A 72,089-nucleotide genomic window follows, 5' to 3' on the forward strand; every position below is an offset into this window, starting at 1 on the left:
TTATTTATGTAGATAGCACAATGTCTTATTTCTTATCAAAAATGGAAAATTAAAAAGGGAAAAGAAAGCTGAAAATAACAATCTCTATGCACTGAGGATGTTATTTTGTTTTTTCTTTTATTTTATTTTATTATATGTTAGTCAGCGACTGAGAAATCTATTGATAGTGATGGTTCATCATGTTAAAAAATTTTGAATGTAGCAATCACCAAGATTGGCCTTCTTATAACTAGTGTGGCTTCTTTCAAACTTGTCTTTTTGCATGTCACTTGTGCAGCTACAACCTACCTTACATGTTGAGTGTTTTATATATGTGTCATATATAATTTTGATAATAGCAGTCACTAGTTTGTAATGATTGCCTGCTTGTTGTTGAAAGTGGAGATACCATAAATCCTATTTGATACCTTATTATCATGGGTGTTAAGTGCGGCCTTTATGGTAGAACCATCGTGAATCCTTGATGGATGACAATTGGTCTTAAATACTATTGCTGAAGATGATTGTCAAGGTTTATAACCACATTCCAATATCTTTTTGAACTATTTTGAATATCTTCTGAAAGTTGATCCTGTTATTGAACATGTGTTTTTACTGTATAACCAAATAATTTTAAGTGAAAATTTGTGGAGATCAGCAAAGTTTGTTTGTGCATAGCAAATAGTATGTGCTTTATTATTCAAACTAGAGAGTGTTTTACATTATCTGATGTACAATTTTATATCAAAAACAGAATCAATCTCATTCAACCTCTAATTGGAGAAAGTGGTCTTGCTCCATCATCTGAACTGTAACTAAGATATGGTAATCAAGGGGAAAATTTTATACTGATTTTTCTATGTAAGGAGATACAGGGGGGATATCTCCAGTTTCTCTTATTGGAATTATTTGTAGGATTTCCCTAGAAATTAGAGGCTGCAATTATAGCGCTATATCCATCTTAAATTTTTGTCATGGTTTGATATTTTGTACTACAAGGTACATGTTGATTATTAGATTTATGACTTATTTCTGCTAGTAACATTCATTCAAGATATAACCTCGTGAACAAGTTGGTTGCCAATCTGAGAGTATTCCCCATAACCTTAACAAAGAATACGCTAGTATTTTGACTGCAACTCTAACATTGCACAGTTTAATCTCAGTAGATTGTAATAGTAATTCGGTAATTCTTGCTCAAGTACATTGCTTTTTATCCTTGTTCTCTTCAAATTTGTTCTTTGTCCTTGTGAGTTGCTGATTTTGAATCATAAAATTGCATATGCAGGAAGAGAAGGATAAAAAAATCCAAGATCTGTACGATGAGCTGCAACATGAAAGACAACGATCTGTAGCATTACAACATCAGCTAAGCATGATTCTCGAGGATCTTGAAGAACACGCTGAGTTCATGTCTATTAGAGTTGAAGATATAATTAACAGCATAAAAGAAATTGAACTTGGTGACCTGTAGCTTTCCAGCCATGGAAAATGCACATTTTATGGTACCAAATATATGTCATCTAATTGAAATCATGACCCGTTTTACCAAATTAGAGAATTAAGTACATATCGCTGGGTGATCTGGAAATGTATTTTTGGCTTGATGTTTATTTTCCTTTTCTAAGATTATTTTCCAAGAAGACGCATGCAGGTCACTTACCTGCCAATTTCCAACTCATTATTGTTCATTAAATATCAAGCTACTGATTTTGTAACATTGTTGTTGTCCCTTTTCTGTCTTTTACATTCTTTTTTGTTCATCTTGGTGAATATGTTTTTTTACATGATATTAAATTTTATTTATTTTGAATTCAAAAATATGGTAGTTGAATGATTAACTTCACTCTATCCTCAAAGTCAAAGGTAGTAACTTACCAGAAAGAAGCCCTTGAACCATCATACTGTGGGAAGGTGGTGATTTGAGTTTTGACAAGTTATCTTATCGCCTCGAATGGTTTTATGCCGTAATGCTGTAAGACTGTATGGTGCAGGATTATGGCTTGACTCATATGATACTACCAAGGAGGTATTTTTCTTTTCAAAAAAAAAAAAAAAATCACGCTATCCTTTTGAAGTTTAATACCTTAGAGCATTTTACAATTCTGTGAAACATGTTTATTTTCCATCTGAAGTCTTATACTAGGTACTTAAATCATAATGAAACTATCCAAAAGAGGAAAATCATGATGAAACTAACAATTAAGCAGATAGAGAAACTATTTGATGAAACTAAATAGAATATTGAGTGATTCTTCAACATCTTCTGGTTCAAAAAGTCTGAAAATAAGATCATTATTGTTAAGGAAAATTAGATGGCAGACCATTCAATAATACTATTGAACAATATTTTATCGGTCCTGTATTAACTTATTTCTCTTGTTTGGAATGTTCAACCGACAATCCAGTACAAACAGGTTTAGGGATCCAAAGCTAATAGACCAATTTTTCTTTTTTCTTTTTTTTTTTTTTTTTTTTCTTTCTTTTGTGTGCTATTGATGATTCTACCCCATGGTTTCCCTACATAGTCCATAAGACATAAAGATGTAAAGTAATATACAATTCCACAAACAGAAATCAAAAGTTGCAAAATCCACCAAACCAAACTTTTACTAATTTTAATGACAAAATTCCACAACAAAAGAAACCCAAGTTATATATATTCTTTTCATGCCAACATCATTTTTTTTTTTTTTTCTCCTCCCCCATCCATCCCTCTCTCCCATCTCCCAAAAGCTTACCGACCATCCATGGATTTGGCCGTCGTTCTGTTCGACACGTGTCAACTTTTTACCGGCCAAGACTACATGGCTTTGACCGGAGGTGCAATAGTCCAATAATATCCCGCCACGCAACAATGCACAGCAATTTAAGACCGTGTGATCACCACATTGTTTTTTTTTTTTTTTTCTTCAAATAATTCTCCAAAACATATTTACAAAAAAAAAAAAAAAAAAAAAAAAAAAAAAGAGAAGAAAGAACAAATAGAATGCCCCAACAAATGTGGTTAATTTCTCTAACTCAAAGCGCTAAACCCACCCCCTTTCATCATCTGCTTGAATTCCTTATAGTTGACCATCCCATCACCGTCCACATCAACTTTCATGATCATCCTCTTGCAATCCTCTACGGTCCTCCCCTGTTTAAGCCCCAAGGAAGCCAAAACGGATCTCAATTCGTCAACGGTGATAAACCCATCACCATTCTGATCAAACACATTGAAAGCCTCTCTCATGTCCTCCTCTTCATCTTTCTCATCCATTATCGACTGGTACAATTCTCCAAACTCATCCATATCCACACACCCATCTCCATTCACATCAATCTTCTCTATCATCTGGGTCAATTCGTTATCCGGGATAAAGATACCCAGGTTCTCCAATGAATCGTTCAATTCCTTCTTGGTGATTCTTCCATCCCCATTTCTATCAAACATTTGGAATACCCTTTTGAGCTCTGTCGGATCCATTCTTTTCTGAGCAAGAAAAGAACAAGAAGATGATGGAGGTGATGGTGGTGATGGAAGAGGAGGAGCTTGGAGAGGGAACCACGAAGGGGGGAAAAAATGGCGGATTTTCTTGGGAACCAAAGAGAGAAGGAGGGAATTAAAAAGGTTGTAAATAAGGAAAATCCTGAGGAAAATGGTTGGCATGGATGCTGTTGTTTGGTGGTTGAGAAATTCTTGGAGAGAAAATTGGGAGTTTAAGACGGAAAGTTTGAGAAAGTTGAAGAAAGTATGAGCCATGGAGGGCTATTTAGAGCACTTCAAAAGGAATTCACTTTTACGCGTATTGGGAGTTTATATTAATAATTAATTAATTAATTAATTTACACTCTTTTTTATTTTTTTAAAGAAAATAAAAACGCGTTTTTATTTATAACTATTATTTTTATTATTATTTATTATTTGTGTCTGGTGGATTTGAAGATTAGAGCGTATGAAAGTAATAATGTATTTTGGCAGGTTGGAATTTGGTATTTGATTTTTATTTTTAATTTTTAAGTTTTTTTGTTAATTTTGGTTGAATTTAAAAATGTGACCGTTGATAACGGATCTAAAATTGAGAGAGAAAAAAGAGAGCGAGTGAGAGACGTTGGAGACTGAAGTGCGGCAAATAAGAAGGGCCGGCTGATGGACGGATGATGACCGTTGGATGGATTCAACGGGAAATATTTAATTGCGATTACTGGAGGTGGCGACACGTGGAGAACTTTAGTAGGAGAAGGTGGATAGTGGCTTTTACCTGGCACTCGTAGTCTTTGGCTGTAAGTAGTTGGTGTGGCTTTTTCTAGTTGGAGCGGTTGGGCGATAAAATTATGTGGCGTTTGATTGAATCACCCAGATGCTTGTTTTATAATTTTTTTTGATACATAACATAAATAAAACAAAATAAAAAAAATCAAAATATTAAATTATATTAATTATTTTAAATAAATTCCAAGAGAAACATAAAAGAATGTCGGTCTAGAAATAGGATGGAAAAATATTAGTAAAAGTAAATTTAAGTGTTTAAGTGTTTAAACACTTAAATTTACTTTTACTAATATTTTTCCATCCTATTCCTATATCTTTCATACCGACATATCATTTTGAGCATCTAAATAAAAACGACACATTATTTTTATATCTTATTGAAAAAAACCAAATTATCCCTAATAAGCATTTCGATTTTGATGATCTTCGAAGCTACAGAGCAAAAATTGCTTTCACCTTTTATTGATATGAGAATAAACCAGGAGAGTAACATCTGGTTGAAACTTTTCTTTAGATAGTAATATACAGACAGTTTTTTTTTTTTTTTTTTTCCATTCCTTTTAATTTTCCTCCGTTTTCTCACTGACCAAACAAAAAGTGTAAAGGAAAGATAAATATTTTTTTAGCTAAATTCAATAGGACTTGGATTTCCAGAAAGCTGACAATTTGGATAGTGGATAATCATCATCATCATCATCATGACACCAACGCTCAAAACCTCGATACGTTTCAGAGGTAGATCGCCGACCGGTTCCATGATCTTTGGTCATCCTTGTGGTTTTTGTTGGAGAAAAGTATAAAAGCAAATATAAAGTGATCAAAATTTTTTATTACAATTTTGGTATCCATAATTTAACAATTTTTAAATAGTTTATCTATTTATATATATAAGGTAATATCAATTCAATACCATTAAAAAACTATCACATAATTAATTATCAAAATATTGGTAAAAAAATTTGATATCTGTAGCATTACTCAAAATATAAATACAATGAAAATTAATTTTCTATTAGCTTAAGTTTTTGAGATTAGTAAGATAATTCAACTTAATATGAAAAAAAATCCAAAAGAGACAGTCCATATGTCAAAAGAGTGTTAAAGAAAAATAAAAATAAAATAAAAGAAACAAAAATATAAATAAAATCAAAGAATATAAGAAGAAGTATTAGAAAAAAATATAAATAAAATTTAAAAAATCTACATGAAAAAAGTCCTAAAGAAAAAATAAAAATAAAATAAAAATTTCCATTCATTTTAACTTTTAAAATAAGTGTGTTTGTCGGCAGCTAAACATGACTATTTAATTTAATTTTTTAGTTGCATTATGTTATTAGAAATTGAGAGGACGAGGAAAAAGAAAATATGTGGTTTTTGGTGAATCACCTCTAAAAAGTAGGGGTATTTTTGAGAAAAATTGTAGAGAATACAGTGAGACATTTAATCGATAACACATAAGCAAAAAAATTTCACTTTTTCGATTAAGATAAAAAGATCTTTAAATAAGTAATAAGTGATATTAAAATAAGCAATGTTATAAAATATCTTATAACTTAAAATAAGTAATATTAAAACATAAGTGAGAAAAAAACAAACAAGCCATAAATGGGGACATGACACCACATAGTAATTACAGTTAAATCTCTCTATCATAGTAAGCTTTGAACTAAACTAATTATTATTTTTTTTTACTATAAAGATATATTAACTTATTAGAAATGTAGTTACAAAAATCAATTTTTTGACTTAGTTATTTATGATACAAATTGTATAAGGTAAAGTATGCATTATATCAATAATTGATTAAAGAGCATATGTTAAATCTATGGTGTAGACATTGATAAAAGAAATAAATACAAATTCAAAAAATGAATACATGTATCTGTACAATATTATAAATATGTAAAATCATCTCAAAAATTTAAAATTTTTACATTCTCTTTCATATTTTTCTCTAAATGTAAATTTTATAAATGCATTATCCCAAATAATTTTAAATTAATATTTTATTTCATCTTAAACCATTAATATAATATAGGATATATTATTTCATAATATACAAATAATTATTATCATGTGAAGATAAGTTTTTTTAAGATGGAATCCATCTTAAAAAATTATAATTTATTATAATGTAGAGTTTATTTTTATTTATAATTGTTTTAAATTAAGATTATAATTTTTTATAAATACTTAAAAATTATTCCTATATAATTTATCATTATAGAAAGATTTTATTGTGTATCAACATATGTAGATTTAATATCTTTATGGAAATCTCCTAAATTATAATGGAAAATAAATAATTTGATTATAAGTGCTATGACTGTAACTTCAGTAGGTGTCTAAAATTTTAAAAATCTGTTAGGAAAAGTGACACTATATATTAATCTTCCATTACAGTCTGCATCATAACTTACATGATCAAAACTAATACATGCATATGTATTTCAACTTGAAGCATGATCATAAATTAAGATCTTGTACTCGTTTTTTTTTTTTTTTTTTGGGTAATTTTCCAGCTTGTTTCTCTCCATTCTTGCTTATTCTTGGCTTTTAATCCAAACTGTGGTTTATTAACCAATAGCTAATATCAAACCATTTTTATCAACAAAAAATTTAAAAAGATAAATAATTTCAACTTAAACATATGTTGAAATATATTTAAAATACTAAAAAAAAAAAAAAAAAAAGCACACATAAACACATATAATAGTTTTATTAAGTTTTGAACATAACAAATTACAAAGATTCCCCCTAATCCCAATATGATATATTAATTGGTTTAATCTCATTTGATATATTTTTTAGATGTAGATATAAATAATTTATCAATTAAATGAATGTTACTTGACAATAATAATAAACAAATAAACGATCCAGATCCGTTTTAATAATGCATAAATACCAAATTGAAAACTAAGGATGTAATAAAATAATATGTTATTATTTTATTAATTTATTATTTATATTATATTTTACTTATCTATATTTTATTTATGTTATTAACCAATAAAACAGTAATATATCATTTTTTGGTTACATTATTTGGTAAAAGCATGTCTTCTTCTAATGTCATGAAATGCTATGCCTCCTTCATGGTGTCTTGATTGGCCGAAACACATATGTGTCTTTATTATTGAATCCAATAATGCACAGCTTCCTAGCTCTCTTGACTCTAGTTAATTCGTGCGACCACAATCTATATATGAAGTTTGCAAATTCTCATTTGGATAGGCAAATCAACCATTTAGGGGGCAAGTTGCCTCCCATGTAGAGTTTTATTTTCCTTTTTCTCTAATTAAATTGCTTAGGGGTTTAATTTTATAAAAATTTTCAAAAAAAAAAAAAAAAAGGTTTTGACCTCCTAAGATCAGCAAACTTCTAGTACAGGATAAAAATTTCTATTACATAAAAGCATCTCAAATAACATTTTATTTTTTTATTATAATGTCAAAAAAATAATATAATTGTGCTTTTTATGTGTTTCAACGGGATATTGCATAAAATTTATAAAATTTATGGGATCCACGTCATTAAATAATAAAATTTAATTTTTAATTTTTTAATTATTAAATTTAAAAATAATAACATTCAAACCAAACAATTTTTTTTTGATATATAAATTAAAATAAAATAATTAAATAAAAAATATATTTATTATATTATTTTCTGATATACATTGTTGGAGAAGTAATGTGAAAATTGACATTGGCATAACTATTGGAAAGGGCATTGGAGACCTTGTAAGAAAGTACAAACTCCGAGATTATTGTAAATTTTTCCTCAGAAGACACTGTGATTTGCTTTGAGATGCATAGTAACCCTACTAAGCAAGTGGCTCCAACTCAAAAGTTGAGGGTTACACTGCTAAGTACTTGCGCTAGTTGTCACCGACATAAAAAGGGTCACCAAAAAAAACCAAAAGAAAGTCAAAAGTTTGTCCAGCTGCACTCTGCACTACTATATTACCTAAAAATGAAGCTGGACTCGTACCTACTATTTTTAAGGAAAGCAGTATACACTACTTATATTCCAAACAAAAAAGTCTCAAAGCCAGCTAGCAACCTCCTCTCCTAATCGGTGGTAGTGTAAAACAAAATGATAAGTGTCACTACAACTGTGAATTTCTATGAATTGGATTGTAAAGACCAAAGAAGAAATAGTTATATTTGAAAACAAAAGCAGGAGTCAAATCATGTTAATTTTATTATTTAATTATAAGTTCATATGTGAACAACTTATTTGATCATAAATTAAAAAAAATTATTTATTGTTGGTAATATGTTGGCTTTTTTTTTTTTGTGTGAAATTCATTAACTTTCAATAATTGTTAATATTAATTAGTAATAGTTAAAAATGATTAAACATCTCAACTGATTCGAAAGTTAAAGAACAAAAAAAATATATATATATATAAATATCAAATTGATCACAATTTGATTTTTTGTTTGTTTTTATTGATTAAGCATCTCCACTGATCAGTTTTTATTTTTTATATGGTTTAATTTTATAGTTATTTAAAATATTTTGTAAATTCTAATCACCACACTAACTAAAATTAAAAAATATTTAAAGATAAATATATTATATATAGTTAGATTAGAAGGAAAAAAAAAAAAAAAAACTAAACTAAACTAAAACCAATGCCTCACCGAACAAAACTAAAACAAAGAAATGATTTTTTTTTTTTTTTTTTTCCTGAATTGTAAAACAAAGCAATGTTCCGTTTATGTCGACACCCGCAACTAGTACTATGTAGTACAGTAATAAAAATAGTTCACATTTTGCTTCTTGACTCGGCGTGATTGGAACACAGTGTTCAATTATTGTGTGTGTGTATATATATATATATATATAATATTCCACGTTGTCAGGAGAGTTTTTTTTTTTTTGTTTTTTTTGGGGTAAATTGCAACTTGCTACTACATATCATCCTATTAGATTATATATTTGGCATTTCATAGGTATTATTTTTGTTTTAGACGAGTTGACCAAGCTACTAAGTGCTTCCCACATAGGAGGCACATATGATTATCTTAAGCCAAATAGATGAATAGGAAACATGTATGTCTCCCTTTTCTTTGCAGCTGGTCTCTCTCTCTCTCTCTCTCTCACTCTCTGTCTCACATGATGCTCCACAAAGAGGGTAAGGAAGAGAGAGAGGTCAACTGCTTCATTTCAGCTGCAAATAGGCATCTTTTGGAGACCCAATTAATTTTCTGGTTTAAAAACCACACCATTTTATCCTAACTGCTGATTTTCATTTTCAGTCACCAAAGCAAAAATTGAAAACAAATTTGAATCATTAACAATTGATTGTGAATTCATAAATGGTTCTTGAATATGAGAATTTCATTTTTCTTAATGAATGTAATAAAATCCAAATTGACAGAGTCTTAATTTTGGAGAGTAGGAATCTGTTATAAGAAGTTAAAGCAATGAGAATTATAGTAAAAGCAAAACTTTATTTGATGAAGTTCTTTGTTTGAAAAATTGGGTTATTGTTGAGAAACCACCTTATTATCATTTATCATCTAGGTATGATTTGCTTGGTTGCATTATCTCTCAGTCTTACCTATGTTTTTGTTTTTAAGTAGAAATGTTAAGTTTTGAATTTAAAATTTTTTATATTTTTGATTTTGAAATCAAATTAAATTATCACATCTCCTTGAACTGAACTTTAAACTAATGAATGAAAGATGCACTAATATTTCTTTTATACATTTTCACAAACATATTGGAATTCGATCCGTCACTTTTAAATTTCCTACCTGTTGAGGCATTCCACTTCTCCATGGCAAGTTTTATGCATTATCGGATCCCAAGACCTAACACTAGTAAAAATAAACCAAAAATTGTACTATTTAATTACCATGAAATAAGATCTGGTATCCCAAAAAAAATAAAAAAATAAAAATGTCAGACCTAGCTTATACTAAACTATTTATTTGCAATTAATTTGGTCTTGCATGGAAGTCCTAATAACAAAATGCACCTCTCATCTACTGTCAGAGAAAAATATAAGTAAAATAAAAATTTATTTTTCATAAGTTTAAAATTTTAGAATAAATAGTAATTTAATATGATATCAGAATCAATTTCATCCAAAATAAATAAATAAATAAATAAAAAATACAAGTAAAGATCTAGAAAAAAAGCCAAAAAAAAACAGATCTACAATGTTAGAGAAAAATATAAATCAAATAAGCTCAAACTTTTGAAATAAATGATAATTTAATATCTATATATTATTCAAATTGACATCCATTTCAACTTTGTTTAATTAATCTAAATCATCATTGCATAGTCACTGTACTAATTCCCGAGTCGTCACATCATCTCATACTCAAATCTTAATTAGTTGAAGGATCCGCAACCAAAATGATCAATAAACTCCTAAACAAAAGAACAAAAGGTCAACAAAATATAGCATGAAAGCGAAAAAAAATTCACTTCAAACATTTACAATCTGAAAGCATAATGTTGCAAACATGACTGAACACATCTAGGGGGTGAAAAAGGGGGTCTAATTCAACAGGTTAACTAACTATATTTTTTGGCCATTATTCTACAAGTGACATTTTGATATTGCCAAGAGGAGAATAAAACACCTAATTGGTACAGAAAACCTCTTAGGAGGAAAAACAACTCACAAGAAAACAACAAACATCTGCTTTAGACGCCTCACCAAGAAATATCAACTTTGAGGGCTTTAATTCTTATCACCTCATTTGATATTTAAATCCAAATCACAGGTGAATCCAGCAAGTGTACTACCAAGCTCCTAAAAACCACTAAAATGAACTAACTAAACCCATCCCTTAAAAAGGCAATAAAAGCAAATACTGTTAACTCCATCCGCTATCCGAGTCTTCTGACTGTTCCTCTTCGATAGTTTTTATGCTTTGGACTATGTCAGCAACTTTGTTTGATATGTGGTCAGTGTGTTTTTCCAAGTCTTTCAAAATCGCATTTAATTGTTCTTCGTATGCAGCACAGCGTCGCTTACATTTTTGCCTCTCATTGTACAACTCAAGAGATAGTTCTCGGATTCTCTTATCCTTCTCATCCTGCAAGTGATGTGTTTTAAAAAGGTCAAGAGATATATCACTGTAAGAAAGTAATACTAACAAGGATAATGCAATATGGAATGACAAGTAACGAATTCATGAACACTGTCCAGCGGAGTTAAAATGACCCACACACTCATCACGATACCAATCTATTGTTTGAATTCTACGTCCACACCAGCAACTATCATCACTGTTTTGAATTCATTTGCACAGGTTATTCATTGGCAGGGATTAGAATGAACTGTAAATGGCTCCCTTTCTAAGAAAGCAAAGAGTGAGACATTCATATGGAAGTATGGTAACATTATGCATGTGCAATTTATAACATTATGCATGTGCAATATAGCAACATGTTTACAGAACCAATGACAATTTTATCCCATATTATTTTTACTATCTTAAAAGATGCATCAGTTATAAGGCCTACTTCATCTCCTCAGATAAAAAAGATCAATAAATGAAGCTCTAACATCGCTATTCTATAAATAGTACATATCATCGTTATTAAAGAAGAAATATAGTACTAAGCTTGCAAACAAATTATTTAGCCAATCACTAATGCTTCAAAACTCGCACTATCAATAACATAACTCGTCCCTCCACAAACTCATCTAAAATTATTCACCATTGAAGCCCAGAATTGTTGCTGTCGAAAACTATCTGCTTTAACATCAGCCAACAGATTTGATCCTTTCTTTTAGCCCAGTTTTAAGTTGTCCCCCTTTAAATAATTCAAGCGTACATTATTTTCGGAAGCTTCAGGCTTCAAATTTTATATTTTTAAGGCACAGTTCAAAATAAACCTTAAATGAACCATACCACCCTGTGAGTTTTAAAAGTACTGTCTTTACTGAAGCCTTAGCCCAGCATGAGACAATTTGCAGTCAACTTTGTTTCATTATCTTCCGTTGTCCTAACATTAATAAACAAATGCAGTTCCAATGATACCAAGGATTTGAAAAAGAAAATTAATTTCAAAACACAAACATCAGGAACAGCACAATCATATGAATGTGCCACGTAACCTCACCGACTCCAATAATTAATTACTCCAGGAAAGCCTTTGAAAACCGATACAAGTTGACACTGCTTAACCCTAAAATCGAGCTGCTCTGCAAGTAAACTCACAGAGCCACAGTGAAACAATTAGGATCTATTTAAGGCCATATCTATCATTAAGATTTACATGAGAACATGCCAGATCTCTCTAATAGCTGAAGAAACAGAAACATATGATTCAAACATTTCTCCTCTTTTATATGACCAGCAACAATTTGACATTAATTTTTACTATAACAGTGAAAACTAAATGAAGTGAATGTGATGCTATACGGCCCTGAGTAAAGATGCTACCATAGGAAGTGTCCAGGTACTATGAATTCCCCCAGAGGAAGCTCCTCCTCTCCTCCTTCAAGATCTATGAATACAATTGCATTTCAAGCTTCCCACTCAACCACTCATTCTTCCTGAATCCAGATCCCCGTGAGCTCTCTAACTAGTCCAAAAGATTTATTATTTGATTCCAGCTCCAAATGTGGAGAAGCCTGCCAAGACAGGGGCTCTGATTTACATGTTTCATCTCATACAGTTCTTAGTTTCAGAAGAATTGAATAAATTTTAGAAGACACAATAGCTCTTCGCCAAAAAGAACTCTGCAGATATCAGCAAACCTCGGTCTCAAATGTCAGAATTAACAGCTTTCAATTCCATCAAGCCATGTACCTCACAAAGCAATGGTAAAATCTTGGGCACCATCCTAAAACTCTCTTTCGTTATCTAAAACATTTGACTACAGTAATGTTTATCAGGACATTTATAAATTTATTTATTTATTTATTTATTATTATTAACTTTTTTTAAAGAAGAATCAACCTTTTATTGATAGGAAATCAATAGAGTGTAAAGGAGAGGAAGATAAATCCTCAAAAACAAAAATACAGCAAAACAGAAAACAGAATTTCCTAATCCTACCAACGCTCTTAACATAAGCTACCATAGAAGCCAAAAGGACCAGAACTACCAGAAACAATGATGAGCCTAATCCTAAACCATCAAAACCTACGTCAGTGCACTAAAGCAAGCCCAATATATGCAATTTACCTATCCTACATCCCAAAACAACCACCAGATCTATGATATTCTCTGTAAGTCTACCCAGCCCACCCCTTTGAAATTGCTCATTGAATCCCAACAAGCCTTGACATAGCTATTAAGCTTCCCTGGCAAAATAAAATTTGATTGCTTTTACACATGCAGCATCAATTAACAATTATTTTCTTTCTTTTTCAAAAGAATCTCTTTCACTTCAATTTCCTTTTGTCTTTCATTTTTCCATCCAATTCATGTTACTAAACTAACATAAATTTGTTTTTTTTTTTTTTTTTTTTTCTTTCTTTTTTCCCCCCATCTTTCACTGCATTAGGAATTCAAAAAAGAGAAAAACACTACATACTGTACTGGTTTTTATTTCTTTCTTGGGATAGGAATATGGTATTATTGAATAACATACACATAACGTATATAGAAACCTCTAGATTGGACATAGACAAAATACATTGAATATATCTTCCAACCTATATTTTTCAAAACAGAAAATATAAATATTAGACAAAATAATTGAATATATTTTCCAATCAACATTTTTTTAAACAGAAAGCATAAATATCTAAGGTGATCTTATTTGTAATACTTCCCCACAGACCAGAATATCAGTATTCTGAATACCCAATTTGAAACTAAATAAAACTTCTACACACTGCATTAGTAAAGAGATCATCAATTAGCTCTTCAGATTCTCACATATGAAGTCACAATGTCCTCATTGCAAGTTCTCATAATGAAATAACAATCCACCTCAATATGCTTTATATGTTCATGGAACATAGTAATACAAACAATATAAGTAGTAACTTGATCATCACAATGAGCATAGGTTTTATCATTAAAATCCCAAACTCCGGATTAATCTTGTACCAATTTGACTCAGATGTGTTAGCAAAATTCTATATTCTGCCCAGCTGGACCTATTACCACAATTTGATTTTCTTCATGTTGTTAACAACATTACCTGCAGTTAAAACGCAAATGCTAGCAGATCTTTTGTGGAATCATGAACTTAGCCCAATTAACTTCTAACTAATATAGTCTCCATTCCGATAGTTCCCTTCAAATATTTGAGAACCTGACATATTACCTCCAATCTACTTGCTTACAAACATGATATTAGATCAAGCTAAAGTCAAGCAGATAAGTTTAACCCCAAGGCTTCTATCCTTAATCTTAACAGACTTCAAACTCTGTCCCTTTTTCATCCCGTCCCCTTCCTTTGGTTATTATTGCTATTGTTTTACAATTATTCAATGGGACGTCATTCACATCTTTTTTTTCCATTATTCCTTCACTTTTGGATTTTATCCTTAATTCTCATTCTTCAAGAAGCCTAATCAAGAGTACCTTTGCAGTATATTGAAAACATCTACAAGACTTTGGATGCAAGTGACTATTAATCTTCATGGTAAACACGATATAGTAATAGGAATTCCCCATGTTCTTTCTCATTATCAAACAATAGTGTAAAGGAGATTAAGTGGTTTTACAAAGATTTTGTTTACTGCCTTTCCACTGTACACATGCAGGTTCTTTCATTTTGCTCATGCATAACTGACTTTCTATTTTCAACTACAAGCCACTGATGTAATGCTCAGAAGCTGAAGACATCAAATAAAATCTGTTCTTGTTTATTTTTTAGTTTTTAAGACATGAGCAACTAGAAAGCACCCTTTCTTTCATCTGCTATTTGCTCAACATTTTCAAATCCTTATATAGATGAAGCACTGGCAGACTTCTACCCATGTGATGCTTGATATCCAGAAACAAAGTTTCTCCTTCATCTCACACAAGGATTTTTCTAAGCCAGCTGCAGCCACACCTTTTGTTGGGTATGTAATGTTTTTTAAATTTTAAGGAACAATTTTAATTTACTACCTAACAACTAAAGAATCAAAACATAGAAAGAACAGGATAAACTAGCATTGCAACCAAACAAATCCTAACTTGAAAACCGAACAACCCATATGCCAGAAGAATAAAATAGTATACACCTAGATCTAGAAATTTTAAACCTATTTAATAAGGGGTAAGGAGGTTAATTCTGTCATAGATATTCTTTTAATACATGAATATCTAAAGAAATACAACAGTAAGCCTCACATTAGACTTGCAATTTGAAAATTTTTCATGCGTACCAACTGTGTCACAAACCATCTAGGGATCTCAATGACCAGCACCGTATGTACAACAGCATAGATTAGCTCAACGTACCAAAACATTTCCAAACCTACTTAAAAGAATAAAGTTGTACGACAACTAAGGCTTTAGTGTAAAACTGTATGAGTTGTAAAACTTGTAATTAGTTTGAAGGATGGGTAAGAGCCTAACACAAAGCAAGACTGAGCTTGGCCCTGAAAACATTCCAACAGCTCTAAAATTTGAAGACAGATCGATGTAACAAATACAGAAAGCCCTAAAGGGTTTGCAGAAATTATGTTCAAACAGAAATGCTCTAAACATACCTCACTGACTAAGTGTTTTCCAGATCCCCGCCATGGAACTTTACTGGGACTCATTAATTTATGATTGTGCTCTTTCACAAATTTTGTAACAACCCACTTCATTCCATCTCTTAAGGCTAGCCGGATCATTGCCTGACAGCCCTCACGGGTAATTGGTGGAGGAGGAAGAACACGGTCTTTACGGTATACATACTTCTTTGCACGAAATCCTTCTTTAGAACAAACAAAATCTTGACCAATGACCTGATTATTTACTCGTGAACGGCGATTATGATGTATACGTACAGTAAAACCTGTGCGCCTACCATACGCAACATAAAATTCTCTGGCTTCATCTCTAGAATTGAACTCCATGCCTATATATGGTTCTAAAGTTTCTGCATTCATAGCCAAATTTCCAATGGATTGTTCTGCTGCCTTCTCACCATCACCTATACACAAGCCTAAGTTTTGTGAAAGTGGATCATCTATCTCTTCATGTTTTTTAAAAGTTTCAGCTTGAATATCAAGGTCACTTTCATCTGAATCAAATTCGTGACCAGATTGGTTATCCATCAAGCTGAAACGACAAATAATGGGCAGGTCAATCTTTCAAATCATAAGGAAACCCATATAAAATAATAGAATATGGCAAAATTATATTAAATAAGGTCCCAAGTAAATTTGCATTACTTAGCTATTGATGTTTCCCATAATATATACAAGTTTCAAAAAACTGAAAGTACAGTCGTCTAGCACGCTAAAATTCTAGCAAAAAATACCTTTCCTATCAAAATAGGCCCCTCCCACCTCAAAGTCCCGAGAGTCATCCACAATATCAACTTGACCCTAAACTGCTAATATCGTCATTGATTAAAGTTAAATGCACTTCCCTTTACTTGTGGTTTTCTCCATTTTGAATAAGAAGTCTAAAGAAAGAGAATCATTTAACTTTTGGCAAAACACAAAACTTCTTTAAATTATGAAGTACCTATAAATAACACTCTAAGTCTTACAAATTAACAGCCTTAAATTATAATAAAAAACAATTAAAGAAAAGGACAAACTTATTAATTTTTCTTCAAAAAATTATTTACATGATTAAATTACCCTTAAGAAATAACATAAGAAATAAATATCTTTGTAATAAAACTTAACGATCATAAGATGTGAATATATTTTGCTCTTTTTGAACTGTAAAATATAGAAGTTACATAATGCGGAGTGCAGAAATTTAATTATATATATTATATTATATATTCCTCTTAATTTTACTTTGTAATTCTCTATAATTATATTAGTCTTTAAACTAATCACTCTCGGTATCAAAATACTAGAACATCTCATTCTCCATCGTATTACTCATACTAATTTCATCTTCATTTCAAATTAAGTAAAGTATCGAAAATTCAAATTAACTAAATCATTTATCATTTTCGTTTTGAACATGTAGGTACCATGAGCCACAATTTCTTCACTCAAAAACCTCTTTGTTACTATTTTCTACTCTACTTTATAAAAATTGAGGATTAAGAACATAAGAAAGCAGTCCATTGGGTCTAACAGACCTATGCTGTAACAGAAATCTTTTACTCAAACATAATAATCAAAAACTCTATCACAGTTCTTCAAATTCAAACTTGAAAAACAAAAAACAAAAAAAAAAAAAAAAAAAATGAAAACTTCAACAAAAGATTGAGAATGGAGAACTAGGTATTTCACCAAAATCTACAAACATCAACAACGAACTACAAAATGGGCCATTTTTTGTTTGAAACCTTCAACAAAAAGATTGAGAATGGAGAACTGGGTCTTTCACCAAAATTAAGAAACATCAACAAAGAACTACAAAATCGGAATTTTTTTTTTGTTTTTCTGTTTCCTTTTGAATTTAAAGTCCACCCGATTTGTTTTAATTAGCAGTCCAATTTAACCCTCTCCCATAAATAAAATTAAAAAAAAAAAAGAAAAAAAGAAGAAGAACTAGAAGGTTTGATTAAACTCACAGGAGGTGAAAACGTCGTCGTCGAAGTGGGAAGGCTTTGGAAATGCAAGCCCTAAGGCGATGAAAGCATGGTATGGTCGTTGACGAGCATGTCAAGGAAGAGTTGTTCGGTCAGGTGGGAGTGGTTTTGATTTGTCATTCCTAAGTCGCAGCCGAGCAGCAGCAGCAGCAGCAGCAGGTGAAGGGCGAGCTCGGTCGGCGGGTCCCCCCTGGTGGGGCCCACCGGAGATGGAGAGAGAGAGAGAGAAAGAGAGAAAGAAGCGCCGGAAGATTTCGTCGTTTTATGTGTGGAGTGGCTTACTACGGCTTGTCTGGACTCTTGACTTCGTTGCAAAGGAAAGTGAAATGGTTTTGCTTCAGTCCGCTCTCCGACGTTGGACAAGTAACCCAGGACTTTTTGCTTTATTTAGTTATTATTATTATTATTATTGTTATTTATGAAGCACAAAATTTGAAGTGATAATAAACAAACATACATCGAGCGCATCTATTGCATGCTATTTTGGATATGCCATTACCGAAATATGGCATAAATTGTTTATTTTGTTAGTTCAATAAAAAGTGATAAAATTTACCAATGATATTTTTTTAGTATTAATTTACCAATGATATTTTTTAGTGTTAAATTTAGCATCAAAAATATATTTAGTAAAATTTACAAATTAAAGATCTATTTATGTCCATGAGAATACGAGTTTGAATCATACGGAAGATAGAGAATTTGGATAATTTGTAATTTAGGTAATTTCTTCAAAAAGAAATTTACAAATTCAAAATTGGTGTAATTCATATTTTTATTGAATTAAATTTGTTTTTGTAATTAATTAAAAAAATTAAATGTAAATCACATATATTGTCTTTGATGCATAAGAAACTCTTCAGTGCTCAATGTGCCAGCCATAACAAATAAAACGAAGCCATCTTACGGTGCCAAATCACCAACTAACACCATTATCATCTTTTTCTTTTACTCTTCTTTTATTATTAATTCTCTTTTGGAAAAGGGATTTTTCTTCCTCTTATATTTGCCCATATCTCTCCATCACCTTTAAAATTCACACTTTGCTCGCTACCTTCAACCCTGTTCAAAATTTATATTTAGTTAGCACAAAATAGTTATTCAACAACAGTGAAAAAACTACCTTCAACCCTGTTCAAAACTTATATTTACTTAGCACAATAGTTATTCATCCATAGTGAAAAAAATTCCAAACCTAAACAAGACAATCACTTTACATATTCTCCAATTATCCAAATTATGTAACAACAAAAGACCAAAGTTAGAAATTTTAACCTTCTGAAACTAATTCTTCTTATTTTTTACATTAAATATTCATAAATTCAAAGAATTGAAGCACAAACTCATAATATATATTTCAACAATAAACCAAATTAATTTTTAGAATAAAAGGGAGAGAGAAGAAACAAAGAGATACCATTCCAAAATCCAAAATAATTTTATTTTACAAGACCCATTCATAAGAGAAAATCTAATGCCTTTAAGGTTTGAGGAGAGTGGATGATGCAAGAAAGAAAATGTTGAGGAATCTAAAGATAAATCCCTAATATTCATTTCTATTTAGAATGTTAGATTATATGTTCTTAAGAGAGAGAGTGTGTGTGTGTGTGTGTGAGACAGGGACTTAGGGTGCCTTTGGGGGGGGGTGGGTGAAGAAGAAAAGAAAAAAAAAAGAAAAATAATTTTTTTTATTAAGAATGACACGTGACACGTGACATTTTCCTGTCATGACACATGGTATCTTTCTAAACATGACATCTGGCACCTTTCAATTGGTGACACATGAGAGATTCCTTTAAATATTCTATTACCCAATAAAGTCAGTCCTGAAAGAGATAGATATGACTTTACAGACCCTTAACTTTTCATTCGTAGGTCCATATTAGGCATGCCACCAGTCTAAGAACTCGTATTGATGAGCACTATCACATAGCAAATGAGTCAACATCAAAATCCATATAGATAAAAGTCAACTTGAGCTCACTTATCGGTCTAGGTCGTATCTTATTTTGACCATAAGTTTCTATTCTTACCTCTGATTTTGATGTACTAGTAGTTTATGAACTCTTGTAAATGAGTATTTTGCCATAGTATCCCAGTCAACATAAAATTCTTCTCATAGTAAAATGTCAACTGTGAGATTCATTTGGTTAACCCCAGTCAATCTTGGTCAAACTTGATCAAAAATTTAAATTCACGGTATTTTCTCGGGTCTGGATGTTACATAAAAGGTTATATATATTATAATGAGATTCATATAATTATCATCGATGGATATGGCATGGTGAGTCATGTAATGATGGTATTGGGATATCTTCTCAATTTAAGAATATGAATGTAGCATTTGATGAAGATGATAATGGCAGTGAGGAAGATGTGGCTTACAATAACATAGAAATAACCCATGCTGCCTTTGATAATTTTGATAATGGTTGTAATGAATTTAGTAAGTTGTTAGAGGGTGCAGAGAAACCTTTGTACCCAGATTGTACCAAATTTACCAATTTATCAATTTTGGTTAAATTGTACAACTTAAAAACAAGATATGGATATTCTGACAAGAGCTTTGATGTACTATTGAAATTGTTAACCGAGATGTTACCAAATGTCATTGTGTTGCCAACATCCATGTACAATGTTAAGAAGAGTTTGAGTGCTTTGGGGATGGAGTATGAGAAGATTCACTCCTGTCATAAAAGTTGCATTTTGTTTAGGAACAATATGTGGAGCTTAATGAATGTCCTGAATGTGGATCTTCTAGATGGAAAATTGGTAAAAATGGAGTTGTCAACAATATTCCAAATAAGGTTTTATGATACTTTCCACTAATTTCACATTTTAAAAGAATGTTTCGTAGTGCCAAAACAACTAAGAATTTGACATGGCATGTAATGGGAGAAAGGTTAAAAAAGGCGAAATGCAATACCCTGCGAATTGTCCATCTTGGAAGTTGGTTAATCATTTATGGAAAAATTTTGCAGCAGAAGATAGGAATTTGAGACTTGGGATTACAGTATATGGAGTTATTCCACACAGTATATTGAGTAGTTGGCATATTTGTTGGTCTATGATGACAATTGTGTATAATCTTCCTCCTTGGTAGTGCATGAAGCAAAAATTTATGATGTTAAGTCTTTTAAGTTCTAGACCGAAACAACTCAGCAATCGTATTGATTTATACTTGAAGCCATTCATTACACACCTACAGAAGTTGTGTAATGAGGGCGTTACAATCTTTGATACTTAATGTCAAGAGAAATTTACCTTAAAGGCAGTGTTGCTATGGACAATAAATGATTTCTTAGCTTGTGGTAACTTGTCTACCCATGCAGTGAAGGAATATTATGCTTGTCCAATCTACAGTGAAAACAACTCTACAACAAGGCTAAAGCATGCGAACAAAATGAGTTTTATCAGGCATAAGAGATTTCTTCCTCCAAATCATCCCTACAAAATGAAGCATAAAACTTTCAATGGGTTTCAAGAGTTTAGAGTGCCTCCAATACCATTGACTAGAGAAGAAATCTTAACTAAGCTTAAGGCAATGAGTTTTGATAACTCAAATAAACGGAAAAAAAAAAACAATTGATTCTGAAGAATGTTGGAAAAAGAAGTCCACTTTTTTCGAATTGGAGTATTGGAAATTTCTCCATGTGCGATACAATTTGATGTCATGCATATTGAAAAAAATGTTTGTGGGAGTATATATGGTACATTGCTCAATATTCCTGCTAAGACGAAGGATGAAGTTAATGCTCAATTAGATTTAGAAGAAATGGGTTTGGGGAAAGACTTAGCCCCTAAATTGCAAGGAAATCAACCTTCCTACCACTTGGTTGCTATATATTATCAAAGCAAGAGAAGAAATTGTTTTGCAAGTATTTGGTAGAGTTAAAGGTTCCAGATGGTTATTCTTCAAACTTTAGGAATTTGGTTTAAAATTGGTAAGATTGAAATCTCATGATTGTCATACATTGATCCAATAACTTTTGCCTCTTGTAATGGATGCAATCCTTCCTAATAACATAAGATATGCAATTGCAAGACTTTGTTTTTTCTTCAATGCCATTTGGAAGAAGTCTATCATTATTGCTGAATTGAACACAGTTCGAAATGATATTGTTTCAACATTGTGCCTGCTATAAAAATTCTTCCCACCATCATTTTTCGATGTAATGCTTCCTCTAACTGTGCATTTAGTACGAGACGTTAGGTTGTTTAGACCAATTCATTTTAGGTGGATGTACCCATTTGAGAGGTATATAAAAGTATTAAAATGTTATGTTTGGAATAAAATTGCCCAGAAAGTTGTATAGTTGAAAGCTATATTTGTGAACAAGTGATTGAATTTTGCAGGAATATTAAAGATGGTTAGATGCAATTTGAAACCATATTGGTAGATACCAAAAGTTAAATGATGAGAATGATGTTGTGCCTCTATTAAAGGTGGAAAGACCTAATAAATTGATTAACAACTTTGGGAGCGAGTCCATAGTGTGTACTTTCAAATGTACTGAAAGTGGGACCATACATGAGATACGTATATCCATGTTAAAGTACGGATTAGTTGATATTTGAATAAATTTATTAAATAGAAAAACTTTTCTTTGTTTCAGAATTCATTTGAAAGCCTTGAAGTCATGCCAAAAAAAAAAAAAAAAAAGGAGTAAAAAAAGCAAAATGGTATGTATTTGCTATGTGATAAGGTATGGAAAAAATAAACCGTGAATATCAATATTTTAACTTTAGATTTAGTGAGTAAATATTTTTATTTTTTATTTTTTTCCATTGGCTAGATTGGACATGAACGAAGTCAATCATATCATAAAGTTTTCGAAACACTGAGATGAATAGCACATGGTCTGCAATGGGTGGTAACGAAGCATGAAGAATATGAGATTAAAGGGGTTCGATTCAATATTTTGGATAGGGATAATAAGTGGGTCACATAGAATAATGGTGTGAAGGGAATTGCATTTTGCTAGTGCTAAGGACAATAACCTTATTTTAGCTGAGATGTTATACTATGGGGTAATAAGAGAAATTTGGGATATCAATTACACTGTGCTTTGAATTTCCATATTCAAGTATGATTGGGCTGATAGCAGTGGTGTAAAAGTTGATGGGATGGCTTTTACATGTGTTAACTTAAATAAAATTAGATATAAATTTGACACATTCATTACAGTTTCACAAGTTCAAAAAAGTATTTTACGTTTAGGATCAACTAGATGCGAGATGGTCTGTAGTTTTAACTCCACCACAACATGATACTTTTGTTGAAGATGAATTGGTTGAAGAAGATGTTCTTGGAGATACTATAATGGTTTACAATCCATTTGTTTTTCAATTGCCAAGTGTAGTTGAAAGTGATAATGAGGAAGAATATGATAATGACTATGCTCGTAATAACTGCGAGAGGATATGTGTTTTCCATTGTTATTTTATTTTTTGTTAATTATGTGTACATTCATAAATGCTTAATTAATTTTTTTGTTGGTGTTATCAATTAATTTGTGCTTAATTAAGTTGTGCTTATTTAATTTATTAATTTATTACATTTGTTATTATTGTTTTAATTAATTTTTTATTCTCATTCTTTTGATGTACATTTATGGACCCATTTGATCAATATGCCCTCCCAAATAATGATGATGATAGATCATCACCAAGTAATGAAGTTGGACCGAGTATTTTAGCTAAGGAACATCAAAAAAGAGGAACATACAATGTTGCAAGGTCTTAGAAAGGATGTTTGTGAAAGAAAAAATTTAAAGCCTTAATATAATGAGGTTGGAGTTGCTTTTAACTGTACAGTCGTGCAAATGAATAGTTTGAAGGGCTTATTAGTTCAAAGTACAATACCAATTAATTTACCTAATTAAAAAGCTCTGACAAAAGAATTGAAAAATAACTTATGAGATTCAATAAAAGCAATACATTATTTGTTTATTGCATATTTAGTTATAAATTATTATTACTTCTTTTTAATTTAACTTATAATTAAATTTATTAGTAACTTTGTATGCATTTTTGTTTTTTTGGCTTATTATTAGTCATTTTTCATTTGTTAATCGATGTTATTTTTGTATGCATTAGTAACTTATTATTACTAAATTTATTATTGATCAAATTTATTAGTAAATTTATTTGTTACTTTGTATGCATTCTTTTTTTTTTTTTTAAATAATTGGTCAGATTTCATTTGTTAATCAATGTTATTTTTGTATGCATTAGTAACTTATTATTAGTAAATTTATTAGCAACTTATATTAATTTCTTTGTATACATTTCCTTTTTATTTAAAATTGGTCATATTTCATTAAATTTGCAGCAATATTCCAATAAAGATGAGAGATTTAAGAAGAGAACTCTTAAAGATTGTGGTGTGAAATGGAGGGAATTTAAGAGTTTCTTGTACACAAAATATGTTTGATCATATTTTGACACATCCGAAGTATTTAAGCATCCGCCCGAAATGTATTAATTCATAACCCAAGATGTGTAAAATGAATTTCTAAAACAGAGATTGTGGAAGAGTTCAACGTATATTTTAAAGTATTTATCAAATGGACAAAAGTTAAGTTATTTATATAATTGTTTTGTCATTAATTACTTAAAAATAAAGCTAATTAATTACTTAAATTTAATTATTTAATTTTCTAATATGTATATTTGTTTATAAGTTTGTAGGAATTAGTGAGTAACAATCTCAAAAGCAAAAATTGAACAAGTATTCCAATAGAATGGATGCGTTGGGATATGCGAGATTGGAAAAAACCATACTATGTTTTTTTATTTTTACTTGCATTTAACTATATATGCATTTTTTATTTTAATCACATGATATTATGAATATTTATTTGCAACTTTTGCAGGAAATCGAAAGAGGCACCCAAAAATACATAAAACATGAGGACGTATGAACACGGTCACAAATGGGGAAAAATAGAAAATATGCAAATCAAGAAATTGAAATTTTGGTGGAAAAATTGTGAGTATTTTTATTTATGATTGAAATATAGAATATTTATATATGTTTAACTTTATAGTTTATATATTTTTATGATTGAAATATGGATATTTTTGTTTAGTTTTTAAATTTATATTTTTATTCATTCACTTAATTATGCTATGAATTTTATTATTATTGTTTCCATGCAAATATATATTAATTTTTAGTTAATATTGTAATTAAATATTCATTCAATCATTTAATAAATATTGTAAGCATAATTAATTATTTTTTACCACTATATATTGTTATGATTGAAATATAGATTTTTTGTTTAATTTTCAATTTTATATTTTTATTCATTTACTTAATTATGTTTAAATTTATTATCGTTGTTGCCATGTGAAATATATTATTATCTAGTAATAATGTAATTTTTTAATTATTTAATCATTTAATATATATTGTAGAATGTTCTAAGGAAGAAAGCAAAGGAAGAAGAAATTGAGTCTTCACCTCCAAATGATATACTTACACTGTCAGGACCCGTCTAAGATTCCTCATCGAAACCCTAGACAAGCTCTGATCCCAGAAAAACTCTACCGGACCCTCCAATGGAAAATCCGGCAGAACCTCTCCTAAGGGTTGGACTTACCACAAATTTCCCGCACTGAAAATACACTTCTATATACACCATCTTATTCCTCCCACCTCACTACAATTTAATTATACAATTTTGCAGCACTTTAAATAAATAACAGGGAATCAGTGCATAATTAATTAAGCAATACATCCAATATAGTATATAGAGCATTAATAAAATTCTAAGTGATGGTTTTTACAAACAGAGTAGAAAGAAATATTACATAATAAGGAATGAAGAAAAGGAGACATCTCAATGAGCGACCTAATCTACTAACTAATAATAATTAAGTAATTTAGTAATAACTAAATAAATAAATACATAAATGGTTTAGTAATAATAATCGAAAATAATTTTTCTCTTAAAACCCTCATAGTCACTCAGTTGGAAATGTTCGCTTTTTAAAATATTTTCGCAAAACCCAATATTTTATGCCTCAAAATTCAGGAAAATAATTAGTAAAATAATTTACAAATAAAACACTACAAATTAAGAATCCAAAGTTATAATGGAAATAATAATATAAATGAAAATAAACTTTTATAACAATCACTAAAAGATTAATAATATATCATAAACAAATAATACAAAAATATCAATGAAACTCATATTAAGACAATTCAAGAAATAATTAAATAATTAGAATAAATCAATTAATTGAATAATTAAGTAAAGGAATAATTAAATCAAATTAAAACATCCATTTAAAATAAATGGTAAGAATAAAATAAAATAAATAAAAAAAATATAATATAATAGAATTGATTTTAAAATACCAAAACAATTTGAATAATAAATTCGTAAAAAAAACATTTTCATAAAAATTGTGTAAACTTTCAAATTTAAATAAATAAATAATAAAACACCGTTAAATACATTTTATTAAAAATAAGATTTTAAAATATTCCATATTTGAAAATTACGTCGTGAAAACCATTTGATGCACCCATTATATACCAGTGGCGCCAACGATACCCAGCGTCCTGAGCACCGCTAAACAGGAGGTTAAAGAGAGAAACCAGCATACGGTGGCGTGGCGTCCCACCGCGCTGCTGCTAACAGGTGTCCTAACCATGGAGGGGATGGCTACGGCCGATATCAACTTGTCGATCCTCGGTCCAATGGCAACCACAGGACAAACCCATAAATCACCTGCGCGCTAATCATATCTATGTGCGCACTAATCATATCCACATACACAAAACACCAGTACATGTGTGGTGTATCTAAAAACTCATAAATCACAACATTAGTATTTATGTAAAATATTAATGGGTTTATTTTATCCATTTAAACCTGTAATTTTCCATATATCTCTTTTTAAAATCATCATCATAAATCCATCGCATAAATTCCATCAATTTGGCCATAATTAAATCAATGCGTAAATATTTTCTTCTACATAATTTTAAAACAATATTTTAATCCTCAAGGTCCAAGATAAATGGAATTATGATAAATCACATAAAAATTCAAATTTTCATAAATTCGTATAAATGCATTTTTATTAATCAAAATAAACTCACAAATAAATGCCACAATAAATTAAATTCAAAAATCATATATTCCAAATTATTCAAATATTGGCATCAAAATTTAATTCTCAATTTATCTAATAATGAACATAAAATACAAACATTCAAATATTAAAATATAACAAAACATATTTAATTTGACACCCGAAATTAATTTTGAAGGTGGGTCACTCACCTCAAGCACGTGTATCAATTGAGATCTTCTGTATGATCAACTCTACTACCCACACGTGCACCTAAAATATCAACATTACACAAAATCAAATATATTAATATTTAATCGGATAATTCATAAACGGATACCTGGGAGAGCGAACATAAACGACAATCAAAATTTACGAATAGTATACCGAATCGAAGCTTGTGAAACGAAGATTACGGATCTGGTCTTATTTTTCAGAGATCGAACCCGTGGTGGCTGGAATCTTATCGAAAAGCTTTCGAATTTTAGGCCCTCGACTCTCACAATCCGTTAAGAAGTGGGGAAAAAGGACACCGAACTTGAGTTTAGGAGGTCAGAATTAGTGGGAGAAGATGGGCGGTGTGACGGGGAACTCACCGAAAATTGATTTCCCAACGAGCCGTCATGGTCACCAGAAACTGTCACTGCAGGCGGCGCGTCCAGTGGCCACTGGCCGTGATTTTTTTTTTTGTAGGAAAGGTAGATCGAAGGACGAGTGAACTGATGGGACCAGCGGTGAGGCAAACAGATGCCGGGATAGAAAGAAATCTGGGTTTGAAGCAATCGGTGTCACCGTTGGAAAAAGCCTCGATCCGGGCGCATCGATCGTCGGCTGGCTAGAAATGAGGAGGTGGAGGTGGTGGGGTGGTGTGTGTAGGAAAATGGTGGCCGGAATGGAAGAAACAGTTGTGGCCGGTTGGTGGTGGCTCTCTCTCTCTCTCTCTCTCTCTCCTCCCTGCTCTCTCTCTTTTATCACACGGGTTTGAGCCAATAAGAAACCATCCTGTGGGTGCCACTGTGCACTCATGAGAGTGGTGGAGATTTTGACACGTGGTAGATACTGTGCACACGTTTTACACAAGCATAAAATAATATAGAATATTACCATGTTAGAAAAATTCTGCAAGTCCATAACTTTTCAATGAAATATCCAAATTAGGCGTGCTACTAGTATAAACTCATATCGACGAGTACTTAACAACCATGCATGAGTCAAAGCTCAATTTTGCACGAACAAAAATTCAACTGCGGCATCCCTTGGACAGTTCGGATCTCAACTTGTTTTGCACATAACTTTCAAACCGTAGCTTCGATTTCGACGTGCTACTAGTCTACGAACTTGGGATGACATGTACTTCGCAACGGTACCTTGGTCAACACAAAATTCCACCCGAAATAAAAAGTCAAAATTTGACCCCTCTCATTCAATGGCCGTCAAACCCAATCAACGTGAAGAAAATTCCGATGTTGTTTGGGACGGGGTGTTACATATACAAATTTTGGAGATTGATGAGTATGGAGGTCAGCTTAGGGGTAGAGGCAAAGGTTATATGGTGACTAGTTTTTTGTGCACCCCTAGGCAAAGTTCACAAAAAAAAGAACAAGTCCAAGGTGAGTGAGAGAATTACCAAGCTAGAATTGGGTGTTGTTGGTCTTTTGGAGATCATTCAAAAGAAAAAAGGCAACATTGAAAATATTAGTTAGTTAGTATTTGCATGTGGTATTAACCTACAGTCTCAGCCTTATGCACCTGGATTGTAGTCTTTGCATGGAGACGCAGTGCATTCTCATACTCATACTCGGTTATTATATGGAGACCGTGTGATACATGACGACGATGTTACTGAAGGACCCCATCTACTGCTAGGCTTGATGTTCCTCCTATTTATCCATCATTTATGACATCTTTAGAGCAATTATAACAAAAACAAAAATTGAAACTTATATTTAGCATTAATATATATGTTTAAATAATAATATTTTTATTCATTTTGTTATGTTTATATTTAATTTTATAATACAGAGTGTTAAATGCAATCTTTCATGGTATTATGTTAGGTGATCAAAATTTGAAAATCATTGTCGATGAGGTGATTGATGGATTTGCCCTTTTACCTGTTCCATCCTTTGATATCAAATGTGTCGGTAATGCAGAAGGGGCATTTATTGCATAACATAGACATCTTGTTATTTTACCATCGTCTGATATATCATTTGATGCAACTATATATAATAATTTATATGTATATGTTTTAAATAATTTTTTTTTTTTGGTGATACTAACATTTTGTTTGTTGATATTTATAGAGAACTTAAAAAAAAACACATGTTGAAGATGATAAATTTGGTGATGGTAATGCCTTAATAGTTACTCCACCAATCTACGAGTTGTTACATTGAATCGAGGATGTCAAAAGCAATTATTTATGGATATTTCATATGATTAAAGGAACTGCGGGATATGAACAAGATTTGTGCATATCGAAAACGACATAATTGAGTTTTGTTACATGGATAAATTATCTTCTGAGTGCATGTTGTTCTATATAAGGTAAATTAAATTTAAATATGTTTATAATTAATTTTTCAATTCAATTAATTATATTGTTATTATAAAAAATTATATTTACTTTTAATTTGATTATGCAGGCATTTCTATAATGGATTGATAGGCACACAAGTTGAAGAAAATTATTATTTTGTTCATCCTGCTGTTATAGCGCTAGCTGGTCTTGCAAATCCTCATGAAAGAATGATAAATATATTGGGTAGATGGCAACATGCAAGACAATGTCATCTATGGTTCTTTCCATACTGAGCAAGGTATGTTGTGTTATACTATAATATATTTTATTACATAATTAATTTAATCAATGACATATTAACTGATATTTTATAGGTGCTTTTAGCAATCATTGGATGTTAGATGTTGTTGATATCTATCAAATAGTAGTATGGTTTTATAATTCATTAAAGAATCATATACATAAGGACTTTAGATCTTTGCTCGATTAGTAAGTTAATTAACTAATATTTTATTTAATTAATTGTATAATAACTTTTCATAGTATTAAAATTATTATACAGTGTTTACATTTGTATAATGCATTCGTTGAATAGAACTAAGGGAAAACATCCCAAAAAAAAAGCTTCAATGGCAAAACAACACAAAGGTAATTATTATATTTAAAGTGACCATTATTAATTGTTAATTTACATACTTATTATCTTACACATGAACTTCTTATATAATATTATATTTAAATTAATATTTGCAAATTTAGACTCCTAAGCAGCCTACCGAATGTGGTTATTATATCATGATGATAATAAGGGATATTATTAGGATAAATCTACCTTGGCAAAACTTATGAACAATGGTAATTTTAACGTTTTAATATAATTAATTTACTTTGTACTAATTAATATTTCTTTATTTTGTATATGTTTTAATAACTTTTTAACATAATTTTTCATGTGCATTATGAGGGTGTAACTTGGTCACAAGATGATGTCAATCAATTTAGAGTTGCATAGGCATAAATTATGATCTCAAACATTTCATCTCATTGAGTATAATAGCTTAATTGCTTTTGTTTGTATATAACTATATAAAATAGTTGATCAAATAGTAAAATTATTATATAAGTTAATATTTAATTTATTTGAAATATTAATTTGTTATGCAAATAGTTATTTGAATTTTGTTGTTTATTAATTATTTTATATGAAACTAGCTATTAAACAATCCTAATTTGACAACATTAAAAGTACCTTTCAAAATTAAAAAAAAAAAAAAGGAAATGAAACTTTTATGTAAAACGTCGCTATCTATGAGAGAATAGCCAATGCTTTTTAGAAAAAATCATCACTATATGAGAATAGGCAATACCTTTTAAAAAAGCATCACTAAAAGCATCGCTAAAAGCATCGTTATATGCAGTGAAAATAACCGACATCATTTTAAAAAGCATAGCTAAATGTTATGTGAATAACCGATACATTTTTGCAAAGCATCATTAAATGTATATAGAATAGTCAAACATTTTTAAAAAAATTATCCCTAAATGTATATAGAATAGCCGACGCTTTTTTGAAAAGCATCACTAAATATATATAAAATAGTCGACACTTTTTTAAAAAGCATTGTTAAATGTATAGGTATATCGAATGCTTTTCCAAGAAAGCATCAGCTATTCTTAAACTTTTAGCGATGTTTTTTTCCAAAAAGCATCGATAATTCCTGTATATTTAGTAATGTTTTTTTAAAAAAACATTGGATATTTAGACACATTTAGCGATACTTTTTTTTAAAAAAAATCTCTCTAGATATCAAAATTAGACGACGCTTTGTAAAACATCGATTTTTTATTGATAATTTTAGCGACACCATATTAGGCAAAGCTTTGTTAAGCTTCTGCTTTTATTTTACACAATATATCGATTGCGTCACTTATCATTGTTTTTCTTATAGTGCCTATTAAAAAGAATCTGGGTTTGAGGAGCAGATTAAGAATCTGGGTATTCCAAAAACAAATTAGGTTTGGAAGATAGAATCAAGATCAAAAAGATAAAAACTTGAACACAAAATAGATTTTGCTGGACCAACACTTGCACAACATTGAATATCTAAGCAAAGACGACTACCAACAAGCCATGGCTCTGTTTTTTCAGTCTTTATTTATTATTATCTTTTAAATTGGGCTTTCATGATAAAAAAGAACTCAATTTGATATATAGGACATGAGAATATATATTAATTAATTTTTTTTTTGGGAATTTTATGTTTACTGTGTTATATATATTTTGATGTATATCATATGCTGGCAATTAATCCAATAATTAATTAATTGCGTTGCTCTTTCCTTTTGGGATTCGTTTAATATGATAATGATTTTCAATTACAAATTTGTAGGGTTTTGATAGTTGTTGAAGTTTGCAGGCGTGCAGGTGTTTGAAGTTAATGGGTTAAGTCCCTCATAGGTTATGGTGGGATTACGCAAATGGCATGGACTAGATGCTTGTTGATAACACGTGTATATTTGATAGGTATTTTGGTAAACAAAAATGAAATCTCTAGTATTATTATTTTTTATTGGATTTTTATATTTTTATATTTATTTATTTTTTTACTATTTTTTGTTTGACATACATTAATATCCATAATTTTTTATTTTTCTTTCCTAAATTGTTAAAAAATCCAATTTGTCCTACTATCAATTTTATTTTCTTAGAAAAATATAGTAGTGATGTTGAAAATAGTATGATCAAAAGCTTATTAGCCAAAAACATAATCTCGCTAAAAATAATTATTTAAATAATATGCAAATCAAAATTTTAAGCAATTAAATAGCCAAAAAAAAAAAAAATTCATTACCAAATTTTAGATATTAAAATCGATGTATTAGAAACAATAAAATAATCGCCATTCAAAATAACAATTTAGAGTCTGGTTATTGCCTCGTTAAACCTTGTAAATCATAGAGAAGTTCTTCAAGACAATTGTCATTTTGATCATTGAAACTTTTTTATTGTTTCATTTTTGTACAAGAAAGCAATAAACAACGCGTCTGGTATTATTTAGCTATTCCAGAACTTATTTACTTGGCAAGTACATAAAATGAACATAGGGCGTAAATCAGGAGCAAGCTAGGTGGAAAGGACCGAAGTGAGATTCTACAAGTAGAAACTTAAAGATATGAGTTGTGTTTTATGTGAAATGTATATTGATTTTAGTTTGTAAAATGTAAATAAATAAAGTTTTGACCATTTTTTTTCTAAAATAATGATCCGAATTCAAATTTCTCCACCTTCATTGCAAATAAAAAATAAAAAATAAAATAATAAAATAATAAAATAATAAAATAAAAAAGTGTGTAAACCTAAACCATTCGTGACTGGTACGAGTGGTAGAGCCAGATATGGGAGACAATGACAAAGTAATCTCACAATACAAAAACTTAATGAAATAGAAATTATTAATATACAGGAAAAGTTTCATTTGCCCCCTCCAAGTTTAATAAAACATCATTCACCTTCCTAAAGTTATTTAATTCATCGTTAACCTCCCTAGATATTAATGTCTGGTGACAAATTTCATATTTTAATTTATTTAAATTATAAAAAATCTATTTTGCCCTTGTATAGATTAAAACTAATATTAATTTAATATTTTATCATTTAACCATTGTGTTACAGTCTTTTTAACAATGTATTCACAAATTTTGTTATATATTACCTTATATATGTTTATATACATTAAAAAAAATTATTCTACCAATTTTGAAAATTTTAATCACGGTACAATCAAATTATACGGAAAAAAAACTTTAAAAATTTCACCTTCAACATTATGTTCCGAGTCCATCTTTAAAAGAATTTGAAAAATCCAAATTCCTTTAATAAAGAGTTTTTATTAAGTACTAATTTAAAGAATTCTAAGATAAATTCTTTAAAAATGCCATATATATTCAAAATGACAAAAAAAAAAGAAAAAAAAAACCATGAAAAGAGAGGCCAAAAGTGTAAACAAACCTGGAATTTGTATGATGTCTAGAGGCTTCCTGCTCAAGGTTTTAACTCCTCATCAGTAGTTTCTCTTCATCTTGAAAGCCAAAGATGGATTTGTTTGGCTTAATAAAATTTTATTTTATTTTATTTTATTTTTAGCTTTTTTGACATTTAGAAAGTTGTTGTCAAATACATTGAGAAGGATGCAAAACTTGCTTATCAAGCTAACTTATGGCACTCCATTCCAAAATCACCTTTTACAAATTTTTTTTTTAATCAAATATATATGCATTTACCAATTTAACCATTTACCTGTTAAATAAAACAGAAGTAATAACAGTTGGGGTGGTAAATGATGAATTTGAAACTTTAAAAGGGTCAATGATATTTGAGCAAACTTGAAGGGGGCAATGATTTTTTCCCCCATATATATACATATATATATTTATTTATTAGAACAATTAATTATTTAATTTTACAAATATTATTTTATATAAGATTTAAGTTTTTAATTTTTAAAAAATAGATTAAATTTTTTTATATAATGGTACAATGTGGTTATTTCCAAATAATTTTCAAAAATTCTGTTAGTTTGTCGTTTACTGTAAGACTTTCTTGGTTTAAAGGGTTAATTGAAAGACTATGAAGGTTATTCGTAGCAAGTAGCTAAAGTTATTACCCAAAAATAAAAACAAAAATATTAAAATATTAAAACGAAAAAGAAGTAGCGAAAGTTATTACCCAAAAATAAAAAAAAAAGGAAAGAAAAAGAAAAAGAAAGAACAAACTAAAGTTTAAAGGGATTTATTGTAATTTATCCTAATGTAAACTAATGAAACATTACAATATTGTACACCATCTCATTTAATAAATATTTTAACAACTCTAGCATTATTGATATTTTAAATATTAAAATATAACTTGTAGCAAAAATTATAATAGAGATAGCAAGATTTAAATAAGGAGATAGACTTACAATGTGCTAGATATGCACCTAAAAATAAAATAAAAAAAGTTATTTTAACCATAGTCTTCATTTAGCCTGATTCTTGTATACCAATATTAAAAACATATAGATTACTTCAATTAGTACCTAAAAAAAAAAAAAAAAATGTAGGAACTCTTAGTAAACGTACACAACTAAGTTGCATGAGACTCTTAATTCTAAGGACCTTCAATTTCAAACCTATTATTTGTAAAACTAAATAAAAATACTTATTCTAGTGGGGATATTATATTTGAGTTGTTAACTTGATCATTCTCGATCATTCTCATCTGATTTGTCTCAAAAGATTTCCACAATACGATTTTCTATGTCAGAATCAAGTAGAGAGTTTTTTCACCAAATCGTCTAATGCTATATCAGAACTCCCACCATGCTTGGCTGCATTTAGAGCCAGTTTTCCCAATTCCATAGCTTTACTCCTCTTTTCATCAGAAGTCACGCTCATTGAGCCAACCAAAACCCTAGCCAAATTCACCGAGTCCGGAACAGTTTTGAGACCCTCACAAACTCGGACAGCCACACCCAGTTGGTCAACCAGCAACTTGGTATTGTCAAAGTGGTCTGCTTGCATGGGCCATGCAAGCAAAAGCACCCCAGCAAGGAGTCCTTCCATGGCCGAATTCCATCCACAATGGGTCAAGTATGATCCAACGGCTCGATGTTGGAGAATCGCTTGTTGTGGGGCCCACCCTTTGACTACTAAACCCCTCCCAGCCACACGATTTTCGAATCCATCAGGAATCACACCATCATGATCATTAAAATAATCCAATTCGTTGTTTGCTCCTTTCATTGGGTCTTTTACTGACCAAATAAACCGAACACCACTATTCTCTAATGCATCGGCCAAGGCATGCATTTGATTGTTGGTCAACCTTATTTGACTTCCAAAACCAATGTACACAACTGACTTATCCACATGGCACGAATTCAGCCAGTGAAGCACTTCGGTTTCTGGTATGGAGCTAGACCCACATTTCTTAGAAGCACTTAACGGGTCGTTGCCAATTGGAAGGAAAGGACCAACAGCCCAAATATTATCATGGCCCACTACATTTTTCTTTAAATATTCCAACATCCCTTCCTCTAACTCATTGAACGAGTTCAATATTACTCCCCAGGTGACCATGTCAACAACACGGCCCTCTACCACGAAATGCTCAAAATTTTTCAACCTATTCTCCAATGCTTTCCACCATCCAAGCGTACCATGAGCGTTCAACGGTGAAAAAGCCAAATTTTTTATTCCAAGATGGCTTGCCAAAGGGTGTGTCCAAGTAGTGAAAAAGCTATCAGTGATGATGGCTATGGGAGGGGAAGAGTGGGATTGAAACCATTGGACAAGAGGGTCATGGAATGTGGATAAGGCTGATAATATACTAGGGATGTAAGATATGGGGAGTTCTTGCATGTTTTCGATGCCAGGGGGGAGGTTTGGGTGGGAAGGAAAAGGAAAGACTAAAGTTTCAATTGAAGGGTGGAGAGAAAGAAGAGGTTGAAGAAGAGGAAGGTTTTTGGGTGTGACCAAAATGGTTAGGGTTAAACCTTTAAGAGCAAGCTGGTTACATAAATCCAAGGTTGGGAGCAAATGGCCTGGTGCTGGATATGGAATAACAAGAACATGTGACATCTCTCTACCAAAAATTTTGTGTATGGGAAGCATTAAAGAGTAGTGTGAGGTAACAAGTTGAGAATTTCTTTGTTTCTGAGTTTATATTTTATAGAGAAAAAAAAAAAGGTACTAAAAGTTTAGTTAAATAAAAAAAAAAAAAAGGTTACAATGTGTCTACAACGAAGCCAAAATTAGGATATTAGATGTAACGCCTTCTCTCCCTTTTTTTTTTTTTTTTTGTGTGTGTGTGTGTGTGTGTGTGTTTTGGGGTGAATTAGATGTAACTTAGTGCGGTCTAGAAACTGTAATTATCTTCTTTGATGGTGATAATGTCTTGTTTTGAATTTATTGTTATTATTTTTTATTTGTGGGGAACAAACTATGGATGGAAATAGATGGTTGTTTATCTTTTTTTGGTTAAGGGAAAAGCGTGGTTTTTGCATGCCTTGCTGGTGTGTGTATATATTATATATAGATATATATAGAAACAGTTTGAGAAAGAATGGACTTCAATTTTGTAACTTCTATAACCTATAATAAAAGTATCATGAGGATAGTTTTGGAAGAAAATTTCAGTTTAGTCTGCTTTTAGGGATTGTTTTGTCTTTAAAAAGGGAAAGAAATTATTTCTAATCCTATATCGGAATTACACTGGATTTGTGATTAAATTTGTAATAATGAAGATTTTTTTTTCTTATTTTTTATCTTTGTGAAATCCAATTTAATTAAAAAGATTTCCTTGTCAAATGTAATTAATGTGGATAAGAAAATTCCATGCTTCATGCCTTAGTAGCCTTGCATGTAGAATATTTGCAATAATAATTCTAGATTATGCATAAACTAGGAAATCAAGTATACTAAAATTGGCTTTTGGAATTAGATTTGTAATAATGAAGATTCCTTCTCTTATCTTTTTGAAATCCAATTTCTAATCATGGAGATTTCCTTGTCAAATGTAATGAATTTGGATATAAAATTTCCTGCCTTATTAGCAATGCACGTAGAATATTTGAAATAGTAATACTAGATTATGCATAAACTAGGCAAGAAAGTATACAAAAATTGTCTCTAGATTAATTTTGAATTCTATAAATACCTACGAGTAGAACAAAACATGTTGCAAAAGTGAAACACGCTTTTAAAATTGGCTTTTGTGATTAGATTTGTAATTATGAAGATTCTTTTTCTTATCTTTTTGAAATCCAATTTCTAATCATAGAGATTTCCTTGTCAAATGTAATTAATTTGGATAAGAGAATTCTATGCCTTATTAGCCATGCATGTAGAATATTTGCAATAATAATACTAGATTCTGCATAAACTAGGCAATTAAGTATACTAAAATTTTCCCTAGATACTTGACACTCCTTTTTTAATTCTATAAATGCCGATGTGTAGAACCAAACATGTTGCAAAAGTAAAAAGGTTTTCAAAACTGGCTTTTGTGATTAGATTTGTAATATTGAAGATTCCTTTTCTTATCTTTTTGAAAACCAATTTTTAATCCTTGGGATTTCCTTGTCAAATGTAATTAATTTGGATAAGAAAATTCCATACCTTATTAGCCACGCAAGTAGAATATTTGCAGTGATGATGCTAGATTATGCATAAACTACGCAATTAAGTATGCCAAAATTAGCTCTAGAAACTTGACACTCACTTTTAAGTTCTATTAATACCCTTGTAGAACGAAACATGTTGCAAGAGTGAAAAAGCTTTTAAAATTCTGTTTTGTGATTAGATTTGTACCGATGAATTTCCTTCACTTATCTTTTTGAATTTTAATTTGCAATCATGAAGATTTTCTTGTTAGATGTAATTAATTTAGACAAGAAATTTATACTATTTTTACTTTAAAGCATCTCCAATGGAAATGGGAATGTAAATTGAAAAGTAGATATGACATATAAGCAATATAGGCATTGTCTTAAGTAAATGTCTCTCTAATAGTAATATAAAAAATAAATGTGAAACGGACGTGGTTTAGACATTATAGAGGCAAATATCTATATCTAGAGATTCCAACGCAATGTAATCTTCTTAAAAAGTACAATTTTCTTTTAAAAAATATTTTTTTTCAAAAAAAGAAAAAAAGTATTAAAATATATAATTAATTAATAGCCACTAATAGCCTTGCCATCAATAGTCTATTTTGATCATATTATCATTGGAAAACAATTTTAGAATGGATTAGCCATTATTGCTATATAAATTTCAACATTGTCAATGCTACATAAAATGCAATCTAAATTAACCGTTAGAGATGCTCTTACTAGCCTTGCACATTGTAAAATATTGCAATGGTGATACTATATTATGCATAGACTAGGCAATTAAGTATGCAAAAATTCATTAAAGAAAAATTTTGCTAAAATTGGCTTTGAAATTTAACACGCATTTTGAATTCTATTAATAACCAATGGGTGGACATATTGCCATTGATGGAAATGTTGTTGCTACCAGTGTTCTAAAAAGTAGCAAAAAACGAGGCTAGAGATGACAATTTAGGTTATACCACAATGACACAACTAAAAAACGATACGAAATTAGTGGGTTTGGGTTTATTATAAATGGGTTCAGATCAAATTTAGATTAACCTATTAAACACGATTAATAAATGTATCAGTTTCTGGTTGACCCATTTAATCCAAAATTGATCCAAATTGACCCGTTTAATTAAACATGTCAATTTCGGGTTGACCCGTTTAATCCGAAAAATTGACTCATTTAACTAAACATATCAATTAATGTGTCAATTCAATCCGACACGATCGTAACCTATTTAAATTATAACTTTAATATATTAAATTTACTATTAATAAAACTTAACTAATGCTTTCTTATTACGAAATATCAAACATATTTAAGATTGTATTATTAATTTTTTTATTAATTAAAATTTAAAATTTAAAATTATTAAAATAATATTTATTTACTTAAATATAATATGTTTAATATATATATGGATTTATGAACATTGAAAAAATAAAAATTAATATGCCTAAGAATATTGGAGATGTAGAAAATTAAAAACATAATTATTAATAAAAAAAATTTATATTACTTTTTAGAAAAGTAGTATCAGGTTTATTATGTGTATATATATATATATATATATATATCTATAATTAACTATTATATGGGATTGTTATATTATCATATCATATATTATATTATTATGAATTTGTAACTATAATTTTATGGTTTTACATATATATATATATATATATTTTAATTGTGGATCAATTAATCACTAAATTATTTTTATTCTATATGAAATAATTAATTTAAATAGGATATTTTATTTAATTAGATAAATTTCATATAAAAGGGTCAATTTCTTGTAAACAGATTGTGTTGACCCAAATTGACCCATTTAATAAACAGGTTATACAAATCGTATCAGATTACTTGTTTATTAAACGGATCATATTCGTGTTGAAGATTTCTAACACAAGTAATAAACAGGTTGAATTTGAATTGAGCTATTTCGACATAATTAATAAATAAATTAATACGAACACGATACGATTTGATATGATAAGACGAATTGTCATCCCTAAACAAGGGTTTGACATGCCTAGGCACAAGGCATGGGGAAAACACCTTGTATGGAGGTGAGGTGTAGAAAAATACAATCAACTCTGCTTTAACTATCGAATATGTGAAAAGGCACGAGCCTGGGTGTCAAAAGGTACGCCTTTCATTTAATTCTTTTTCCATTTTGAAAATGTTTTTAATTTACATTTTTTTTTACTGGTAAACACTCTAATGTCTTTAAAACACACATTATTATTTTTGGAAGGTTAAATATTCTCTTAAATTATCATGTAATCGTAGTATTTATGATTTTGATATTTATTTATTTTTTGTTGAAAATTTAAAAATTATAAAATTAAAAACTTATTTTGTTGGAAAATTGAAAATATATAGTTTCAATAAATATTAGCATTAGTTATTACTAACTTATTTAATTCAATATACAAGGAAGATTAGACTTATATAAATCTTAACTTCCAATATACATATGTATTATATTATTGATTTAATGATCTTGGGATGATTAAAATAATAATTAATATATGAAATGCCTTGTTTTCCCTTGAGGCGATCTTGCCATTTTGCCACATCTCATGCCTTTTAAAACCTTAGTTTTATTTACACTGTAGTATCCCTATATTTAGGATAATACATATATATGTGTGAAGATATTTGTTTAATAATTAGTGTTATTGTTTATAAAGATATAATACTTTTTTTTTCCTATTATTGTTTTATTGTTGATAAACTTGTTATGAATAAGTTCTAAATTTGTTATAAATATATATGTAGTAATAGAAAATAGATTTTTGTTATGGTTAAGAGCACATTACCTAAAGTTGAGGGTTCAAGTAAAATTATCTCTTGCGAATATTGCATCAATACTTCTAGAACTCGTTTGAGAAGTGTCAAAGTTAAAAGGGAAATTGATTTCCGAGATTTAGTATACTAGGATTTAGTTTCCTAAAAATTAAATTTTCTCTTGATATGTTTGGTAAGTAATAGGAAAGTTGGCACTTGTAAATAATTAAATTTAATATTTTTTACGAAAAATAAAACAAACAATAGCAATAGAAGAATAAAAACAAAACACACATAGATTTACGTGAAAAATCTTTGATGGGAAAAATCCAAGGACAAAGAGAGGCAAAACTTTTATTGAAAAGATTGGTACAAGAGGTGAGTGCCTAGAGCAGCTAAAAAAACTCAATACACTCGAACCCCCCCCCCCCCCCCCCCCCCTTCTCCCCAAAAGCTTAAAAATATATTGTACGAAATAAACCTACAGTTTCGGCCCTATCAATCTTTGACCTCCGCTATAATTATAGAGCCCCAAATTTTTTCTCAAAATAAATTTCACCAAAGGGGTCACACCATGAGCTTTTCGGGCCGGATCAATAAGAATTCGGATTCACTAACTCTAACAATATTGTATAATAAATTATGGCCACATATGTATTTTAAAAAAATTTCAAAACTATTTTCTTTGAGATTTTCAAAATGACACATTCATAGGTGAGAACAACTTTCCCACATAGTTTCCTACATTAGTGGGAATCTAATTCCTTGGACCCATATATTTTCACCTCACCATAAATAACCAAACAAAAGAAAGTAATCATTTTTTCAAGAAAATTAGATTCCCATTAACTTTACCTTTATCAAGCATACTGCTAAAGAATAGTAAATTTCAAACTAAATCCTCATATTTATGACATTTTGGTGAAACCCCCAACTTTTTGTACAGTTACTTGTCTTGTTTAAAAAACAGATTGTAAAGACTCAATTCTTTTTTTTTTAAAAAAAAAAACACTAATCTAAAATATCTACTTTTTAAATATCTAATAGATTAATTTTCATAAATAATTGTCTAACATATCTATTTTTTAAATATCTAATAACTCAATTTTAATGAATAATTATTTAAAATATCTATTATTAAATATCTAATAAACCAATTTAATAAATAATTATCTAAAATATATATTTCAAATATTGAATAATCAATTTTAATAAATAATGATAAAAAATATCTAAAAAAATATAAATACGTTTTTTTATTTATAAAAAAATATAAATAAGTTTTGAGAAAAAAAAAATAGATGCATGCTTTTTTTTTAGCTAAATCTTAATTTTTATTCACAAAATGTTAAAAAAAAAATGTTCATCCACATTTAAGATTTTTAATGTTTATTCACAGAATGTCAAAAAAAAAAATGTTCATGCACAATTATGTAACACCCCGTCTCGAACCATGTCGGAATTTTTGCACGTTGACCGAGGTTGACCGTTGACCGTTGACCCAAGGGGTCAAAAATTGACTTTTTGATCCAGTTGGAATTTTAGGTTGACTGAGGTACCGTTACGGAGTACACGTTGGCACGAGTTCGTAGACTGGTAGCACGTTGAAAACGGAGCTACGGTTTGAAAGTTATGAGCAAAACAAGTTGAGGTCCAAACTGTCCAAGGGGTGCCGGAGTTGACTTTTTATTCATGCAAGGTTGAGCTTTGACTCATGCATGGTTGTGAAGTGCTCGTCGATACGAGTTCGTAGACTAGCGGCACGTCCGATTTGGACATGTGGTTTGAAAGTTATGGACCTGTAAAGTTTTTCAAATACTGTATTATTTTAATATTATTTTTACACGCATAACGAGGTGCCACGTGTGACTCAATGAAGTTGGCCATGTGTCACCATGGTGAAATGCCACATGTCAACCATGTGAAAAAATCAAATTATTTTATTATTTTTGAATAATAATATTATTATTAATATTATTTAATTATTTCTTTTTTATTTCTTTTTCTTTTCCTTTTTCTTTTTCTTTTTCTTTTTCTTTTTCTTTTCTTTTCCCCACGTGGGAAAACACCAATCCTTTCTTTTTCTTTTTCTTTTTCTTTTTTTTTTTCTTTTTTCCTTCTTCTTCCCCGAAATACACACACACACGCAGCTTTTCTTTCTTCTCTCCCGACCGTCCCTCTCTCTCCTGTGTTTCAAATTCCGGCCACCCATAGCCCTCACGCGCCAGCCACCAAGGAAGCCCGCCACCTCGCGAGCTTGGCCGCCAAGTTTCACGGCCAGCCACCGCCGGACGCGCGCCGATCGGGCCGGAGAAGCCGCCGGCCGGCCAAGTTTCTCTCTCCTCTTTTCTTGTGTTTTCCGGCCAGCCCAATCCCAATTGAGCCTCCTATCCCCCTATTTTGGGTCCTCTGAATCCAAAAATGGCCTCCAATCCCAGAAATTCGAAGCGGTTTGCGAGATATGGGGAAGTGAACACCGGCCGAAACTTTCCGACCAAATTCCGGCCACCTCCGGCGGAATTGGGGTCGACGGAGACCGGATTGGTGATCCTCGTTCCACGAGCTTCGATTCGGTATATCATTCGACCATTTTGGTTAAAGTTTGTGTTTGAGCCCCCGGGTACCGGGTACCGGGTATTATTTACCCCGAATAAAATATTAATTTATTTGACTGTCTGTGAATTTTGTTCTAGGAGCACCGGTGAGTCGTAGAATTGATCCCGTAGTAGATCGTGGGTTAATTACGTGCTCCAGGTGAGTGACCCACCTTTAAAAAAAAAAATATTTTTTGGATAATTAATTGTATTTATGTGGTATTAATTTGATATTTGTAATTTCTGCTTATGTGGTGTACTTTAAATATAATCGGGAAAAAATATTATTTTATATATATTTACCCATTGGTAATAAATGGAAATTTTGGGATCATTAAGAAATTCCCGATTATTATTTTATTGTGGTTTAATTTATTACTATGCATGAGCGAAGTGGATTTCGGTATTAATTGTACATGATTTTAAGTAATAATTTCCGGGCATAATTGGGTTAAATATTTTACGAAAATATTTGGTTTAATTTTATAAATTATGCCCGCGGTATTTCAATTGTTGAATCTCGTATTACGAGAAAATGTATGGTTTTATCTGTTATCGATGTTTTCGTACCGGGTTGTTGAATAAAAATATGTGGGATGGTGTTTTGTGAAAATTTGGTATACTTCCCACGGTAATTTGTAAAACGGTACGGTTGGTTGTTTATGTTTATTTTTAGACGCACTCATACAGTATTGGTGTTCTGGTGTATGGTGTATGGACACGTGGTTTAGCACGCGGTTATTATATGGTTTAGCGTGCGGTTATTACTTCACCCGTGAGTTGCCATTGGACCGTGGGCAGGCAAGGTTATTGTTGCGCACAGCCGCCCCCCTCCTTGGCCGGGTGATGGTTTTTAGCAGTCGGTACTGTCGGGACGCCGAAGTGACCACTGCAGGTTTCTCTCTTTAACCTCCCGCCAGTCGGTGCTCGGGACGCTGGGTATCGGAGGGCATCACCGGTATATGGTGTGGTGCGTCAGGTGTAATTGTCGGTGTAAATTGCAATTAAAGTTTAAAACCCCAAAGGTGTTCAAAAAATTATTTATTATAATTTATTGCAGTTATTTATATTTGGGGTATTTATGTATTTATTTGTTTATTTGTTGTTTATTAATTTGTTTGGTTCCTTGGTTTTTGGGAAGTACGTACAAGGGTTTTGTGAAAATGTTTAAAAGGGGAACTTTTCCAACTGAGAGAATTGTAAGGGTTTTGAGAGAAATTATTATTTTCCCATTTAATTATTATCTATCTACTGTATTACCGTGGTATTATATTGTATAGTAGATAGGGTCACTCACTGAGATGATTAGCATCTCACACTCTTAAATTCCGTTCCCCTAGGTTCAGGTTGGAGACGTTGATTGTCCGGGGCGAGCCCGACGTCTCAGTTCGTTGCCGAAGGTTCAAGAAGTTTTTCTTCCCTTTTTCCTCTCTATCTTGTATTACATTCTTATCTGTTATTTTTATAAATTCCACATTTGTTGTATAATGCTCTGTATACTGTATTGGACGTGTGGTTGTTCTTTATGCACTGGGTTGCTGCTGTTATTTTATTTTTGAAGTGCTGCAATTTGTGGAAACAATTTGTAGTTTGTGGGAGGAATAAGGGGATGTTGTTAGAAGTATGTTTTCAGTGCAGGTAATTTGTGGTAAGTAAATCCCTTAGGGGAGGCTCTGCCGGATTTTCCGTTGGAGGGTTCGGTAGGGTTTCCCTGGGATCAGGGCTGTCTAGGGTTCCGGGGAAGGAATTCTGGACGGGTCCTGACAGTTGGTATCAGAGCTCTAGGTTCTAGTATTCCTAAGGGACTGTGCATTGTTGTGCATCCCATCCGTGTCTATTCTCTCGTTTTACCGTCTTAAAGCGTTCCTTCTGTTGTCTTGAAGCAAATTCGTTGTCCGAGTTTGAATAACTCTAATCTTCGAGGGTGTCAAAATATTTTTTTTTCCGATCGATTATCAAATATTAAATGCTTTTCAAAGTGGTATTTGAAATTAAAGGTGTTTTATTCAAGTATTTTTCGTTTATGTTTGTATATGTTTTTGTATGTTATATCGTTTGATATTATACTGCACCATACGGAGGCGGCGAACCATTGTGGTCCATGTAGAGCTAGCCCCATAATCATGTTGCCTACGAGTCCAGGGAATTGGACGGCCAATATAGGCAACCACCCTGGTTTGTATTGGTAGCAGAGTGTCGGCGACAGTTGGAATCATGGATTACGTAGTATGTAGAAGGTGTCGTACGTACCTCCATTTCAAGCGTGCATATTTGTTTTATGTTATGGTTTTTTTTTTCCAAGACCGACTTCAGCGACGTAAGAAATTTCGAGGACGAAATTTTTGTAAGGGGGGAAGGTTGTAACACCCCGTCTCGAACCATGTCGGAATTTTTGCACGTTGACCGAGGTTGACCGTTGACCGTTGACCCAAGGGGTCAAAAATTGACTTTTTGATCCGGTTGGAATTTTAGGTTGACTGAGGTACCGTTACGGAGTACACGTTGGCACGAGTTCGTAGACTGGTAGCACGTTGAAAACGGAGCTACGGTTTGAAAGTTATGAGCAAAACAAGTTGAGGCCCAAACTGTCCAAGGGGTGCCGGAGTTGACTTTTTATTCATGCAAGGTTGAGCTTTGACTCATGCATGGTTGTGAAGTGCTCGTCGATACGAGTTCGTAGACTAGCGGCACGTCCGATTTGGACATGTGGTTTGAAAGTTATGGACCTGTAAAGTTTTTCAAATACTGTATTATTTTAATATTATTTTTACACGCATAACGAGGTGCCACGTGTGACTCAATGAAGTTGGCCATGTGTCACCATGGTGAAATGCCACATATCAACCATGTGAAAAAATCAAATTATTTTATTATTTTTGAATAATAATATTATTATTAATATTATTTAATTATTTCTTTTTTATTTCTTTTTCTTTTCCTTTTTCTTTTTCTTTTTCTTTTTCTTTTTCTTTTCTTTTCCCCACGTGGGAAAACACCAATCCTTTCTTTTTCTTTTTCTTTTTCTTTTTTTTTTCTTTTTTCCTTCTTCTTCCCCGAAATACACACACACACGCAGCTTTTCTTTCTTCTCTCCCGACCGTCCCTCTCTCTCCTGTGTTTCAAATTCCGGCCACCCATAGCCCTCATGCGCCAGCCACCAAGGAAGCCCGCCACCTCGCGAGCTTGGCCGCCAAGTTTCACGGCCAGCCACCGCCGGACGCGCGCCGATCGGGCCGGAGAAGCCGCCGGCCGGCCAAGTTTCTCTCTCCTCTTTTCTTGTGTTTTCCGGCCAGCCCAGTCCCAATTGAGCCTCCTATCCCCCTATTTTGGGTCCTCTGAATCCAAAAATGGCCTCCAATCCCAGAAATTCGAAGCGGTTTGCGAGATATGGGGAAGTGAACACCGGCCGAAACTTTCCGACCAAATTCCGGCCACCTCCGGCGGAATTGGGGTCGACGGAGACCGGATTGGTGATCCTCGTTCCATGAGCTTCGATTCGGTATATCATTCGACCATTTTGGTTAAAGTTTGTGTTTGAGCCCCCGGGTACCGGGTACCGGGTATTATTTATCCCGAATAAAATATTAATTTATTTGACTGTCTGTGAATTTTGTTCTAGGAGCACCGGTGAGTCGTAGAATTGATCCCGTAGTAGATCGTGGGTTAATTACGTGCTCCAGGTGAGTGACCCACCTTTAAAAAAAAAAATATTTTTTGGATAATTAATTGTATTTATGTGGTATTAATTTGATATTTGTAATTTCTGCTTATGTGGTGTACTTTAAATATAATCGGGAAAAAATATTATTTTATATATATTTACCCATTGGTAATAAATGGAAATTTTGGGATCATTAAGAAATTCCCGATTATTATTTTATTGTGGTTTAATTTATTACTATGCATGAGCGAAGTGGATTTCGGTATTAATTGTACATGATTTTAAGTAATAATTTCCGGGCATAATTGGGTTAAATATTTTACGAAAATATTTGGTTTAATTTTATAAATTATGCCCGCGGTATTTCAATTGTTGAATCTCGTATTACGAGAAAATGTATGGTTTTATCTGTTATCGATGTTTTCGTACCGGGTTGTTGAATAAAAATATGTGGGATGGTGTTTTGTGAAAATTTGGTATACTTCCCACGGTAATTTGTAAAACGGTACGGTTGGTTGTTTATGTTTATTTTTAGACGCACTCATACAGTATTGGTGTTCTGGTGTATGGTGTATGGACACGTGGTTTAGCACGCGGTTATTATATGGTTTAGCGTGCGGTTATTACTTCACCCGTGAGTTGCCATTGGACCGTGGGCAGGCAAGGTTATTGTTGCGCACAGCCGCCCCCCTCCTTGGCCGGGTGATGGTTTTTAGCAGTCGGTACTGTCGGGACGCCGAAGTGACCACTGCAGGTTTCTCTCTTTAACCTCCCGCCAGTCGGTGCTCGGGACGCTGGGTATCGGAGGGCATCACCGGTATATGGTGTGGTGCGTCAGGTGTAATTGTCGGTGTAAATTGCAATTAAAGTTTAAAACCCCAAAGGTGTTCAAAAAATTATTTATTATAATTTATTGCAGTTATTTATATTTGGGGTATTTATGTATTTATTTGTTTATTTGTTGTTTATTAATTTGTTTGGTTCCTTGGTTTTTGGGAAGTACGTACAAGGGTTTTGTGAAAATGTTTAAAAGGGGAACTTTTCCAACTGAGAGAATTGTAAGGGTTTTGAGAGAAATTATTATTTTCCCATTTAATTATTATCTATCTACTGTATTACCGTGGTATTATATTGTATAGTAGATAGGGTCACTCACTGAGATGATTAGCATCTCACACTCTTAAATTCCGTTCCCCTAGGTTCAGGTTGGAGACGTTGATTGTCCGGGGCGAGCCCGACGTCTCAGTTCGTTGCCGAAGGTTCAAGAAGTTTTTCTTCCCTTTTTCCTCTCTATCTTGTATTACATTCTTATCTGTTATTTTTATAAATTCCACATTTGTTGTATAATGCTCTGTATACTGTATTGGACGTGTGGTTGTTCTTTATGCACTGGGTTGCTGCTGTTATTTTATTTTTGAAGTGCTGCAATTTGTGGAAACAATTTGTAGTTTGTGGGAGGAATAAGGGGATGTTGTTAGAAGTATGTTTTCAGTGCAGGTAATTTGTGGTAAGTAAATCCCTTAGGGGAGGCTCTGCCGGATTTTCCGTTGGAGGGTTCGGTAGGGTTTCCCTGGGATCAGGGCTGTCTAGGGTTCCGGGGAAGGAATTCTGGACGGGTCCTGACAGTTGGTATCAGAGCTCTAGGTTCTAGTATTCCTAAGGGACTGTGCATTGTTGTGCATCCCATCCGTGTCTATTCTCTCGTTTTACCGTCTTAAAGCGTTCCTTCTGTTGTCTTGAAGCAAATTCGTTGTCCGAGTTTGAATAACTCTAATCTTCGAGGGTGTCAAAATATTTTTTTTTCCGATCGATTATCAAATATTAAATGCTTTTCAAAGTGGTATTTGAAATTAAAGGTGTTTTATTCAAGTATTTTTCGTTTATGTTTGTATATGTTTTTGTATGTTATATCGTTTGATATTATACTGCACCATACGGAGGCGGCGAACCATTGTGGTCCATGTAGAGCTAGCCCCATAATCATGTTGCCTACGAGTCCAGGGAATTGGACGGCCAATATAGGCAACCACCCTGGTTTGTATTGGTAGCAGAGTGTCGGCGACAGTTGGAATCATGGATTACGTAGTATGTAGAAGGTGTCGTACGTACCTCCATTTCAAGCGTGCATATTTGTTTTATGTTATGGTTTTTTTTTTCCAAGACCGACTTCAGCGACGTAAGAAATTTCGAGGACGAAATTTTTGTAAGGGGGGAAGGTTGTAACACCCCGTCTCGAACCATGTCGGAATTTTTGCACGTTGACCGAGGTTGACCGTTGACCGTTGACCCAAGGGGTCAAAAATTGACTTTTTGATCCGGTTGGAATTTTAGGTTGACTGAGGTACCGTTACGGAGTACACGTTGGCACGAGTTCGTAGACTGGTAGCACGTTGAAAACGGAGCTACGGTTTGAAAGTTATGAGCAAAACAAGTTGAGGCCCAAACTGTCCAAGGGGTGCCGGAGTTGACTTTTTATTCATGCAAGGTTGAGCTTTGACTCATGCATGGTTGTGAAGTGCTCGTCGATACGAGTTCGTAGACTAGCGGCACGTCCGATTTGGACATGTGGTTTGAAAGTTATGGACCTGTAAAGTTTTTCAAATACTGTATTATTTTAATATTATTTTTACACGCATAACGAGGTGCCACGTGTGACTCAATGAAGTTGGCCATGTGTCACCATGGTGAAATGCCACATATCAACCATGTGAAAAAATCAAATTATTTTATTATTTTTGAATAATAATATTATTATTAATATTATTTAATTATTTCTTTTTTATTTCTTTTTCTTTTCCTTTTTCTTTTTCTTTTTCTTTTTCTTTTTCTTTTCTTTTCCCCACGTGGGAAAACACCAATCCTTTCTTTTTCTTTTTCTTTTTCTTTTTTTTTTCTTTTTTCCTTCTTCTTCCCCGAAATACACACACACACGCAGCTTTTCTTTCTTCTCTCCCGACCGTCCCTCTCTCTCCTGTGTTTCAAATTCCGGCCACCCATAGCCCTCACGCGCCAGCCACCAAGGAAGCCCGCCACCTCGCGAGCTTGGCCGCCAAGTTTCACGGCCAGCCACCGCCGGACGCGCGCCGATCGGGCCGGAGAAGCCGCCGGCCGGCCAAGTTTCTCTCTCCTCTTTTCTTGTGTTTTCCGGCCAGCCCAGTCCCAATTGAGCCTCCTATCCCCCTATTTTGGGTCCTCTGAATCCAAAAATGGCCTCCAATCCCAGAAATTCGAAGCGGTTTGCGAGATATGGGGAAGTGAACACCGGCCGAAACTTTCCGACCAAATTCCGGCCACCTCCGGCGGAATTGGGGTCGACGGAGACCGGATTGGTGATCCTCGTTCCACGAGCTTCGATTCGGTATATCATTCGACCATTTTGGTTAAAGTTTGTGTTTGAGCCCCCGGGTACCGGGTACCGGGTATTATTTACCCCGAATAAAATATTAATTTATTTGACTGTCTGTGAATTTTGTTCTAGGAGCACCGGTGAGTCGTAGAATTGATCCCGTAGTAGATCGTGGGTTAATTACGTGCTCCAGGTGAGTGACCCACCTTTAAAAAAAAAAATATTTTTTGGATAATTAATTGTATTTATGTGGTATTAATTTGATATTTGTAATTTCTGCTTATGTGGTGTAATTTAAATATAATCGGGAAAAAATATTATTTTATATATATTTACCCATTGGTAATAAATGGAAATTTTGGGATCATTAAGAAATTCCCGATTATTATTTTATTGTGGTTTAATTTATTACTATGCATGAGCGAAGTGGATTTCGGTATTAATTGTACATGATTTTAAGTAATAATTTCCGGGCATAATTGGGTTAAATATTTTACGAAAATATTTGGTTTAATTTTATAAATTATGCCCGCGGTATTTCAATTGTTGAATCTCGTATTACGAGAAAATGTATGGTTTTATCTGTTATCGATGTTTTCGTACCGGGTTGTTGAATAAAAATATGTGGGATGGTGTTTTGTGAAAATTTGGTATACTTCCCACGGTAATTTGTAAAACGGTACGGTTGGTTGTTTATGTTTATTTTTAGACGCACTCATACAGTATTGGTGTTCTGGTGTATGGTGTATGGACACGTGGTTTAGCACGCGGTTATTATATGGTTTAGCGTGCGGTTATTACTTCACCCGTGAGTTGCCATTGGACCGTGGGCAGGCAAGGTTATTGTTGCGCACAGCCGCCCCCCTCCTTGGCCGGGTGATGGTTTTTAGCAGTCGGTACTGTCGGGACGCCGAAGTGACCACTGCAGGTTTCTCTCTTTAACCTCCCGCCAGTCGGTGCTCGGGACGCTGGGTATCGGAGGGCATCACCGGTATATGGTGTGGTGCGTCAGGTGTAATTGTCGGTGTAAATTGCAATTAAAGTTTAAAACCCCAAAGGTGTTCAAAAAATTATTTATTATAATTTATTGCAGTTATTTATATTTGGGGTATTTATGTATTTATTTGTTTATTTGTTGTTTATTAATTTGTTTGGTTCCTTGGTTTTTGGGAAGTACGTACAAGGGTTTTGTGAAAATGTTTAAAAGGGGAACTTTTCCAACTGAGAGAATTGTAAGGGTTTTGAGAGAAATTATTATTTTCCCATTTAATTATTATCTATCTACTGTATTACCGTGGTATTATATTGTATAGTAGATAGGGTCACTCACTGAGATGATTAGCATCTCACACTCTTAAATTCCGTTCCCCTAGGTTCAGGTTGGAGACGTTGATTGTCCGGGGCGAGCCCGACGTCTCAGTTCGTTGCCGAAGGTTCAAGAAGTTTTTCTTCCCTTTTTCCTCTCGATCTTGTATTACATTCTTATCTGTTATTTTTATAAATTCCACATTTGTTGTATAATGCTCTGTATACTGTATTGGACGTGTGGTTGTTCTTTATGCACTGGGTTGCTGCTGTTATTTTATTTTTGAAGTGCTGCAATTTGTGGAAACAATTTGTAGTTTGTGGGAGGAATAAGGGGATGTTGTTAGAAGTATGTTTTCAGTGCAGGTAATTTGTGGTAAGTAAATCCCTTAGGGGAGGCTCTGCCGGATTTTCCGTTGGAGGGTTCGGTAGGGTTTCCCTGGGATCAGGGCTGTCTAGGGTTCCGGGGTAGGAATTCTGGACGGGTCCTGACAATTAACTTTTTGGGATTTTCTAGTTGCAATACCAAAACAACTCAATGCAATCCCCACTTTTTAAATTTTCAAAATTTTCATTTTCGTATCATTTAATTTTAAATTATTTAAAAATATATCTATTCATTTTCACTCTTTCCTTCACTTACCATATAACCAAACAACCAACACTACGCAACGAAACCTTTCTTTTGGACAACCACGAAGGCTATGTTTTCCCCCACAAAGCAAATTTTCAGCGCACATCTAGTTATCAATATAGATTGATGCTCAACATCGTTGCCAGCATTCCAACCTCTATCCATTTCCTAATTTCATCCTCACTCCTTGATTCAAGCTTCAAGAGCGACATATCATTGTAGTTGTTTGTAGCCACTCATCCCCTGAAATTACCTAAAATTTGAAATTTTAGACAGTTTGATTAAGTTTAACCAAATTGAACTTTTACGAGGGACTAAGTTTGACTTATCTTTGGAGATAGATTTTGGCTTTGACTCATATATTATTGTATAGAGTTCGTCGACATGAGTTCATAAACTAAAACATGCCTAATTTTGAGTTATGATTAAAAAGTTATGATTCTAAGAATTTTTGAGCATCAATTTTATATCAGTGTCCAATCTAGTACTAATTTTTTATTAATTAGTGATCGAAGGCTTGATATATAGGTTAGGAAGTATGTCCAATAGGGAATAATTGCAAAAATACCTAAAAAATCTTAAAAATACTTCAGATCCATGATCAAACTAGAGAGACCAAATTGGGTCCTCCCATGACCCATTTTACACTGAACCGGCCATAGCCAATTGACCACATTCCTACTAAAAAAAACTTTACACATGCGTAACACTGTGAAAGTCCACTTGCAGATGATCTTACCTACCTAATTTTAGGCCAGATGTCGTCGCACATACCAGGATTAACTATTCAAAGCCAACAATAGTGACATACGAGGTGGGCTAATTTTGGCCATTCTAGCTTGATCCATGCCTCTAACCCACCATTTTTGGACCCTTTAAGCTTGAATCCAGTCTCAATTTATCAAAATTTTTTATGGTTTAAGAGATCTGTTAACATTAAATTTGGCTGAAACTTTAAGGAGGTTTTCCAGCCATTAGCAAGTCTTCTAAACCTAGATGAGTATACCAATGAATTTCTCATCTCACAGGCTTTCTATTGATGTAAAATTTATGATTTTTGGATATTTTTTGATAGTTTTTCCATTTTTGGATCAATTAGTTAAATATTAGATAAAATGGAACTATGTTTGAACAAAATTGGACAAAAATAAAGTTGAAATTCTGTAATTAGGTGTTAATAGGATCCATTAAAAGATTCAATTTTATAAAATTAGTGTTCGGATGAAAAATCTCAATTTTGAATATCGGGTCTAAAGATTCGCAATATAATTGGTTGTAAAAATTATTATAAGACATTTGATACGTACCGATATCTATAGTTTAATTTTTGAAAGCTTAAGAAGTGTTTTTGTTATATTTTAGGCACCAAGATGGAGATTGGAGGTGATCCAATGGCAAATCAAAAGTAAGTTGTATATCTGTAAGTGGATCTATTTTCCTAAATATTTTTTAAGCATATTAAATTGGTGGTTCATGGTTTTCGAAGATTTATGAAATTTTATACAAATTTTGATTATATAATTATATATCTTAATATACATAAAATCTATCATTTCTTGTAATTTTTGGGAAGTTTCAAATGTTTCTAAATTTTAATATGCTAATGATAAAATTGTGAACATTGGTATTTAAAAAGTTTTAGTAGCTGGATTGATTGCTACTCTATAACTTTACATGTTACTATTTTTTACACAAAGAATTACTTATTATGTAATTATTTTATTTAGCTTATTTATATATGATTTGCATATGATATGTTAAAAAGTTATATTGAGTTTTTGGTATTGATATAAAGAGATAAATGATAGTTTATTATGGGATGGATATATGTGAGATATGAATTGGTGATACGGTGTAGCAATTAAGGTTTGATTTGATTATAGATACAATTATGATTATATATATATATATATTACTCAATCCTTTATTATTATCATGTACTGTAGATGCTAGTTGAAGGTTCCAGCTCTGTGATGCCTTAAGGACATTGAGGATTAGTTGATAGTTTCCCCTTCCCCATTGGTTTTGCATTGCCTTAGGATGCTAAGGGTGATATAATGGGATTTGGTGTTGCACATGACACAAAATTTCTAATATTATGAAACTATTACTTTTGCTTTTGGGTTATTTTTTAAAAAAATATAATTTATTTATTTAAGTAATTTATTTATTTAAGTACAAGAAGTTATGACTAGCATCATAGTTATAAATATGTTCACATGAAATATGAGATTTATTATGTCTTGGCTAAATTCATGGGTTTTATGAAAGACGTTTTCCAAAATAGGAAAACTTTTGAAAGAGTGAAAGAAAGATTTTGAGAGAATTATTTAAAATATAAATGATTATTTTTATATTGTTACTTTATTACACTCACTGATTTTGTCTCATGGTTTATTTTTAAACTGTTCCACTAGGCTTCAGCTGACAAGATACGCCCATCATGTTTGAGCGTCTTCTTTGTTTGTATGTTATTCTGCTGTTAATGTATTGTTCTTTTCCTTTGACTTTAATGATAGTGAATATTCTTTCTTTTGCCAAATTCTGTTATATACATTATATTGAGCACTTTCAATATTTTACACTTGTTTATTTGTACTCTTTACGTTACTGTGGAATATTAACATAATATGTATAACTTCTATATTATTTTTTATTGCTAATTTTGTGAGAATTCTATTGAAAATATTATGACACTATATATGTACCAATAAGCTATATCCAAATTATTAGAAAGTTTTACTGGATATTTGATAGGAAAATCAGTAGGGCTTCCCTAGGAAGGATGACGAAGAGTGTCCGAGAAGGACCTCGGGAGAGGTCCTTTCAACTTGGTATCAAAGTATTAGGTTTGTTGATCTTGTGGGCTTGCACCTATATGGCATCGTTAAGAATGCTATTCAAGTCATATATCTTGAATACAAAACAATATTTTCAAAATCAAACTTAAATTAAATCATCAAGTGACTTAAATAATTTAAAACATAAATAATCAAATATTTAACCTAACTAAAATTTTTTGACAATTAAAATAGTAATTCAACTTAAAGCAACTTTATTTCTTAACACAAAGTTATGAAGTAGTTCTTAAATGTTGCCAAGATAATCCCCACGATCCATCAAGACAACCAAATAAAGCTTACTAATTGTTATTAACTTAAAAAAAAGAAAAAATACAACAATTGAAAAAGTGAGTTTACAAGTAAATTTAGTAATTTTTCAAACTATAAAGAATAAACATGCATATATCCACTATACAAACATGCATAGAGCAAATTTTTATCATATGATGAATATATAATTAAATCAACATACATTAATCATAGTAGGCTTACAACTTTATGATATCTGATAGCTTGCCAAGACTCGAACTTCAACTTTTGGACCCATAGGTGTCAAGGCTAAGTGGTTTCCTTCCAACTCAATTGAGAAATTTTGGAAGGTAGTGAGATGGTAAGAGACATAATTAGTCTTGGGCTCTGATACCATAAAAGAGTAGGCACTGAATATTACTGACATATTGATCACTTATTTATACATAGGTATGAACCTATTATGAGTTCTACATAACCAACAGATAAATGATTAGGCCTATATTAATATATCAACAGTAGTACAGATAAGAATAGGGATAGAGGAAATTATAAAAGACTAAGCATTATCACAATGTAACAGTCCTAGTCTAAGCATTATCACACTGTAACAGTCCTTAGAAAAGGAAAATGAAAAAGAAAAGCAAAAGAGAAACTGCAAGTTTTGAAAATCCTATAAGAACAAGCACTTGGAGACACTTAAAATATGGTAGACTAGCATATGGATTCCTACCAGGAGATTTAGTTTCTAGATGTACCATTAAATTTATTCTGGCCATTGGAATATTGAAAACGTGAAGTTGAAACAGAGAATTGATGAGAAAAGATAAAAGCCAGGGAGACTAGAAGATGAATGACTTGAGTATGGAGAAAACTTTTGACAAATTGAGGTTATCTCTGCTTTCCCATTTTTGACAAATCAGAATACAAAGAGGTTTAAGCAGAGTTGGGGGTTGGCCGGGGGCGAGGGTAGGGTAAAAAAAAAAAAAAAAAAAAAAAGGAGGAAAAGCGAGACCTATCCTTTTCTTGCTTGACCTTTCTATGTTTATGTATCTGATATATCAGTTTAAGGCAATGATCAACTAGTTCACATTCAACCACATCAATAAGGATTATTCACGGCATCCTTCAGCTTTGTTCTTCACAAACTCCAAGGTTAAAAGATAACCATGACAATGAAGTATGATTTGAAACAAAAACAAGTTCTGCACGACATAACTAAAGTAACAATGACATAAATGAAAAGTATATATATATACATATATACAAATACAAATAAAAATAAATAAAATGATCCCACAACATTTTGGCAATATCAGTTCCGAATTGGAAAAAACCACCCTGCACCTAAATTTAGGCTTTCACAAAAAATTGCATATGTCAAAGTTCACGGTGAACCATGTTCCATAATAAAAAGTGCCTGCCAAGTTGCCTATAGAAACCCAAAGAAGTCTTCAAGAGGATGAGGAATCAAGCAATGATTTCACAGTACTACAGATTTCCACTGAACAGTTAAAAATATTTAGCTTACTAATTTTTTATTTTTTATTTTTTTTATTTTTTTATCTACTAAAGATTTAAAAGAACTTGTCAAAAAAAAAAAATAATAATAATAAATAAATAAATAAAAATAAAGAAAACTTAAAAGAACTAAATTACGACTTCATTGTAGGTACAATCCAAGCTGAAAAATATATGTACCATCAGAAAATGCAGGAAAGCAACTAGGTGAAGTACTTCCATCATTCAAGTTGAATACTTCAATCAGCCCTTTGGCGTCTTCGCGCTCGACGTTACAATAGATTGCATCTGGCTTATATCCAACGTAATTTGAAGCAAAAATTTATGCACCACTATTCCATCTTATATCCAACATAATTTAAAGCCAAAATTTATGTACCACTATTCCATCTTCCAAGAATGCACCACCTAAGTTCATCAATTTATTCTAAAACATGCTAACGTCTATTGGGATAGGTTCAAGTTCCCCAGTTAAGTATATCAATTTGTATATTTTGTATTTCTTAGAATTCCAACTTTCACATTCACAAAAACATAAATAAATAAATAAATAAAAATTCCAACCTTCACTATAATAATATCTATACATCAGAAGAAGATCCCCATCTTTGGCTTTCACAAATTATCTATGTAGATCACACAACGGAACCTCAAAAGTTGGTGCAATTTCGCTAATTTTGGTGCCGAAAAGAGTACTTCTTAAAAGAATCACAATCATCCATATATTTACTGATTAAGATTGAAGTTGCGGATTCCAGAACTCGAGATTGTATAAACTTATCTCTGTTTTCTAGTCTTCGCAATAAATATAGGAGTCCATCAATAGCCCGTATGTGATTTTCTTTGTAAAACAAAGCAATGGAATTCCAATATTTACAAACAGCGCTAAATCTGATATAATCATAAAACAGGTCCAATTTTTTTAAGATTAAACCTAAAAGATCTCCGTGAAGACTTGCCCAATTTGGTGAGGTCAAAGAGCGTTCCATAGCAGAAATCTTGAGTTTATGGGAGAGCAAAAAAAATGATTCAGGTTAATGGAGAGGAAAATATATAAAAGCGATGTTTACTGGAACTGCTGGAAAGAAAGAACGACCTTCAATAATATATATGACGTAGAACAAAAATAGTATTGGGTTATTATTATTATTATTCTTTTTGTTTATTGTTTTGGTTTTAGAAAGTCCTGTTACGGTTTGAAGAAGAGACACATAGTGATATTTTCATGTTCTAGTTACCAAAAAGAGAACGCGTGGGCCGTCTATTTACAATATTAATTAATATAAAAATTTGCGAAAGTAATTATTGGTGAACATAATTTATGTCCATTTAAAAACAAAACAAAACAAAACAAGAAGCTAACTAGATATTTCCATTAGCTTCAGATTCGATTTTTGTTTAGAGCAATTAAAAAAGAAAGACAAAAATATTTCAACATTTTCTAGTATTGTTCTTTTTACCAGTTCAAAATACATATAAATATATAGTAGATTTGTGTGTGGCACCTCATATAAAGCAACGTGTGCTCTGAATGTAGATATGACGTAACATATAATCTAATACGAAGTGCCCACATTATAGAGGGGGACATGCGCTCGTTTTAGCAAACTTTTAATGCATATATATAAGCTAATGTCTCCTATATGTTTATAGTAAATGCCGTATATGGAGAAATTATGATCAACACCACCTCATGAGCTAACCGAAAAGATGGTATCCGACCAGCCTTTGTCGTTGTACCGTAATAGAAAGATACTGTGATCTATGTCCTTGTTGTCATAGGTGATAGAGTAGTCAAGTTCAAGGATACCCAAAGAAGTCCACGAGTTACAATTGTAAGAATCAATACACGAAAATGCCTACATTGTACAAGTTTAACTGGATATGACAAAATTTGACTGCATATGGATTTAATAGTTGACTTTTGTTTCGTTAAGTTTTGGCTTTAACCATTGTACTGTTGGGGTGAGAAGGTTATGACCAAAAGCAAGCTAGCTTGAAGTGTTAGCAACAAGCAAGCTTTTGGTGATGCTCTTGGGAATGGTTGTGTGTGAGTTGTGTTTTTAGGTTTTGGTTATGGTGTTTTCTGGTTTTTAGGGTTCCTAGAGTGTTCTAAGGTGTTGAAGAAGAGATAAGAAGAAGGGGACCACGTTGCTTTTGAAAAATGAGGCTTGGATGTGTAGCCATTTCATTCATTTTACTATATAAGCTTGAAATTACAACTAGTTCACACATGTCAAGCATGTGAGCTTACAAAATGAGTAAAATATTTGAAATTTAAAAAGTAAAATGGTCAACACCTAACTTTTCATACACAAAAGAGTCAAAAACCAGCTGCAACATGTTTATTCCAAATATAGTAAAAAGTGGCACATGGTTTGAACTAAGTTCCTATTGTTTAACTAGTTTGGGTAAATAACCAAACTAGCTTCACCTACTTAGGTTCCCTTTGTATCTGCCTATGAAACTTGGTTTGAAATATCCTTGGTCATCAATAAATATTGTTCCAAGAGCTAGGAATGTTCTGGAACCGGATCATGGGCCAAACAGCTCCAAAGCTGACCCATACTCTGCATACTGGGCCCATCAGATACAGCAATCTGTTTGGAATAGAAAATGGACTTTCCCATGTCATTTGGACCTGAAATTTGAACCATAGTCTTCTATATATGTCTGTAGACATCCCTCAAAATTTCAGCCCAAAACTCCATTTGCAACCTGAGATATAAGATAAATAGTAGAACTATGTTGCTGGAAATTATGAATCCAGCACCATAGGCATTTCAAGCATAACATTCCTACTCTTTTGTGCATAATTTTGCCTATACTTTTGCATACATAACTTAGGCATAAAACATTATCAAAATATACCTTGCATAAATTAAAACATACAAAAAAATATAAACTCATAAAAGGAAAGGATTTGATACCAAGGTGTGCATGCTAGCCGGTGACATGCACCATCAAGTGGCAAAATTGCCACACTTCAACATGTACTACTATGTAGAATTCATCAACACAAATTTATAGATTATTATAAATCACGCTTGAAAGATATGGATTTGTAAAATTATAAATTTAATTAATTTACCACTATTAGAATCACTACCAGTATTCTTTTAAAAGGATAGGGGTGTATATGATCTCTATGCCCTCATATGGGAGGCCGTCAATTAAAATACCAAAACTTCCCCCAAAAAACACAAAAAACTTGTGGATCCTTTCCCCCGAACCTACGACCTGTCAGCCCACCCAAGCAACCAACCTCCCCGGGGCACAACTAGCAATACTCCGAAATTACCCTTAATCTAGCCAAATCACCATACACGTGTCACCCCAGTAAATTGCCCATTGAATTTCCAACCTACCACAAAATTTCCTCGTTGGAAAACCTGTCAAAATGCCAAATAGGCCAAAACGGCCAATGTGGCCATGTTACTCCAGTCACCAGATTTTGGCTAGTTTCAAGTCATGGTTCCGATCCCTGCCCCCTATTTGGATTTTCTAATTTCAAATATAGCTTCTTTTTAGCTCAATTCATCACCGTTTGAGAAATCCATCAACTTGAAATTTGGACAAAACTTTCCATGCATTGATTTTCCATCTACCATTGGTAACAATTGTTGAGGTGAGCACCATTGTGTCAACCATCTCATAGGCTTTCCATTGTTATATGGATTTCCCATTATAATTGGATTTTGTGTAATTACCCAACATCTATCAATTTGTATAGATACCCGATAAAATTGGATTGAAATTAGACAATTTAAAACAAAATTATATTTGCTAATGTATTTTTAGAGGTTATTAGAAGCTAATAAATGGTTTAATTTCATAAAATTGACTATAGGTTGAATAATTTGGGGCATCAAATATGACAGGGTATATTGTATAATTGGATCTACAAGTGTTTAATTTTTGTAATTACTAATTTGTATAATTGATTATTCAATATTTAGTATGCACCAAAGTTCTTAGTTAAATTTTAGTTGCCTAAATAATATTTTTGTTATATTTTACGCAACCTTACACTGAAGCAGGAGTCATCATCAACAATATCTGTGAATAGAGATATTTTTAAATATGTTTTCGGCAATACTAGTGTATTGGTTATGTAAAGTTTGGACCTAGTGGAAGTTGAGTATAGTAAGTGCAAGCAATTGTTTTATGACAGCACAAACTAACTTATAAGTAAGGTATTCGATTCGACTAGCTCTCCCAAGGTTGAAATAAGGTATGTCAAGTTCTTATGAGGTGAACCATTTATGCCATCAAACTTCTCAAATTAGGTTTCGAGTAGTAATGAGGGAATGAAACTTGACTATAGTAAGCATGATATGGCTTATAGTATCCAAGAATAGGTGGATTTATTGAAGCTTGATATTCTCTAATACCCTCTGCAACTAGTAACTTCATATTAGTTGAATAAATAGAAGTATCTGGAGGAATTTGAACTGTTGAAATTTGCCATTTGTCCTTTGGCTCTTGCAAGCATAGACTTGCTTGTTGGGCTAGTTGAGCCATAAGCTTCGCAATTTCAGCATCTTTTTCTTCCACCATTCTTTGCATCTATCACCACATTTCTTGAAGTTGTCTTTTCAATAATAGATGTTTGCCATTTGTCCTTTGGCTCCTGCAAGTGTAGACTTGCTTGCTAGGCTAATTATGCCGTAGCTTTGTTTCAAATATATTAGCTTTGCAAATATCTTTTTTGCCTACTAAAACATAAAAAAGCCCAAGGGAGCTTCTGCTTCTTCTTCTCTTATGGTTTTTTAGCCAAGTAGAATAATACTCACCTCTATCTATTCTACCAAAGAAAAAAATTGTGAGTATTGGCTACGAACTTTTAGCCAACCCTCTTCCTCTTTTTTTTTTTTTTTTTTTTTTTTTTTTTTTTTTTTTAAGTGCTAATGTTTATTAGGGGGAAAAAAGTATTATATACTTGCCAAAACCTCCAGAGAAAATATGATTCCCTGGGCAAAAATTTCACTTGGAGCCTTAATAAATTTGTTATAACATTTTAAACTTTCTTAATACAAATTCTTTTTCTTTTCTTTTCTTTTCTTTTTTTTTTTTTTCCCTGATGCTTGAAAAGTAGCAATAGTTATGATAATATCATTTTTATTTATAAAAAAAATAAAATGGTGTATAATTTATGAAGGTGTATAAAAGACAAAACAAAAAGAACAGAAAGGCGATTAAGTTATTTAAATGAATTATCAATAGTAAATTAGTAATTAATTAGGGATGAGAGGCAAGCCATGCATGTTTCATGTCTTTGAAGCACCTTTTCCATGTTTTTAAACAAAACCAAGGTATAAAGATAGGAACAATAATCTTTAGCTTCTCATTACTGTGCTCAAATTGCTAATCAGTACGTATTTAAAGGCACATGTTTTTTCCTTCAATGCTAAAACAATAGTACACACCTTGTTGATGCCCAAGACTCATGTGTGCATATTAGAAAGGAATTATATGCTTTCACACAAAGACTTGTCCCTAAATTACAAATGTATATTAGGTCTCATGACTTTAATAAAATGTAAGGCCCATTTTCTAAAGCAATTTTTATTAAAAAAATAAATATAAAAATAAAAATAGTAAATTAGATTTCATATTTTTAAAAGTTAAAAACATGTATGGTAATATATTTAACGAATATTTTATAAAAACGAAATATTAACATTGTGTTTGCTAATGTTAAACATGTGGAAAAAATAGTTATTAAAAAATTAAAAAATTATCTATATTTATCTATCATATATGTTAAATATGGTGTATATTTACATAAAATACATATATTTTATTTAAAATGATAAATATTATTCAATATATTTTTTATGTTTGTTTCTAAAATTTTTCAAACAAATATTATTCAACATATTTTTTATATGTTTGTTTCTAAATTTTTTCAAATCATATATTTCAAATATAGCTTTGGAACACATTTATGATCATTTTTTCAATTTAAAAAATTAAAAAATTAGTTTTGCAAAATAATTAAGTTTTTTTCCCCAGTGTCCAAACTCGTTTGGTCTTCTACCAAAGACTTTAGTGTCCTTTTTTTTTTTTTTTTTTCCTCTCCTTTTCTTTTGCAGTATTGAAGAAGGAGATTCTATTTGCAAAATAAAATAATGATTATTTTCATTAGGCATCATTTGAAAAGTGTTGAAATTTTAAGAAAAATTGATTTCTAAGAATCTAATCTTTAAACATTAATTTCCTATGAATGTTTGTGAGAATGTTTGGATAGTATCAAAATATATATTAAGACTTACGAGTAATCAAATTAATTGGTATTTTAAAAATTGAGATGGAATTGTCCTTAGTAAAATATCTAAGATTAGTTACTAACAGAATCTTATAATGACATCTTTCTGGAGTTATCGCTTTCCATCATTTTTTTTCCCACATTGTAAGAATTAATTTTTTAAGGACCCCCAATTTTCTCCTACAAATAATCCATATACAAGAAATTTTACTTTTTATTAGGCCTTATTTGAAAAGTATCAAAATTGTTGGGAATATGAAATTCCTTAAGAAAATGAAATTTTCATGGATTTTTAAGATGAAGAAAGTTTGTCCCAGGAGAAATTAAATATTGCAATGTGAAAAAAAAATAGGGTAGAAAATGATTCTTTAAAAAAATATATCATTCTAAAATTCCTAAGAAAACTCGTTTTATATATTTTATTAAAAGATAATTGTATCCTCAATTTTTAAAATACAAACTAATAAGTTTTAAATATCCTTGTACAAACCAAACACTTTAAAAAATGATTTATAGGAAATTGATTCCAAAATAACTAATTCCTAAGGCCCAATTTGATAACAAGTTTATTTTTTATTTTTTGTTTTTGGTTTTTCTTCTAAACTGTGTTTAGTTTGTTTACTTTAATGGTTTATCAATGTTAGTTGATGGTAGTTATAATTTGTTAGTTATATAGATTAACTATAAATGTTAAGGGAAAAAAACAAAATTTAAAAGCCAACACAATTTTAAATTATGTTTTATTTTCTATTTATATTTGTTTTCTCATTATATTTATAGTTAATATAGATTTGCACAGTACATACAATTTATAAAAAATTAAAAAATAAAAAAAAAGCCTAAAAAACAAATTCTTAAAAAGTAATTTTCTACAAATTTTTTATATTTTTCAAAGATGACCTTAAGAAAATTTCAAATTCCTAATAAATTTGATATTTCACAATAAATTTGACATTTCACAAATATGGGGACAGTTACTTGGGTTGCTAGGCTAAGACTTAGAGTGATAGACTTGAGCAATATGGGCTTAGAGATATGAACATGGGTGATTTGGGTTTTGGGATAAGCTATGTGCTTGATATGGGTTTAGGATTTTGGGCTGCATGCATGAGTTTGGATGAAATGTGTTTAAACTGTTGGGCTTCAAGGCATGGGCTTTGAAAGGTAGGTTAAGGTTACGAGGCTCTAAGTACTTGGGTTTCAAGATTTTCGTCCCAAATCTTTGGACTTGGAAATGTGGGTTTAGATGACATGGCAAAACTTTTGGGCTTATGTTTAGACTTTAAGGATGGGGGAATTTGACCCGGTGCCCTCTTTTAGAGGGCTTAACAAAATATATCCTCTCCGCTCAAATATTTTTTATTTTATCCATCTATTTTTAAATATTTCCAAAGTATCCTTGTTTAATATAAAATCAAACAAAATTCATTTTCCCTTTTGATAAAACTATCTTATTTTCTCCTTCTTTTACTCTTACTCTCTAACAAACTTTTAAAGCTGGGTTTTGGCAAAGTATAACAAACTAATTGACAAAAAGAGAAGATGAAGAAAAAAAGCACCAGTAAAAATACAAATCCTGACCTTATAGAAATTAAAAAATTAGGGAGAAGACATTAATGTTTCTGATGATGAGAGTTACTCCATGTTCAATATGGATGCTTTGGAAGAAGAAGCTTAGGGCGCTGATCTAGAATTCTCTTCCTCCTTTTCACACCAACTCAGTCTGGGTGAGTATGTAAAGCTTGGTTTTTTTCTTTTAATTTTTTTTATTTGCCAAATATTTGGAAATAAATATGGTCTTCAATGGGATGAAAATGGACATTCAATTTTCTATGTGGGGATTGAAGTTTGGGGAAGAATTGGTAATTTGAATGGTTTGGCATCGAGCCACTTCGTTATTATTCTAAAATTTGGTAAAAGTTTGGAACTTTTTTTTTTTTTTTTTGTTGCTGAGGTGGATGTAGAAGCTTTTTGGAATGATGGTTTTTGATGATCATATCAAAAATTTATTCTTAATCTTTACAAGGAAAACCTTTATTTAATCATAAATTGAATGGTATTTAACTAATCTTGTCATCTTGTATATGTAAGAATTGTTATCTATTATTACTGTCTCAATAATCATAAATTTTTTAATTGCTTCTGTACTCAATATACTTTAGAAGATAAGAAAATTAACCAAAAGGAGATTTATTGAAAGTAGAAAAGGCAGAAAAATGCAACTAAAATTGTAAGCAAGAATCCAATTTTTGGGTTTTGTTTAATAATAAGAATTAAACTTGAGAACCAAAAAAAAAATAAAAAATAAAAAACTTTTAGGATATAATGAAACTATTCTTTCTTTGTTTTAAGCCGGTATTTCTTTCTCTTACAGAAAGAAAAAGAGTAGGGGGAAAAAAAACAAGGAGAAGAAGCAATAGGTGAAGAATTTGAAGTTTCTAAACCTTTTGAATTTCAACCACAGGTCCTTGACTATCTTCTTCTGAAAGTGGCCATAGTTGGAAGGCTAGATATTGGAAAATCAGAACTATTTAATTGTCTTGTGGGGTTATTGCATGATGAAGTCTAGCCTTGCACTTAACATTTACTTTGGAGAACATGCCTCTTAAGTTAATTTTTTAACAATATGTATCTTGAATTCATTTTTGTTTAAATACATCATAGAGAATGGCAATTGTTGTTGATGAACCTGGGTTAACAAGAGATCGCTTGTATGGTAGATCCTCTTAGGTGATTACGAATTCATGGTTGTAGACACTGGTGGAGTTCTTACACTTTCAAAATCATAGGCTAACAATAAGTGAATATCTATCTTGAAATATATGTAAAGTACACTCATCCATAAAACCTTGCATCTTGTCATCGTTGTTCACTATCTATCTTGAGATCTATGTGTATCTTATTTATGCTATGTAAAAATTAAACAATGTTCTTATTAATAATTGCTAGATGTGTGGCTTGCATTTTATTTATGCTATTTCAATAGTGGCTAAAAAAATTATTGATGACAATTTTCTTAAATTTAATTTCCCTTTCTTCTCACTTATTCCTTAAATTACATTCAATAAATGTATTAGTACAAATTTTGTGGTGTCATACACAATATAAAAATCATTGCTATAACGTATGGAGTGAATTTTTTTAAAAAAAAATAAAAATAACATAATAAATTATCGAAATGCTTATCATGAATACTAATAAAGGCCATCGGAAACTTTTCAAGCAAGTATATATATATACTGTAGAAAAGAAAATGCATAGGGGTGCGGGAAAAGAAAGGAAAAAAAATAAAAAATGAAAGGAAGTGAGGAAAAGACAAAAGAAAGAAATAAAAAACAAAAAAAAATTAAAAAAGAACTAATCATCTTGATGAATGAGAAGAGAAGAGCTGGATTTTGACAGGAGAAAAAATTGTAGAAAGGTGGTGGAAAAGAAAGAAACAAAAAAAAAAAAAAAGAAGTTTAATTTTGATATAAGGGTATTTTAGGGATATTAAAAAATGAGAGGGTAAAACAAAAAAGATGGAGAAGAAAGGGGTATAAATTGTTAAGGCCCTGCCCAAAAGGGGAACAAACCAAGTTCTTCGAAATCTGGGGAATTTAGCCTATTAGCCCCATGGGCAAGGCCTTAAAGATTTATACCAATCAATTCAGCAATTTTTTTCTTTTACCCCTTAATATCGATTATACCCTTTAAAAATTAAAAAAGACACTTTGTTCAATTTCTATAAAAACACCCTTTGCTCAATTTCACCACACCATGTTTTTAACTTTCAACTAAAAAAAATAAAAATCCACTTTTTTCATCGTCTTGTAATCCTTGCTTTTTGGTTCAATACAAGCATAACTCAATATTGGCTTAGTCTTCTCCCTCAAAAAGCATCCTCAGGTTTTTATTTATTTATTTTTTTTGCTATGTGTATATACACATATTGTAGGAAAAAAAAAATTCAGAGGGGTGATGGAAAAGAAAGCAAAAAATAAAATAAAAAAGAAAAGGAAGAGAGGAAAAGACAAAAGAAAGGAATAAAAAATAAAAACAAAAAATTAAAAAAGAAGTAAACCATCTTGATGAATGAGAAGAGAAGAGCTGGATTTTGACAGAGGAAAAAAAAAATTGTAGAGAATGGTAGAAAAGGAAGGAAAAAAAAAAAGGAACTAAGGAAAATACAAAAGAGATGAAAAAAAAAAAAAACATGTTGATGAAGGAGCATAGAAGAGTTCAAAGTGGACATTGACAGATTTTTTGGAAGATTTGAAGGAGTTCTCGATAGTGAAAGAAAGTAAAAACGAAGAAAAAAAAATGAAGTTTCATTTTGACATGAGGGTATTTGAGGGATATGAAAAAATAAGAGGGTAAAACAAAAAAGATGGAGAAGGAAGGGGTATAAATCATTAATCCCCTGTCCAAAAGGGCAACAGACCAAATTCTTAAAAATCTAGGGAATTTGGCCTATTGCTCCCATACGTAGGGCCTTAACGATTTATACCCATCAATTCATCAATTTTTTTGTTTTACCCTTTAATATCGATTATACGTATAAAAAATTAAAAAAGACCCTTTGTTTAATTTTCACAAAAACACCCTTTGTTCAATATCATCACACCATGTTTTTAACTTTTCAACTAAAAAAATAAAAACGCATTTTTTTCATCGACTTGTAATCCTTACTTTTTAATTCAATACAAGCAGAATCCGATATTAGCTTAGGCTTCTCCCTCAAAAACATCCTCAGTTTTTTTTTTTGTTTATTCTTTTGCCGTGTGTGTATATATATATATATTGTAGAAAAAATAAATTCAGAGAGGTGATGGAAAAGAAAGGAAAAAAAAAATAGAAAAGAAAAGGAAGTGAGGAAAAGACAAAAGAAAGAAATAAAAAACAAAAAAAAAAAAAGAAGTAAATCATTTTGATGAATGAGAAGAGAAGAGCTGGGTTTTGACAAGGGAAAAAAATTATAGAGAGATGGTGGAAAAGAAAGGAAAAAAAAAAACAAAAAAGAAAAGGAAGTGAGGAAAATACGAAAGAAAGGAAGGAAAAACATCTTGATAAAGGAAGGTAGAAGAGCCGGTTTGCAGCAGTGGACTTTGAAGGAGTTTTTGGAAGACTTTGAATGAGTTCTTGATAGTGAAAGCAAGTAAACGAAAAAAAAAATGAAGTTTAATTTCGACATAAGGGTACTTTAAAGATGTTAAAAAAGAAGAGGATAAAACAAAAAAGATGGAGAAGGAAGGGGTATAAATCGTTAAACCCAGCCCAAAGGCAGAATGGGCCAAATTCTCCAAAATCTAGGGAATTTTGCACATTTTCCCTGTGGGTAGGGCCTTAGAGATTTATACCCATCAATTCTACAATTTTTTTGTTTTACCTATTAATATCGATTATACCCTTTAAGAAATTAAAAAAGATCATTTGTTTAATTTCCATAAGAACACCCTTCGTTCAATTTCACCACATTATGTTTTTAACTTTTCAATTAAAAAAAATAAAAATCTATTTTTTTCATCGACTTTTAATCCTTGCTTTTTGATTCAATATAAGAGAACCAGATATTAGCTTAGTCTTCTCCCATAAAAAGCATCCTCAGGTTTTTTTTATTTTTTGTTTTTTGTTTATTCTTTTGCCGTGTGTATATATATATTGCAGAAAAAAAAATGCAGAGGGTGGTGGAAATGAAAGGAAAAAAAAATTAAAAACAAAAGGAAGTGAGGAAAATACAAAAGAAAGGAATAAAAAACAAAAAAAAAAATTAAAAAGAAGTAAACCATCTTGATGAATGAGAAGAGAAAAGCTGGGTTTTGACAGGGGAAAAAAAATTATAGAGTATGGTAGAAAGGAAAGGGTGAAAAAAAAAAAGGGACTTAGAAAAATACAAAAGAAATGAAGAAAAGACATGATGATGAAGGAGGATAGAAGAGTCCAAAGTCGACATCGAAAGAGTTTTTGGAAGACTTTTAAGGAGTTCTCGATAGTGAAAGAAAGTAAAAACGAAAAAAAAAAAAATGAAGTTTCATTTTGAAATAAGGGTATTTTAAGGATATGAAAAAATGAGAGGGTAAAACAAAAAAGATGGAGAAGGAAAGGATATAAATTATTAAGCCCTTGTCCAAAAGGACAATGGACCAAATTATTCAAAATCTACGGATTTGACTATTGCTTCCATAGGTAGGGCCTTAACAATTTATACCCATCAATTCATGAATTTTTTTGTTTTACCCTTTAATATCGATTATACCTATAAAAAATTAAAAAAGACCCTTTGTTTAATTTCCACAAAAACATCCTTTGTTCAATTTCACCACACCATGTTTTTAACTTTTCAACTAAAAAAACAAAAACACACTTTTTTTACCGACTTGTAATCCTTTCTTTTTGATCCAATACAAGCAGAATTCGATATTAGCTTAGACTTCTCCCTCAAAAAGCATCCTCTTTTTTTTTTTTTTTTTTTTTGGTTTCTTCTTTTTCCATGTGTATATATATATATATTGTAGAAAAAACAAATTTAGAGAGGTGATGGAAAAAAAAGAAAGAAAAGAAAGTGAGGAAAAGACAAAAGAAAGGAATAAAAAACAAAAATAAAAAATAAAAAAGAAGTAAACCGTTTTGATGAATGAGAAGAGAAGAGCTAGGTTTTGACAGGAGAAAAAAATTGTAGAGAGGTGGTGGAAAAGAAAGGAAAAAAAACATCTTGATGAAGGAAGGTAGAAGAGCCGGTTTGCAGCAGTGGACTTTGAAGGAGTTTTTGGAAGACTTCCAATGAGATCTTGATAGTGAAAGAAAGTAAACAACAACAAAAAAAAAAGTTTAATTTCGACATAAGGGTACTTTAGGGATGTTAAAAAAGGAAAGGGTAAAACAAAATAGATGGAGAAGGAAGGGGTATAAATCGTTAATCCCTGCCCAAAGGCGGAAAGGACCAAATTTTCCTAAATCTAAGAAATTTTGCACATTTTCCCCGCGGGCAGGGCCTTAACAATTTATACCCATCAATTCCGCAATTTTTTTGTTTTACCTTTTAATATCGATTATAACCTTTAAGAAATTAAAAAAGACCATTTGTTTAATTTCCACAAGAATACCCTTTTTCAATTTTACCACACCATGTTTTTAACTTTTCAACTAAAAAAAATAAAAATCTACTTTTTTCATCGACTTTTAATCTTGCTTTTTCATTTAATATAAGTAGAACCCGATATTGGCTTAGTCTTTTCCCTTAAAAAGCATCTTGAGGTTTTTTTTTATTTTTTATTTTTTGTTTATTCTTTTGCCGTGTATATATATATATATTGCGGAAAAAAAAAATGCAGAGGGTGGTGGAAATGAAAGGAAAAAAAAAAAAACAAAAGGAAGTGAGGAAAATACAAAAAAACAAAGGAATAAAAAACAAAAACAAAAAATTAAAAATGAAGTAAACCGTCTTGATGAATGAGAAGAGAAGAGCTGGGTTTTGACAGGAGGAAAAAAAAGAAAAGAAAAAGGAAGTGAGGAAAATACAAATGACATAAAGAAAAAACATGTTGGTGAAGGAGGATAGAAGAGTCCATTTGAAGGAGTAGACATTGAAAGAGTCTTTGGAAGACTTTGAAAGAGTTATCGACAGTGAAAGAAAGTAAAAACAAAAAAAAAACAAAAAAATAAAAAAATGAAGTTTAATTTTGACATAAGGGTATTTTAGGGATATGAAATAATAGGAGGGTAAAACAAAAAAGATGAAGAATAAAGGAGTATAAATCGTTAAGCACCTGCCCAAAGGGGTAACGGACCAAATTCTCCAAAATTTAGGGAATTTGGCCTATTGTCTCCATGGGTAGGCCCTTAACAATTTATACCCATCAATTCATCATTTTTTTTGTTTTACCCCTTAATATCGATTATACCTTATAAAAATTTAAAAAGGACCCTTTATTTAATTTTTGTTCAATTTCACCACACCATGTTTTTAACTTTTCAACTAAAAAAACCAAAACGCACTTTTTTCATCAACATGTAATCCTTTCTTTTTTATTCAATATAAGCAGTATCTGATATTGGCTTAGTCTTCTCCCTAAAAAGCATCCTCAGTTTTTTTTTTTTTTATTCGTTTTCCGTATGTATATATATATATTGTAGAAAAAAGAAATCCAGAGGGGTGACGGAGAAGAAAGGGAAAAAAAAAAAAAGGAAGTGAGAAAAAGACAAAAAAAATGGATAAAAAACAAAAATAAAAGATAAAAAAGAAGTAAACCGTCTTGATGAATGAGAAGAGAAGAGTTGGGTTTTGACAGGGGAAAAAAATTGTAGAGAGGAGGTGGAAAAGAAAGGAAAAAAAAACAAAAAAGAAAAGGAAGTGAGGAAAATATGAAAGACAGGAAGGAAAAACTTCTTGATGAAGGAAGGTAGAAGAGCCGGTTTGCAGTAGTGGACTTTGAAGGAGTTTTTGGAAGACTTTAAATGAGTTCTTGACAGTAAAAGAAAGTTAAAAAAAAAAGTTTAATTTCGATATTGGGGTATTTTAGGAATATTAAAAAATAAGAAGGTAAAACAAAAATGATGGAGAAGGAAGGGGCATAAATCGTTAAGCCTTGCCTAGAGGGGCGACGGGCCAAATTCTCCAAAATCTAGGGAATTTGGTACATTGTCCCCGCGGGCAAGGCCTTCATGATTTATATCCATCAATTCGGCAAATTTTTTGTTTTACCCATTAATATCGATTATACCCTTTAGAAAATTGAAAAAAAAAAACCCTTTGTTCAATTTCACCACACCATGTTTTTACCTTTTCAACTAAAAAAACAACAAAAACATACTTTTTTCATCGACTTGTAATCCTTACTTTTTGATTTAATATAAGCAAAATCCGATATTGGCTTATTCTTCTCCCTAAAAAAGCATCCTCAGGGGTTTTTTATTTTTTTATTTTTTTATTTTCATTTATTCTTTTGCTGTGTGTATATATATATATATTGTAGAAAAAAAATGCAAAGGGGTGGTGGACAAGAAAGGGAAAAAAAATAAAAAACAAAAGGAAATGAGGAAAAGAGAAAAGAAAGAAATAAAAAACAAAAACAAAAAATTATAAAAGAAGTAAACTATCCTGATGAATGAGAAGAGAAGAGCAAGGTTTTGACAGGGAAATAAAAATTGTAGAGAGGTGGTGGAAAAGAAAGGAAAAAAAAAACAAAAAAGAAAAGAAAGTGAGGAAAATACAGCAGAAAGGAAGAAAAAACATCTTGAT

The 72,089-nt window shown here is 31.4% G+C and overlaps 4 protein-coding genes and 2 long non-coding RNA genes across 9 annotated transcripts in view; 3 read left to right on the plus strand and 3 right to left on the minus strand.

Annotated features, from left to right (window-relative positions):
- The window catches only part of LOC107422101 (protein FAR1-RELATED SEQUENCE 5), a 4,743-nt gene extending 3,044 nt beyond the window's left edge, over positions 1 to 1,699 (plus strand). Inside the window, exon 3 of the mRNA XM_016031509.4 lies at positions 1,268 to 1,699. Coding sequence (XP_015886995.2) covers positions 1,268 to 1,453 — 186 coding nt within the window. The 3' untranslated portion in view covers positions 1,454 to 1,699. The remainder of the gene's footprint in view (positions 1 to 1,267) is intronic.
- Positions 1,700 to 2,696: 997 nt separating this feature from the next.
- LOC107422102 (calmodulin-like protein 3) lies at positions 2,697 to 3,763 on the minus strand. Its single transcript, XM_016031510.4, has one exon. It carries the CDS (start codon positions 3,722 to 3,724, stop codon positions 2,996 to 2,998), a length of 729 nt encoding a protein of 242 aa, XP_015886996.2. The 5' UTR covers positions 3,725 to 3,763; the 3' UTR covers positions 2,697 to 2,995.
- A 6,877-nt stretch (positions 3,764 to 10,640) lies between these two features.
- Positions 10,641 to 18,308, minus strand: LOC107422095 (protein FAR1-RELATED SEQUENCE 5). 4 transcript variants are annotated; one of them, XR_003056653.3, is made up of 4 exons: positions 17,867 to 18,308; positions 15,882 to 16,440; positions 12,664 to 12,854; positions 11,169 to 11,307 (listed from the first exon to the last, which is right to left on the minus strand). XR_003056653.3 is itself a non-coding variant. In XM_016031495.4 (3 exons), exons 2-3 carry the CDS (start codon positions 16,434 to 16,436, stop codon positions 11,086 to 11,088), a joined length of 777 nt encoding a protein of 258 aa, XP_015886981.2. In that variant the 5' UTR covers positions 16,437 to 16,440; positions 17,867 to 18,294; the 3' UTR covers positions 10,641 to 11,085. The 4 variants fall into 4 exon arrangements, 1 of the variants encoding a protein (XP_015886981.2); XR_009638459.1 differs by lacking the exon at positions 11,169 to 11,307 and adding an exon at positions 12,169 to 12,223; XR_009638458.1 differs by lacking the exon at positions 11,169 to 11,307 and adding an exon at positions 12,169 to 12,422.
- Positions 18,309 to 34,609: 16,301 nt separating this feature from the next.
- LOC125423162 (flavonol 7-O-rhamnosyltransferase) lies at positions 34,610 to 36,125 on the minus strand. The gene has a single exon (XM_048476772.2). It carries the CDS (start codon positions 36,123 to 36,125, stop codon positions 34,812 to 34,814), a length of 1,314 nt encoding a protein of 437 aa, XP_048332729.1. The 3' UTR covers positions 34,610 to 34,811.
- Positions 36,126 to 42,554: 6,429 nt separating this feature from the next.
- On the plus strand, positions 42,555 to 44,594 carry LOC132803307 (uncharacterized). Its single transcript, XR_009638397.1, has 3 exons — positions 42,555 to 43,021; positions 43,142 to 43,202; positions 44,383 to 44,594. It is a non-coding gene; the product is annotated as an uncharacterized LOC132803307 (long non-coding RNA).
- A 4,983-nt stretch (positions 44,595 to 49,577) lies between these two features.
- On the plus strand, positions 49,578 to 51,658 carry LOC132803305 (uncharacterized). The gene is made up of 3 exons (XR_009638394.1): positions 49,578 to 50,061; positions 50,182 to 50,242; positions 51,423 to 51,658. It is a non-coding gene; the product is annotated as an uncharacterized LOC132803305 (long non-coding RNA).
- The last annotated feature ends 20,431 nt before the right edge of the window (positions 51,659 to 72,089 follow it).

Source organism: Ziziphus jujuba, chromosome 3 (genome assembly GCF_031755915.1).
Source record: "Ziziphus jujuba cultivar Dongzao chromosome 3, ASM3175591v1".
Taxonomy (NCBI): domain Eukaryota; kingdom Viridiplantae; phylum Streptophyta; class Magnoliopsida; order Rosales; family Rhamnaceae; genus Ziziphus; species Ziziphus jujuba.

What these genes read in the sequence shown, in the direction of transcription:
- LOC107422095 (XM_016031495.4), bottom strand. Translation starts at nt 16,436, where the DNA reads ATGGATAACCAATCTGGTCACGAATTTGATTCAGATGAAAGTGACCTT. An exon ending in GAAAACACTTAGTCAGTGAG is followed by an intron (nt 11,308 to 15,881) that starts GTATGTTTAGAG and finishes CATCACTTGCAG; the next exon opens with GATGAGAAGGATAAGAGAAT.
- LOC125423162 (XM_048476772.2), bottom strand. Translation starts at nt 36,125, where the DNA reads ATGTCACATGTTCTTGTTATTCCATATCCAGCACCAGGCCATTTGCTC.
- LOC107422102 (XM_016031510.4), bottom strand. Translation starts at nt 3,724, where the DNA reads ATGGCTCATACTTTCTTCAACTTTCTCAAACTTTCCGTCTTAAACTCC.